The following is a 65,487-nucleotide window of genomic DNA, read 5'->3' on the forward strand; positions in this document are numbered from 1 at the left end:
TGTTTATCCCCTCTGCTGTGATATCTGTATTGCGAAGCTCTAATACCTTCAATTTTGACATCTACTTTGCATATGTCATGAATTTTAGACTCTCATCCGAAATAAGGTTATTCTTCTTTGTGATTGAGTTGTTCAGGATTAGGTTTTCTATGTTTTTGCAATTCGGGCTATCGCATAAATGCTCAATGCCTTCATCGGTTATGAAACAGTCTTCTAAACGCAATTAGATGAGCGAGCTACAAAACTTCGACATCGGAATTGCACTTAGAAAGTCATCTGAGACCCTTTTGTTGTTCATTGATACATTTAAATGTGTAAGATGCGTGCTATTTTCTGACTTTATGAGGATTTTCAAACCTTTGTCGCAGACCATAGTATCATGCAAATCGAGCTTCTTTAGATTTTTGATCGATAAGCTTTCGGAGAGATAGATTAGACCCTCTGAAGAGATGTCTGAATTGCCATAAATAATCAACTCCTCTATCTTAAAAAAGTGGTTGGTCTCAGATATCCTCCGCAATGATTAATCAGTTAGGGAATTATCAGCAATATTGAGTATCTTCAGGTTTTTCAAGGCAGTGGCCTGACAGAGATTGTCAATGCCCTTATCAGTGATAAAACTAAAATTTTCCGAAACATTTAAATCAGTAATGAGCAAGGTTTCAGTTATTGTCCAAAAGTAGCCTAATGTGCCATCCGAAATGTTCGAGTTCTTCAGGATGACAATCTTCATTTTGAGGATCGATTTGTTATGGATGACATCCTTTAGTTAATGCTCTTCAGTTATTGTCATGATTTAGTTTGCGGCCACATCTTTCTTTTTTGTTGGAATTCGGTAATGATCGATCATTATTATTTAAATGTCTGATATTGTATGGGAGTCTATTATATGTTCAGATCGAAATTTAATATGAAAGCAAACTAACGGAAGTCATATATTGAAGCTATTGATGAGCTGTTACTGTTTTTCAAATTGCTTTTATGGAGAATTCAACGTTTATTAACATCACATCATGAGCATTGACACTATATCACTCTATATCACACTATATCATTCATCAGCCTGCCCCTAATAAATATATAAATAAATAAAATAATATGCCAAGAGAATCATCAATTCAACTGCGTTTTCGATTGCGCCAGCCTCTATTCGATTTCAGCAAGTATTGATGCATTCTTAGAGGATGAAGACTATTTAATTGTAGGCGCACTGAGAATTTATGTGATACTTAAGTATGATGGCATTCGCTGAATATTTTATGGGAGGGGTCTTTGGTATTGGGGTGATTGAGTTTTGTCGTTGCGGCTTGGTGATGAATTGAGAGGTCTATAAGTAGGCGAAGTGTTTTTCCGGTATTGAGAAGGAGGGATATTTTTTATCTGAGAAGTTGGTGAGAAATGTCTTTGGTAGTTTGGTGAAGGACTTCGTGAGGCATAGATTATTGACGATAAGCTTCTTGGATAGCGAATTGGGGAAAAACTTCTTGGGTAGTGGGTTGGAGAATGCGCTGGGTCTACTGGGGAAAATGTCGAACTGAATTTTAAGAATAATTACTTGTAATTCGAACTGATGGTTGAGCCATAGCCTTTCAGTTCACGAGCACTTTTTTAAAGTTTTTCAGAAAGTTCATCCATATGAAATTTATTTAATGACAGAATTTTACTCTAATTCGGACTTAGGAACAATTTAAGTTAACGTGGGGTTATTCTTCTCTCAAAATTCGGGTCAGTAAGATTCAATATGATAATTTTGAGTAGCTCGCTGTATACTGACTAATTGACTAGCATTCTCCTCTTTCTTTCTAAATCATTAAGAAGAAAGCCTTCATTTTGATATAGCTTATCGCTCTATTAAAGCAGTAAGGCATCCAGAGCTGTCAATCCAATGGAAAAACTTTCAGATTGTTCAATATTTGCCGAGGATACCTTTCTCTTGGCCACAATTCCTGCAAGTTCTTAAGGTGCTAAATATGTTGGGGTTTTGTTAAAGAGATATTTTTAATAATTTGTCAGCTAGTTCGGCCATGAATGTTGAGTCGCAACCTTTATTTCCCCTAATGAGTTGACAAAAATATTTTAGGGCTGGATATCCCCAACTCTTAGCTTTTGTTCATGAAATCTCGATGCTGTATCAGCGAGAGCATTCAGCATATACCATGTCTCTGGTTCTTCAAATTTGGTTCGATTCAATTTGTCGTTTCTTTTTCGTATTTCCTCTTTGAGGGTAAAGGGATACTTGTCATATTCAACCTATGCATGTGCAAACAATTTACTGTCACGTCACCTGACTTAATGAACTGTCCTCTCGGCTTGAGTGCATAGGGAGCAGAGAGAGCCGGCGAACTTTTGAGAGCCTGACTCCAAGCATGAAAGTCTTTTTTGCCAATGTTTGAGAAATGAGCCGCCATATAACCCTAGTTTTTATCATTAGCCTCCTTCAAAATCACACTTTAGATCCGAGGATGATGGATATGGAACTATTAATTGTTAATTGTTTATATCTTTTTGTTTCCCTTATTTGCTTTATTTCCCATTGCCAATGATACTTAATAGATATGATTATTTTCAGCTTAATTACTGAGTTTATTCGTCTAAATTAACCAAATATTAACGCCTTCATAAATAATAATATACAGTAAATAAATAGATTCAAAATCCTCAATAAAGTAGAGTTTCTTGATAATAAAAGTAATATATATTGCGTTCAGGCTTCTTATAAGGACATTTTTGTTAATTAATAAGTTACGAATTAAGGCCGAGATTCTCCTGTTGCGCTTTCTTGTTAAATTCAATTCACTTTATATAATTAAGGAATCGAATATGAGCATTAGCTTTGTTGGGGACTCGCTTTGGAGTGCATATAAATTATGGTCTTCGATATAAATTGTGAAATCAGATTATACATCATTGTGCAATTACTTTTGTAAGATGCTTTGACGTGGCCTGTGCAGAATTCGACATTATGATCGAAAAAGAGATAAAAAAGAACACTAAGAAGATCGGCACCATTGTCACAAATATATAGAATCGCCAAAGATTATTCTTCCCAATGCATTTCGAAGTCCAAGGACAATGATGGTCATACCCTTCAATACAAACATCACAATCTCTGCAGTGATAGGTTCCATTTTTTTTCCCTATTTTGCAAATTGTGCATAACCTTGTAGTTATTCCCTATTCTTAGAGCCTGATATTTTGATTATTGACAGCAATGCCAGGATTACTGATCGCTACACTTAAGTAGGAGAGACAAAAACCTCCACAAATCAATACTGTGACGGTCTTCACCCAAGCATGCTCAGTATTTTAACAAACAAACTTCGTCAAGAAGAATGCACCCAATGAAAATATGATAAATGCAATCATAAAGCATAAATCTACTTTAAGGTATGTTTACAGTCAGGCCCCAATGTAATTAAAAATGGCTTCTCGCAAATCACGACCATATTTCCATACTTTCTACGCTACTTATCTGTCTGGATCATTAGTTTTTTGAGGGATTGTCTTTGCGCCGAAGCACTCTCTCTTTTTCTGGGGTATTATAGTGATTATTCTATGGTGGAGAGATCTGCTGGCGTAGTCTCTTGTTAGTTATCAGATAACTCTTATTATGATTGTTCTGAATTTGAGGATCCGGATGATTCCATTTAAATTTAGGGAATTATTATAACATATAGATCAATTAAAATGAGTAAGACCATAGACACTAAATACTGGGCTTTTATCTATCGTGAATCTATCAAAAATGACTTAGGGCATATCTGCAAGGAATGCAAAGGGCCATTTATAAAGCTAGGAGAGACTATTGCGATTCGAAGGGGAGGGAGGATACAACTAAAGTATCATGAGAAATGTTTCAGCGGGGAGGCCGACCCCCGAAGCCAAGAATCGTCAACTTTCAACAAAAGCAAATGGAAGGGAACCCAACAAATTCATGCTCCCAAGGAAATGTATAACAAAATGAGGACAGACTCGCATTTCTGATATTTATTTTACACACTGAGGATAAACATTAAATTTCAATAAATACCAATTCTTATCGCACAAGCTCAGATGTTCAACTCGTTTCCATAGACCGATTGGCCTTCTGATTATTAATTTGTTCGTTTTATTCCTCAGGATCTTTGTTGGCCTGAAGAATTAGCCCTACCTTCTTATTGTAGTCTCGCATAGTATTTGTTTCTTTTCTCACAAATATAGACATGATACTTCTTTTGTTTTTCCTTTAGTATTTGGATTCTCTGAATTAGTATTGATCTTTCTTTCAAAATTATCTGTCTCTCTTCTGTCAGTTTCTCAAATTAATTTATTGTATTCTATCCATCATATTTATTATTTTTGAATTTGGTTCTTTTATGCAATCTTTCTCGATCTGATTTTTTTTATTTATACTATGAATAATTTCTGTTCCTTTTCCAATTATTTTATAGCTTTTCCTATTTGTTTTCATTTGGCTGTATTTGCTCTCTTTGGTGATGTCTTTCATGCTTATGACAATCATTTTACAATTAAAGTTTCTTCCTTCGCAGAATTTAACTTTTGTTTCTTTCGATTTATACTTATTTCTTGTGTTTTTCGAGCCTTTCTTTTTCCTTGATAATAATTTATCTTTGTCTATATAGCCTCTCTCTCTCCAGTTCCACCTCATGCATCTATTAATAATCGAAACCAATATCTGCCATATCCTGCTTGATCATACCACAAAGCCGCATAGATTGAGTATTTTGTTCAGAATCAAGCCATCTGCCCACAACATAGAACAGTTTGTGCATATTTACCTTCTGTTTATTATTCAAGTGTATGAGAGTTACCCTTGCTTCAATATATAATATATATTTAAATAATCATTTGCAGATTTATATTAGTTCATCTCATTTTATTATAGTGGTATATAAATATGGAGCTTGATTATAATAGAATATATAATAGGGTAGTCCTGACTATATAATTATAATGCGTTATGTAGATTATATTATATTATTGTTAGTTATGATTCTACAATTGATTAATTAATTAATTAATCAATTAATTAATTATTGTATAATCTATGTATGATTATATTATATAATGTTGATATTTGTGATTATAAAATTGATTAATTATAGTATAGTATAGTGCATAAGCTATAATATTGATTTGTGATTATACGAAGTTGAATTATTGATGTTATAGAGAATGAACAGATGCAAATTATTTAATTGTATTGGTTGCCTGGTGCCTGAATTGTCAGAGACACAATTCTAAGGACGTGGCTTCCAGGTCGAGCCAATCAAAGGTATCTTCAAAAGCATGCCTTGTTTTCATCCAATAGACCAATGCTGAAAGTAAATAATATGCTTCATTACCTCAAATAGTGACTAGCAATAATTCTATGTTCTTTAAGCCGGGCCAAGCTTCAGAACAGAACTATCCTAGAGAAGCAACCCAGCGAGTGAACGAACTTCACTCTGATCATCTTAATTAGGTAAATCTAGCACTGATTATAACATCTCTCATTCATTTTATTCATTTCATTCATTTTATTCAATTAAATCCAATCTGAATCATTAAATCATTATTTAATTCATTTTATTATTCATCTGGCTTATGTTTGTCGCATTATCTGCATCATGTTAATGCCTTATCTGCATTATGCTAATGCCTGATCTGGGTATTTATTGATGGATGGCACTCATGATAGTTAGTTAAATGAAGCTGAGGGTGGTAATGCAAATATATTCATTGAATCCTGTGATAACACACTCTCGCCTACATAAAATACATTCATTCATACATACATCCAATACATACACCCCATTCATACATATACACCCATTCATAAGCCCCATATATTATGAATATTTGGATGATATTTGATGAAGAATCAGTCATTTTTCTACGGACTAAAATTCTTGAACAGAGAAGCTGGGATTATTAATTTGAAAAAGAAGCCTGCGAATATAGAGAGCGAGCCCAAACCCAAACATATTAAATGTTCTTCTGTTGTCAACGAAACAGTTTTAATAGCTTATCCACCAAACTCCACGCATAAGTACTGGACGATCAACGTGAAGACCATAATCACGTGGAACAATGGGTTGTTGAAGAAGTTAGCGAACACGTTATACTCATTAGATTTCAGTTTTCTGGCATTTATTTCGTTGAAGATTTGCAACAAAACGAACACATTGAAGAATATCGCGTAATGTTTTCCACTTTCATTTGTCCATTCTGTGACTCCGATTGAGGATTAGATTCCTAATATTTAGGGGCCTATGATAAATGATTTTTTTACCTCTGAATAAGATAGTACCTAGAATAATGATCTGTAATATTCCTTGCGCGATAATGTTTCTCCACATGTCGGGGGTTATCAAATTTTAGTTCCTTGAGTAAGGTTTTCTCAGGAGTAGCTCTTCTGTTGGGGGTTCGGTGGCAAGAGCAAGAGCAGCTAAAGTGTCCATAATCAAATTAACCCAAAGCATTTGAATTGGATTTAGTGGTGATTCCTTAAGGACTGCGGCGCCTGTGAATGCGAGAACCAGGGCAACCATATTCACGGTGAGCTGAAACTGCAAGAATTTACGAATAGAATCGAAGATATTTCGACCCCACTTCATAGCTGTCACAATCGAGCTAAAGTTGTCATCAAGGAGAATGATTCCTGCAGCTTATTTGGCAACTTATGTGCCAGCAATTCCCATGGCGAAACCAATATCGGCTTTCTTAAGTGCTGGTGCATCATTTGTTCCATCTCCAGTCATCGCAACAACATGGCCCAATTGCTTTAATCCAGTTGCCATCAAGTATTTATCTTAGGGCGAAGACCGAGCAAGTACTTTCAAATTTTGTTACACTCTTTTAAAGTTTTCGATGTTTACGACCTCCTCTGAATCTTCAGAAACTTTTTTCAATCCTCCGACAAACTCTCGGAACTATTTACCAGTCATCACAACGCAATCCTCTGCCTTGCTTACATAGCTGTTATCCAATATTCCAGCTTCCTTTGCGATCGCAACAGCTGTCTCCCTATTATCTCCAGTAATCATCCTTACTTGAACTCCTGCCCGATGACACTTAATCACTGCCTCAGCAATTCCATCTCTCAAGGGATCCTTTATTCCCACAAAACCAATGATAGTCAGATTTGTGGCCAATACCTCCTGTTATTCTTGGTCATTGCCGCCTTCCTTGTAAGCGAGTAAAAGATTTCGCAAACATTCGTTAGAGAATATGGAGATAGTTTGATCGAACTGCTCTTTAAATTGAGGGGTTATGGCTTGTTTCACTCCATTCTTATCCAAATATGTAGTGCATCTCGAGAATAAGAAATCTGGGGCACCTTTGGAGAAAGTGTATGTTTTGCCTTAGATTTTAGAAATGGTGGTCATGGTTTTAGTACTCGAGGAGAAGGGATAGATCTTCACAATTTCTTCCTTGCTTCTGTTTTATTTGTAATTGTATCCAAGTTTGTAGGCCAACTCAAGCAGGGCGCATTCAGTCTTGTTACCGATTTGGTTAGATTTAGTGATTTGGCCATCAACAATTGTGAAATCTGGTGTGGCATTGGAGTTATGGCATAGCGATTTGGCAAGGATATGGGTGTAATCTTTCGGGAAAGTGTTTTTCTTGAACTATTTGTGGATTGATTCCAAACTGTAAAATTTAACAACTGACATCTAGTTCTTTGTAAGGGTTCCTGTTTTGTCTGAGCAGATGTTGTCTGCACCTCCCATAGTCTCACATGCTTGCAAGTATCGGACTAAGTTATTTTCATCTTTCATCTTGCCAACACTATAGGCCAAGGCAATTGTCACAGCTAATGGCAATCCTTCAGGGACAGCAACCACAATAATGCTCACCGCGATAATGAAAGCTTCGACTACGTGGTGAAGAGTGTGAAGTTGGAGCAAATGATGAAGGAATTATTCAGTGGCATATGCATCATATAGAATATGGCCGATCATGCAAATAAAAGTTGCAGCTGCAGCATACATTCCAACATTACCGACTTGATTAGCAAGGACTGCTAGTTTTTATTGGAGGGGTGTCTCATCATTTGATGATTGGATTTTGGATTTTAATTGCCCATACTGCGAATTTATGCCCACTGCTAAGACCAAGATAGAGCCTGTGCCTTCCATAACCTTGCTTCCGGATATTAAAAACGGATTTTCGTTGGTGAAAGTTGAAGGAACATTCTTTTTGATAACATCGGATTCGCCTGTCATCGAGGACTCATCAAGCTTGAGATTATTGCCTTCAATGAGAAGCCCATCGACTGTTAAGATCTCCCCAGTTTCCACGTATTGAATATCCCCAACTACTGCCTCATAAACAGATTTGTTCACCCAGTCCCCATTCTTCAGGAAGTTGACATTTTTCTGAGTAGCCATGGCGTTTAGCTTAATAAACTGCTGTTCTTTGACCCAGTTATTCCCTGAAGTGACAGTTACAATGATGATGACTGCTGCTAAAATGGAGGTGCCTTCCATCCATCCCTTTTCGAGCCCCTCGCTGGCTATTCCAAGCACGAGCGACACAACAGCAGCTAAACATAGGATTCTTAGCATTTCATCTGCAAAGCTTTCCACGATCTAAATTTGAGTAATTTCAAAATTACCATTGTCCAGAGAGTCTTTGGTGGTTTCACAATCGGCTGGTTATCACCATAGGTCTCGATTCTCTTCGTCCTTTCGCTTTAGCTTTCACTGAGCCCATTCTAAATTTCAGGACAATTACCTTAAATGATGTCTTGAGTAAACCTTCCAAACCGGCTCGACCCCCCCAAGCCTTGACTTTGGCAATTGAGGAACGCTCTCTAATGTTGTCAGGGTGGAATAATTGATCACTGAATAATAGGCTATTTACGCAAGTTCTTGCACTTGGATTGTAAACATTTATGTTTATGATTCAGGACCTGAGACTAATGAAATATAATATTCTTCAACAAGCTTATTCGTCATTAAATCCCTAATTTCCTTATTTATTTATTCAGGGATATTTAATATCTATGTTCTTTGTCAAATGCTAGCAATTATAACTTCAGATTCGTTCGTTCGTTCGTTTGTCTGTTTGTTTATATTTTATGATTTAAAAATATGAATGAGCGGACCACCCTTCAATATTTTAACAAAATGAGGCTTTAACAGTATTTTCTTTCACTTGCAGAGTAATTCAAAAAATATATAAAAAAGTTACAAACTGATTGCTCGAACTAAGCTCCAATAAAATCTAAATAAATTAAGATATAGAAATTAATTAATAAATTGAAATAATGTATATTTATCAGAAAGGAAACCAAAATACAAATAAGTAAAGTGAAATTGCACAGCATTAAGTTTTTTTTATGAGATAAATGTCTGATAGAAGTTTTGGTGATATCGATGCTTGACAGATATAGAACACTGCTTTTAAATGTCCAAGAAATCAGGCAATTATGATTTTGTGGAGATTAGGAAGGCTAGGAAATTGGCAATGCAAATGCTTGAGCTAATATTATGATGCCCTGATCAGTTGTTGTCAGATGTTGTGATTGTGAGAATTGCAGGCATTTTGAGTATTTGGGAATGCTTAAAATACATTTGAAAGTGACAAAAGTGTGGGTTTTAATTCGGAATTATAATAAATTGACGGTCAGATGATATAACCTGTGTTATTCATGCAACTATTCTCCAATAACATTGAAAGAAATAAAAGAAAATACTAATGACTTAATAAATATTGCAAATAATAAACATTAAAAATAATACAAATATAGGAATAAATACGAATTAATATAATACAAGTATAAAAATAATCAAATATAGTAGCAAATATAGAACTATAAAAAGCATTCAGAAAATAAAACATAAAAAAATAAAGCATGCTACACAATAAAATGAAGAATACTCCAAAATAACAGTTTATTATTTTAACAAATACCCGCTTTCGATATCTTATATGGAAATAACAGATGATCCAGAATCGATGACTTTTTTGATGACATATTGGCCTACTATATAACCCAAATATCGCTTTAAAAAATATTCTATAGGCCCCATTAAAAAATTAATCACTTTAAATGCTCATATCGAACCCTGATTGTGTGTTAAATATAATAAATTATAACTGTTCTATTTATGCATCCACGCATATTATATATTTATAAGGCCTCAAATTAAATATATTCAAAACTCATAGGTATTAAGCTGGTTGCCTTAGATTAAATGAATGTTAGGCATCAGATAATATGCAAATTCATCAATTGGGGACGACCAGAAACTTAGTGTAGTTTTTTGTATAAAGCCATTCTCCGAATTTCAAGAGCTCTAGGCAGCCGTTTTTCCATTTTAAACTTTGGACTTCTGATTATAAGTGGATAGGAAGGAATTAAACAGCATAGACGTTCAATTCATAAGGGATTAATTCGACTAGCTCGATGTCTACAACGGCTCCCCACTTTTCTGACAAAAAGGTTACTAAATCTTCAATTACTTTATTTTCAGAGTTGTATAGTCTGTTATCCTTGGCGAAAAGCTCAGCCAAGACCTGAATTTTAAGGAGGGATTTAAGCTTTTTCTGTTGAATATTTACTGGATTATTTTCTTTCTCTTGTTATCTTTAGAAAGAGAGCTATTTTTAAGAATTTTCTACGCCATACTGAAGATAAAAGGTCTTATCGACTTGCTTGCCATTTGTTTCAGTCTTCCAGTGGTGAGTCTTAGAACTGGAGCTAAGCTTTAGACGATGCTTAATCCTGGCGTGAACGTAGAGAGCAGGGAAACTCATATATTTTTTGCCACATTAACAGTAATAAATTTGCTTTTGCAATTCCTTGTCTTCTTAATCTTTTAGCAATGAAGAACCACTTTTGATCTCATTTCCCTTCGGTGGCTGTTCATAAAATTGGTCTCCAGTCATTTTGGTTTGATAAAAATATAAAGTAAAGTTTAAATGTTATTGATTTCCATACGAAAATCGAATTCGAACTAAATAAATTAGTTCTCAAATTCAATTATTCATTCTGAACAATGGAATTTCTAATATTTAGATTGAACACAGCCCCAAATTTCGAATCTCATCATACTCTTCTACGTACCAAATGAGTTTTTCAACAATAAATTATTGACATAGCATAAAGTGATAAATGTGTTAAGCCTATTACAAATTCCACAGATAGCATATATTTTTTTAAAAAGATCATGGAATTATTAATTTCTATAAACAAAGTTCCCTAATGCATATGTTGAGGGGCTGACTTCTGTCCAATATACATTTCTCCAATATTTTAGCCGACTGAATTCACAAAATGATTCTCCTCTTATTAATTTTTTCCTCCTCCATTTTCTAATATTCTAATATTTCTAATATTCTAATATCTTTAATACTTATATTATTTTCTTATTAACACAGTCACATGAATTTTGACTTATACAAAGTCCATTATATGTTTATTATGGGGAGATTGGCAATCGTTTTGAACTTGATGCAAATTTATTTTTACTGACTGATGGTAATATTGAGTTTTTTGTATTTAAATAATGGAGACTTATACAGCAAGTATGTTTGTTTTTTAGTTTGTTTTACTTGTTAGGCATTTTATATTTTGTATCGGCGCATGTTTTTACTGGTTAAACTCTGAATTTGAGAAAGAAAAAAAATCTATTTTTTTGATTTGAAGGAAGGAATACAATGTTTGGTATTCTTTGTTGGTTTATTTAGCCGAAGATCATATAAAAATAGGGCAGTAATGTTAATATTTTATTGTAGCATAACTCAAACAAGCATTTATTCGACGCAATACAATTTTGAATTTGGTGACTAAAAATCAAGAAGATCAACGGATAATTCAAAGAGCATGCCATTGAATCTTGACACTAACTAATATGCTTTAGTTATAAATAACACAAAAATTATGTGCATAAATGTGCACATAAAAGTGCGGTATTATAAATAATTCATTCTATTCTCAATACAATACAATACAATACAATACAAAATCCAGTCAATTGAAACAAACAATATAGAACAATAAGAATGAAAATTCCAACTAAATATCAAATACAAGACCAATTAATTCATCATTAATCCGTTCCTCTTCATCATAAATAAAGCGTTAGATTTTCATGAGATTAGATATAGCATTTATAAATTATCAGGAAAGTGACTGAACTCGAGTTTATACATATTTTCGCAATTACTGAACCAAATCAACAAATTATACATTATTTAGGATTTGAAAAGAAATGAACGGAATGAATGATCGACAAGCCAGGAAACTATATGAAAGCCTCTCCCAATAATAAAACCAGTCGACTTTAATGCTAGAAAAAGTGCAAGAAGAACTACAGGCACAATTCCTGAACATGAGCCAAATGATCAATGCCTACGAATAGAAAAAATAATAGAACAAATAAAAATTCAACAATAAGGTACAAGAACTCATGACTAAGTTCAGTGCCACAATCATGAGCGAAATGGAAGCTGCCGAGCAAAGCATTTAAAGTAAGAATAGTGCCTGGGAGGGAATTACGAAGAAGATGAAAATTTATAATGTCATTCGCAATCATATTAAATAAATGCAAAGCATTAGCAGAAACTCACGACATTGATTATTCTTTATGGCTTGTGATGATATATGAGCTGATCTTCAATTATGAACAATAAAATATAAAATATATACAAATGTCAATTATATATATGCGCTAATATAAAAGTGGGATAGTCAATGATTTTCAATGTAACTTCGACCTCGTTTGAGTTACCATAGTATCGATTCGAGAGCATTGTAATACTTATTGAGTTAAATGCTGCTATTGGTGTTTTGGAGGTTTCTTCTCTATTCATCAATGATGACTGATGGAGAGTAGGTGTGTTTGATTGGGGTTTCGAACATGTGGCTTTTGTTTTGTAGAAAATTCTAGAGGTTTGTCGTTGTGGGGGTAGAGCTGTTTGGGAACATAGAATTTAGGGTTTATGGGGTTTAATATTATATTGTATTATGTTATGCGATTGATATGGTATGTATACAATTAAATGGTCTGCATATAATGGGATAGGATACATTAGAAGGAGAGTTGCATATGTATAAGTAATTAACAAGCCTACAAAAACCGAGATCGAACCCAGCAATAAATTGATTACTATCTCAAATTTCATTGGTTCTATGCTTTTCTTAGTAGTTTTATTCCCATAACCGCCTTCTTCAGCACATTGCCGATGGAGTTAAAGAACGGATTCAAGCTATTACCCTATTCTATGCTGTTAATCTCAGAATTCGACATAGTGTTGAGTCCCACATTCTCCATCTCTTCTTCGTCTCTGAACAGATCTCTCTCTTCTTCCTCGATAACAAAATACTCCGAAAATTAATTATAAATATCCTCAACTTTGGTCATCCTAGAATAGATTTCCCCTTTCCCATTGTCGATCTATAAAACTGGATGATATTATGATTATTGGGTATTTAGTTGTCTCTTCAATTGCTTCTCATGTGTGATATTGCAAATGTGGGTTTGATGGGTGATTGGGCATTAACTTATCTACTAGTAATGGTACCAGAGGCTGTTGGATGATGCGTGGGAGGGGAAGTAGTCGTTGATAATGTAGGCTCCCAGTTGTCTCTTTGGCTTGAGGATGAGCACTTCTTCGATTGTGCCGATTTTCTTTTCGATTTCGACTCTGTGTAGGCAGACTTGGTCCTTGTCATTGCAGGCGGGGAGGGACAGTTTTTTCTATTTGAGTTACTTTTTGAGCATGTCCTCGTAGGACTTTTGGTTCTTGGCAGTATAGATTTGCTCCAGGGATTTGTAGGACTGGTAATCGAAATCAAGGTAGTCTATGCCCTTTTTGATTTCCTCAAGAGAGATTTCATACACATTCTTTTCGATTGCATCCTTGAGCGATCGGAAATCCTTCTCGAACTCAAAAGGCAGCTCGCCGATCAACAAAGTTGCCATGATCCCCAACGATATCTTCAGCAGCACAAACCCAATCGAGTACTACCTCGTCTCAAGTATGATCTTTTAGAGCAAATACTGCGACACACTATTAATGAATCCTTTAGTGAACAGACAGATATACCAACCAACCAAAAATATCCCACATTCCATCGAAATCTCCTACATTTAATGCGCGAGGTCAGGAAACACTTATTTGAGAACATGCGCAAATATTTAGGCTGTGATAGATATTGTGGAGAGGTTTTTGAAGTAGTCAGGCATAACAATATCTTCGATGATCTGCACAAAGAGCCAAAAGGCTTCCTCCTCGCCAAACGAGTTAATCAGGAGAAAAGCAGCAATATAGTTCATCCCTTGGCAATACAAGAGAGAAGGATTCCGAATGGCATAACAGTACAGCATGTTACGTAAGCTGTTTTGAAACGGATGCGAGGCAGGCAGAGTCCTTGGCACATCTTTCTCGATACAATTGAAGAAGTATGGAGGATAATTCGGTATTTACTTGACTAACAGTTTATAATAACCAGGATGCTCCAGCTTGCGATAATTGGCCTGACTGGCAACCATAAGGAAGTATTTGTAATCCTATTGCGGCTTGCTCATACTCTCGTGGATATTCATCATATATTTCCAACGAGTTTGATGCATGATCTTCTTTTGGTGACTGATAGTCTTAAGCATGTCAGAGAAGTCCAAGGCTTACTCTTATTGTTCCTTTTCGCTGATGGATATTTATTTGTTGGGCTTTATGTCTCTTCTGAGGTTAAAGGACTTTGTGGCTTTGAGATGTTTTTTTGTGGCAACTTCTGCTGCGTAATTCTTGACTAATTCTTATTCTGACTTACTCATTATTTATAAATATAGACTGTGGTATAGTATAATAGCATAATTCCGTTGCATCAATTAACAATTCACAATAAGTACATTACAAACACGAATACACGATATGAAACACACTTACTCGCTAAATTCAGTGATATGATGGTTCTCGTTTATTATACAATTGGAAATGAACTGGAATCAGATTTTTTCAGGCTTTATTCTGCAATATGTATGTATGTAACATATAGGCAATATGTGTGTAATATGTATGTAATATTTTTTTTGTATAATTTAAACATAATTTTGCAACTTCTGTTGATAGACGATGACAACCAAAGCAGGCACAAAATCAGTCCCTCCAATAGCTCAAGTCCCCCCAAACCGCAAGAAGATCCTGAATAACCAGCAGATGCTGACATAATCACAGAAAAATTAAATAAAGAAAGCATTTGATTTCTTCGATGTTTCAGGTTCAGGCACTATCGAGGCCAAGTACTTGAAAGTAGTGCTACGGGCACTTGGTTTCGACCCGAGCAATGAGGAAATATCGAACCTAATCAGAGATTTAGGAAATGGGAAGGAGAGTGCCAAATTCGATTAAACCAAAATCGACTTTCAGGAGTTTCTCGAAATAATGATCGTCAAGATGAGTCAAAAAGATTCAACTGAGGACATCCAGAAGGCTTATAAGCTGTTCGTTGATTAGAACACCGCTGCCAAAGTCATCACGTTGAAAAGCCTATCGAAAGTGGTGGAGGACCTCGAAGAAGATCTGACCGAACAACAAATTGAACAGCTCATCTATGGAGCAAATAACAAATCGATATAAGAGAAGGACTCAGTCGGAAAAGAGTAGATGGTTGTTAATTAGCAGCAGTTCATTAAAATTATATCAAGGGAGCTCAATGAAGATAAAAAAAAGTCATGATCTTCTTCTCCCTCAGTATTTGAACAAATAGCATTCTATCTAATCCGAAGAGCTTTAATTTTTAATGCTGGTGAACATAACACATTATAACAGTCTGACAGTAGAAGGGAGTCTAGCTATTGAATTAAATTTTTATTTGCGTATTAAGTAATTGTAACATCTTTTTATGTAATTAATGAATCCATTTTAATAATCAATAATATTGCTTGTATCTGCCCAGTATTTCTGATGCTTTGGTGAGTTTTCCCAGATCATACTCCTGCATCACCAAGAATCCATTCTAATCCTTATACCCAAGTACTTACAAAGTCTCCACTCCGCCAAAACATTCAACAATTCTTCCTTGGAATGCTTTATTTTATTTATTTATTTTCCTGTACTTTTCCTCGCCATTGTTCTTTATAATGTTACCCACATAAATTTGGACAGTTTCAAAGAAAGTTTGGGCTCGATCTGGGTAGGCATGCATCCCGACCTTCACTTGCTCGCATTGCAGTTCAAGCTGCTCGAGCATGTTCAATTCTTTTTATTATTTTTTCACCCCTGGCTTTGATACGACCTTTTCTTCTTATTTGATCCCTAGCTTTTCGTTCTTTTATCTTCTCATTTGCTCGACAAGTTTGGCTTTGTAGTCTGAGTCCTTTTGTTTTTGGATGCGATCGAGCTCTACTTGTCTTTTCATTGCTTGTTCCTCAGCTAATCTTTTGGCCTCGATCATTTATTTGCCGTATCTGACCCTATTCTTTTATCTTTCTCTCTCTTCTTCCTCTTCTCTTTTTTTGCGGACTTATCTTGCCTTTTTCGTGAGTTCATCCAATTTAGCCCTGGCTTCTTCCTCAGTCATCTTCGTCTGTCCAAAGGCTTGTCCTTCAAGGAAGAGCTCCTCCTCGAAGTCGGGCTCGAATTTATGATTCTCTATCCATGCCACTGCACTTTCCACCGAAGCATTGCCTTTAAATAAATAATTAATTACTTGTGAACAGCAATGCTTTTTCAGAGACATTCTTAGAGTTGCCCATTTCCTGTAATTTTTCGACAAATTATTTTTTAACCAGGTGGCTGATTGATTGAGGTGCTCCTTGTTCTTGCTTTTCCTGCTTTTCTTCTTTGTTGTCTTCGAGCCATTGTTTCCATTGCTATTATTCGCCATTATGCTCTCCGATCCAATCGAGGAGCGCATCGAGGTTTTATGTTTTACACTGCCTGATCGCGGCTTAGCAGAGACTGACATCACACCCCATTTCGAGGAGTGACTACAATGCTGGATGCTTCGACATATTTGAAATCTTTGAAATTATTTAAATTATACGATCAATTATTCATGCAGATTCCTCCATATATATATAAAGTTGAAGGATCTGGGGTTCATCACAATGCTTTCAAAATGATTATTTCATGTTTATAATATATAGTATACAATAGCATGGCCTTCTACGAGGATTTTTAGCCTTTGGCGGTAGTGAACCGTCAGTAAGGAAACTTCAGGAATAAGTTGTCTTACTTCGAGCTTTCAGAATAACAAAAAATAAACCTGAACAAGCGACTACCACGTGGATTTTGTTTAGTAAAAACCTCAGATGCATCCAAAATCCCTTCTCGTTGCAGATTGCCCGACAACACTCCGATAAGCTTCGTCTATGATAAGAAGCTGAACAAAACAGATTTAAACTAACCAATAATTTCAGCAATTTCCAACACAATGATGAAAAAGTAAAGCAGCAGCCAAAAGAAGACAAAAATGGTGGCGCAATCCGCAGAGGGGCGCAACAGACAAATGTAGAAAATAAAGAACATCATCCAGAGATTCAGGAAGCACCCGAAATACAGTTTACTATCAAGTTTCCTAAGTAAGATCGGCATGCTTCAAATCCTCAACGAAATCGAAACCGAGAACAAAAAGAGTTTGCTCACCATCGATACCTTCCGATAAAGATTCATGCTGGTGCTATCCAGTGCCCGAGATTCGACCTATTAGTAGAAATCGAAATAAATACTTGATGAGATGATTGAGGAATTATTGTGTTACGCCGAGCAAGCACGCAAGACTGAATTCGAAAACAATATTCAGTCGATTCAAAAGTCAATTGACAAGATCACCAGATACGTGTCATAGGTATGCAAATTATTTATGATAGAGCAACTGGTACATCCGAAAAAGGAAAAAAGGTGACAAAGCTGACAATAACTACACAGCCACTGAAATGATGCATATTGGGAACTTAATACGGAAGCTGCCACCTGCCTACTTGATCGGAGTTCTTGAAATTATCGAAGAAAAGGCCATTGTATAATGCGGGGAGGAAGAGACTTATAATCTCCAACTCAATAAGCTGACAAACCGAAAACTGAAAGATGTCGAAGTTTACGTCAACGGGAAGCTGATGATGCTGAATCGCTCGAGAGAAAAAAAGAAATAAAAAATCAGGGAAAAACGATTAAAGTAGAATGGCTATGTCGAAGACTAAGATGAAGAATAATAGCCCAACTCAATCAATAATAATGTTTTAAATGATAACCTAAAAGGATAGCTTAATATCATAAACGAAATCTAAGAGATCTAATTGGGAGACGAATACGATTCCAGAAAATTATTGCATTTTTAAGATGAAGATGACGGCTTATTGAAATCGAACATAGTGGTAAAGGTATAAAATTAGAATATCGTCAAAAAAGGAGAAGATTAAACCAAGAAGTAAGTTAAGAATTAAACTGCATTGGTTAAGAAATAGGAAGACCAGAAGAATTAATAGTTTATAATCAGAGAAGATAGCATGGATGAGGATGATTAAAGTGATTCTTCCATGATTACTGATGAGGACTAGTCTGATTTTTGATCATGAAATTATTGGATCTATTTTATGGTGAAGGATTTTGTGTTAATCTGGTTGAAGATATTTGTATGAGTGGGCTTCAATAATGCAAAATACGAAATGAAAGAATATAACCATAAATAATAGACAGTAAGAGTAAATGCTAAATAAATAAAGAATAGTAAAAGTAGAATAGTATAAATTATAGCAAATAAATGTATGCTATATGCTGCATATCTAAGCATATATATATTGTATACTCAAATAAATATTATTAAATATTAAGAAATAATGTCAGTTCAAGGCAGGTACTTCGTGATTGCCATTTTATTTGCAGTATGCCAATCCCTATCTCTCCATATTCAATAAAACAACGATCCGAACAGTTAGGGCACTCTCACAGACATCGAAGAAGCCGCAGATACGTTTTTTAGAAACCATATCCCAACTCTACAAAACACAAACCTCGCAACCCATAACCAAAATGGCAACAAACTCAAATTCTCATACATTAATAAAGATAGCCCCCTTACAAGTGTCCGAGTCGAAGCCTAAAAACAAAGCGACAGCCCTCCCTATAAATTCAAGTTAATTAAGACTGTTATTGAGACTTTGTAATAGAATAATGATGCTGCTGCAAACAAGAATATACTTTCTCAAAAGAAAGTATATGGGATTTAAAGCTTCGAAGATGCGAAGAGGAATCTAAATTGGAATTGATTTGACATATTGTAATCCTATTGTTTATTTTATTCTGCTAATATCATTGTTTGTTCTGGGATGTAGTACGATACTCACATATATAACCTATTTTGCAGATTTATTTTCCTTGAATTACAGTTTGGTTGATATTTTTCAGTCTATTTCCAGCGAATAGCTTACCAACTTATTGATGTTCGGGAATGGAGATAGGAATCATCATAACTATCGCCACTTCATAGCAGATGCATATATAATCTGAATAAGCTACAATATATAAATTTCAGAATCAAAAAAACAAAAGAAAGCATTCGAAAATTTGAATAAATGATAATACATAGACACAACGATAGATCATAGGGCTTTAAAGTCTGATGGTTTGTAAGATAATTCAGTAGCTCAGAAAACAGTATTTTTGTGATTAACCCTTGATTTCCTTCCTCATTCATGCTTACGATTTACGCATGATAGTCCTTGGTCAGGGAACAGTTTGGCCGTTATTTCTATCTGAAGAAGATGAAGCCTAGAAAGTTACAGAATTAAGAAATCACTATATTGAAAATCTGTGATAATCATAAATAATTATCAGCGCAAGACCCAATGATAACTTAATTCCAACAGACATATATTCATGTTTTGTTGAAAGCCTAAATATTCATGCAAGGATAAAAAATCAATCCTGTCTCCTATTTGCTCAAAGTTTCACATAATTCTCATGAATCTTCCAAAATTATAAATATTGTCGAACTGTTTCGATATCCTATTGCAGAATTTATTCGATTTATGTTCATCAGATGATAATTGAATGCTTTCCGAACATCAGCAGATGTGTAACTGCAGCTGAACTTAACCATGGTTTATTGGTGCATATATTTGTGATAATTTTATTTGGGTAGCCATTATATTTATTACACTAAGATCTGAATTTTAATTCATGAAATTTAGTCGAAAACAGATGCAGGAATCGGCCAATTTTATATAATCCTCGGATTCAGAAAAGAAGCTGAAAGAGTGTAAGTCTGCTGAAGAATTTTTTAAAGTTAAAACAAACACAAAAAAGTATGTTCTATCTTTTAAAGTGTCATAATTGCAGAAAAGCCGCAATTTGAAACACTTCGCAAAAGAATTCGACAACCCTGAAACATAATATAATAAGTTTAGGCAGACGGATTCCCTTACCGCAAATACAGAGAGTAGCACAGTATGGGGTAACATATAATTCAAGAAGAGGAAACCAAAGATGAAGCTTAACTTCGCTGCCAAAAACCACCTAAATAGCTTACCAATGAAAAAATCAACCTCCTTGCAAAATTCACTATATCAGCCGGCCACTCGATTGCCAAACCGAATTTCCCATATCTTTCAACAAAAGAAGCTCTAAGACTTCACAATACTGAAGTAATTGGGACAAGGCGCATATAGCTCAGTATACTTGGCTGTTGATAAGCAGACTGGATTTGTATGCGCATTAAAAAGACTGAACAAACTACAGACAAAAAACAATGATCGAATTGTAGCAGTAATCAGATAAATAAAACTGCACATGTATTTAAAACATAACAATATTGTCGATTTGTATGGGATCTTCGAAGCGAAGGAATCAATTTATCTGATTATTGAGTATTGCACAGGTGGGGATCTTTACAAATATTTGCAATCAAGAAGGAGAGTTAGTGATGATTTAGAAGTGTCTGAGGCAGCTGACATTATCCGTGGGCTCAGTCTAGCAATCGAATTTATGCATAATAGCTATATCATGCATCGCGATATCAAACCTGAAAATATATTCCTAACAATGGTACCTATCTTCTTAATTTAGGGCAATGTGATCAAAATTGGAGATCTAGGCTGTTCTGTTTGTTTTGCCAATTTCGAACTCAGAAATACACAATGCGGTACACCCCTATACCTTGCCCCAGAACTCATAGGCAATGGTCAATACTTATAATCTGTCGATATTTGGGCAATTGGAGTCCTCGCGTACGAGTTACTCTCAGGCTATAGCCCGTATTAAATCTCGAATGCACAAGATCTCGCCAAAATCATCCAAAAGTAAATAGACTTCGATTATATTGATGATGATGTGGGCAAAGATTTCGTGAAGAAACTCCTGTAAAAAAATGTGTAACTTCGGTTTTAAATCGAAGATGTCCTTGATCATCCTTTTCTTGCAGTTGTCAACGAGTACTAAGATTAAATACCCCAAAGTGTGTGTTGATTCGACAGGCAGAACAGGATTGTGATACATTTTAGCATTATTTTCATGATATGGGTATGAGTTTCTGTAACAGTTTAGCTGTTTTTTTATATACATATGCATATGAATCTGTGGCTGTTAGATGTATATATTTCCCTCCAATAAGTAATTAATTATTATTATCATTCGAATGCTGCCTCCACAGCTTGTATAGAAGTTTGCCCACAGAATGCAAGTCCTGAGGCAAAGCCAATAATGTAAAGCCTACTAAATTGAGGAAGTTGACAATTTTAGGGATCCCAACAATAAAAATTAAAGAGAGCAAGCTACTCATAACAAAAACTAAAACTTCTCAATTATCAGAAATAATCATCTATCAAACAAATCATCAGATTTCTCAATTGATGAACCAACCTTAATCAACTCCAATAAATTAGCTTATAGATTATAATTGAAGAAGAATTCAGTAAGAAAGACTATTCCGGAAAGTAAGTCGATTTTCATGTCCACACCGAATAAATTATTGGAAATTTATAACGGTAATTAGCAGATTTCGATCATTGATATTAGTTCGCAATCATAATAAGAGGATTGTTATAATTCTCACGAAAATAAAGGGAAGAAAATGGACATTATTATTGGTAAAAGTTAATTTTGCCTTCAAAATGTGCAATAAAATTAGTCGCCAACTTTTTACAACAACAATCCTGGTATTGTAAATATTCCAGCAGTTACCGGAAATGATAATAACACAGAAATGTCAGTCCAAAATAATACAAAATTTGCAAACTAACAAGCAACAAAAACTCCCCAAACCTCGACCGCCTAAACCAAAAATAATTCATACCAAATCAGTAATACAATTACAAACAATCCACTAATTGCAACAACTCTATCAGAAATCGCTAAATATCAAAATTAAGCAAATAACAACTCGTAACAATTCCCATAAGCCAAAAACTAAATTCATCACAGCTTCTCAACAATAAACAAATAAATCAGTCATAAATAAGTATAATCCATTATTTGCTCTTCTTCTGATTTGTCGATAATTGAGCCCTAAAAGTAGCATCAAATCTCTCAGCCCTGCGAAATTTATTGTAATCATACTCAGGCAGAACAAGTTTTAAATCGTGATCGAGTAAAACAAGTTCAATAAAGAGTAAAATAATGTTTAAAAGACTCAGAATATGAAAGAACACTCTCAGAAACACAAAAAGATGAGGTTAAGATGCTAATATAGACTTACATGACTTAAAATTTGAGCATACTAACATCGAGAATAATAGGCTGTATGAATGAAATGCAATCACCAATGTATGCAGAAATTAATGAAAGATAATAAAATCGAATGCGACCTCACAAAAGAATGAAAATGATGACAAGTTGCGATGAAGGGGAATATATAAAACCATTCAACTATCAGGCGAAAGACACAATCAGTAACACAATCATCGACACTATTAGTAACACAATTAGCAACACAAACAAGAACTAACTGGACACTTCAATGAGTCATTTAGTGAATAATAAATTTCAGTCCCGAATGAATCTGTCACCCAATTATAAAGTGAATTACGAGTCGCTTAATAGTCGGAACAGGAGCTAATAAGATGTAAAAAATTCAAAGTTTGCTGAAAATGCAAATAAAACTGCAACAGCTTTTACCCCATTTTCCCAAACAAGTCCGCGCAACTCTATCTAACAAATGGGAAATACTACTCAAACAGTACTTTCCAACAACAAACCCCAACAATAGTCTTACATTTACCAAAAAAACTTCAATCCACCTTCAATAAAACCGCAACAATCATTCATAAACACACAAAAATCACAGCAGAAACATAAACCTAATAATATAAATAAATTCGACATCATCGAACAGATACACAAACAAACCCTGAGAGTATCACAATAGAATATCAATCGAACAAGCAGCGATAAAATTAAAATAATGTTGATTGAGTAGGCTTTGAGGGTGGTTCGAGCGTATAGCCTCGATAAAGCATCAGAATAAGACATTATAAAGCAATGGCTCATCAAAAGACAAAACTCAAAATGATTATGTGACAATTAATTTATGGGGGTTTGTTACATTTCAGTTTTATAACTCAATAATTAGTTTATTAGATTTAATCATTTATGCTTGTAAATTGATGTGAAGGATCATTTTTGTTCATGCTATAATTTTATATATTTCTACCTTTGCAATCTCTGGCGAAGTGGCCATTTTCGTGGCACTTACGGCATTCAACTTCTTTTTTTCGATCGCCTTCAGGGCAATCCCGGGCAATGTGGCCTTCTTTATGGCAACTGAAGCACTCAGTTGTCTTACTACTTTGTTGGCAGTCTCTGGCGAAATGGCCATATTTGCCACAGTTATAGCACTTTGAATTGGAATTATTTCCTCGATCTCCTCGATCTCCTCGATCTCCCCGGTCTCCCCGGTCTCCCTGATCACCTTGATCACCTCGATCCCCTCTTTCTTATCTGTTTCCCCGGTCCCCTCGCCTCTCACCATTGTTGCCTGCTAAGAATAAAGTAAAATATACTTGGACACTGCCTAGAGATATGCCCAGTTCCTCCACAAGAATAGCACTTGACGCCCTAACTATTCCTTTCATCTGAGTAAAGTCTAAAATACTTTTAGGGCATTATCGAGAAAAGTGACCCTCCTCTCCACATTTGTAGCATCCGTTCCCCCTACTGGTCATTTTTGCAAACTTAAACAATAATATGTAACCGAATTATATTGCACATTTATACGTCGAAATATATGCTTACATTAATCGAATATTTATATATTATGTAATGCCGTTTTTCAAAGGCGGAAAGAATTAATTATGATGTTTTAGAAATTGATCATTTATAATTCTGAATTTAAATAGAAAATGCAGGTGGAAGGAACTATGCAGACTCAATAGAAGCCATTTGTATCTTATGAAGCGAGAGGATATTTCGGGAAGTCCACAAAGCGCCGAGAATTAGAGCCATCTATGTTTTAGATACTTACTTGGGAGGTCGAGGAAGCCAGAGCTATGTGCAGGTCTTCGAATGAGAGGGCTATCGATATCAGTAGGTCTTCGTAGAAAGATGGGAGTCCAGACTATTGCCAAAATGATTTAGTTGTGGACAGAGATAATAAATCACTTCAGAGAACTGAGCAGCGTCATCAAAAGGCCATAAAATCCCAGAATAAAAGCCCAAAAAAATCAAACACCTTCAACCATAAAAATGAAAAATAGAATAGGCCCACAACAGCTTACGTAAAGACAGAAAATGCCAAGACAAGCCAAACGAGGAATATCCAAAAACAACAAGCCATGCCCTCCAACGGGAATCAAGATAAATTAATTGAAAAAGTAACTCATCATCAAATCTTAGTTCAGACAAACTTCCAGGTGGCTTCCTAACAGCTCATTCACAACTTATTTTGGGAAGCCTGCATTTTAAAATTATGGAAAAGGAAATCTGACCCCAACAAACGGCGGACTTTTGTATGGAGATTATCTAAAATCGCATAATGTCCAACCTCATCGAGGCAGCAACACCCCAAAAAGTTTCGAGTCATATTCCTGTGCCTTAAATAAGGCAAAGCAAATGGGCACCATAGTCCCCCAGCCCCCAAGATCCAAAAAAGTTGAACAAGGTACAACAGATATTTGCAGTCCCGATCGATCAATTTACCCACAGCCCAACAATCTGAAAAAATCCTTCGAAATCGCAACCCCAAATCTTTATGATTTAAAAAAATTCGGTGGTGAACAAAAAACAATTTACCAATCCCACATCTACAATGATAACATCATAAATAAATGATAGTTCCATTATAAATCAATCTTTTATCGAAATCCAACTGATAATTATAAAAGTTTAACATTTTCATATTTACATATACATTTGCTCAGTATTGAAAGAGAGGTTTATGTACGGCAATAAAATTGACACAGACCATTCCCTAACGATTCCTGTGAAAGCAGGGTCTTACTTCTGTTTGAATAATGTCATCCTCGACCCTGATTCCACAGTACAAGAAGATCATAACTCAGCAAGCGTACTTATACGCTCGAATGAATAGTAAAGATATTCTGATTCTCGATCTCAACCGAGCATTCGGAAGAGTGTGCTCATTTAATTTAGGACTAGAGTTTCAATCTGGATAATCTGTCTTTTTGGCTGTCAAAATGGGAGCTGTGCACATTCTAGGGCAGCACAAAGCAAATTCTCATTCAAATTAAGGCCATACTCCTCTCAAAAGTACAATGAATGAACAACAACTTTAAATAAGATAGCAGCAAAATCCCTCAAAGCCATAATAAATTACTATGCCCCTTCGCAGATCAACTCGAACCCGTGTCCCTTTGGCAGCCCCCAGCGCCAATGCATCAAGAAGAAAGAAAGATGACACTTTATCAAACATGGCTCAATATTTCAAGCTAAACGAGAAAGATTTAGAAGAGGATGAGGATTAATAAGTAGCTTTCGATACGAAGCAGCTTGAAGAATAAGAAGATGATGACAACAGCTCAAATAGCGAATCCGAGTAAGAATAAGACCAAAAAACTAATATAGTCGAACAAAAGCAAACTGCAAGTCAATTGCAATCTGAATAGCTTGCCAATTCTGAAGACTAAGTAAGAAAACAAAGAAAAAGTTAATCGTCAGGAATGCCGGGCGCTTTTTCAAAACCGACCAAAAATCCATACTTATGATATTTATCAGATCTGTTTCTATAAAAGATTTAATGTTAGTTACCCAGGATGCGTATATATATTATTATTATGTATTATTTTCCCTTTAATTCATTGCATCTTTCAATTTGCTCTATTATCTATTTATGACTGTCAGTTTAAGTATTGTATTCATAGAATTGTCCCTTTGACTTTCACTCAACTTTTAGTCTCATTTATTTATTCTAAACAACATAAAAGAGAATCATTATAGCAGTTTCCACCTTTAATTTCGGCAACTAAATATAAAAAAATATGTACTTTCAGAAAACAATGCAGAATGCTATTATAATGACAATTTGAGTAACTTGAGCAATGTTAAAATTAGCCGAATGCCGGGCTCTATCCTCACACAAAAATAAACATGAATATATAATATAATGTAGATGCTTTCATCACCTATTTTGATGTCTAACTTTGCAAGCATAAACTTTTTTATGTTCATCTGTCTCATTTTCAGTATTAAAAAATGATGATAATTGCATATTGATTAATACTCGTATCGACCTTATGAATGATGGTGAAAACAATCCTAAAAATGTTTACACATTGACAGAAATAAAGACAGAAGTGATAGAAATGCTGAGGAAGGAGAAGTTCGACAAGTGGCAGCCTAACTCTGCGGATAAGGCCAGTAATTTGCACTAAATCTTGTATTCATTCGCACATATCGTCCTCATGAACAACAACAGAAACACAGTCAACCCCTTCATACATTTCATCAACAATAATGACGATCAAGAGAGTCTGTCAGCCTTTTAAAAAAGCTTCTTGAATGTCTTCACAATCGATAAGTAAGAATTGCAAGCCTCCCTGATATAGAAAGAGAACAAGATCTCCGAGCTGACCAAGATCATCGAACACTCAATGCTTAAAATTGAATCATTGAACAACGAGCAGAACAAGTCCGCTGAGAGAATCAGATAATTATGCATTGCTTATGAAGAGGCCAAATAAATATACCACTCTGAACTGCAAACTCTTAGGGAAAGGAGCTGTAATTCGGCCAAAAACTAAAGCTTATTCAACCAATAAGAGAACAGCAGCAGAAATATCGATGCCGATATCAATAGAAATGCCGAAATTCTCAGGCTGTCTCACAAACTCGAAATCGCCACCAAATACATTGCCCAAGCTGAAACCAAATTTGTCCAACAGAACTAAATTATCTCAGGGCTTGAAAATATGAATCGAAAAGTTAGTTTGGACAATTAGTGCATGCAAATTGAAATGATCGGCATCGAGAAGAAAGTAAGGCTGCTCTAAGAAAACAATAAATCCAACAGGAATAAAATATAAATGCTCCTAAAGAAGCTTGAGGAAGCAGGAGACAACAGGAGGAGAAATGAGTAAGACAGCTTGAAAGCGAGTTAATGCAACAGAAGATAGAAAATAACTGACAAAAGCCTCCAAATGAGCAGTGGCCATAGCTGAAATACCACACAAAATGAGACCGCATGCTTCGGACAAAGCCCATAAAGCAGCACATATGATAACTAAATTAATGCCTAAATTAATCATATAATTGCATATCTTTCTTGCGTAAAACGTGTCGGATGACATCGATCATGACGCATAATTTATCAATTTGTTTTCATTATATTTTTATATTTCAGATTAATAATAATAATCACCTAATTAAATACAATGAAATCAATGAAGCTATTTGATTTCAATAAGAGAGTAATCAGTCTATTCGCCCTACAGATTATCCAAGGCCTTCTTCTCTAGAACATGTAAGTATCTGCATTATTATTAGAATCTCTCAAGGGTTTGTGAGTACTAGCACCTATATTCAAAAAACTCCATCTGTAATACTGGTTGTCATGGTACCATCAATCTTATCATTCTTGATCGGCATACTCGCCAGACTATGCTTCCGTCTCTTGCAGACATGCCAAAAATACAGCCCATACCCTTTTTAAAATTAACGGTCAAATAGCAACGATCGCTCTAATTAGTTTACCAAAGCGTTCTTTATTTTCTTGACGAAACACACACTCTACCAAGCAATAAGATTGATAAGCTACCCAATTGTCACCATTTGCCAAGTGGTTGATGCGCTGATGATGAGAAAGTTTGATATCGCCATAAACTCCTCGGCTCATACTTAAATTGAATAAAATTAGAAGAATTCGAATATAGTATCAGCTTTTGTGGGTTTCTGCAGGGTTAACAAAGTGGTAATTATGGTAAGGATAATGCTTACTTTGCTTAGCTTATTCTTAGTCTTTTTCTATCGATTCGAGAATATTGGGAAAGTTTGGCCATTGCTTATAGGTACACTTCTGCTGGCAGTTTCTCTCCTATTCCGCAAACTAAGAGATACACAATCAACAATATAAGATATTTAAATCTCCAATAATTAAACTGACCTGCATTTTCACATCAAGACCCACATTCAGCATCTTTCCTATTTATCAACAATACGGCTCAACATGTTTATATTCGCTATTTCATGGGTATTCCTGCTGGCGACGTTAACTTCAGAACCATTAACCTTTCTGTTTTCCCATCGCCAATACCCTATCAGGTTATTTTTTTTATATGTAACTACTTGTGCCATTAAAATCCAGCTGAGTTTCATAAGAAAATAATAAACAGAGCCGACAATTGAACTAACAAAATACTTCGGGAGAACAATAGCAATTCTGAGCAGCATCTTCTATTATGAGTACAATATATAGTTGGTAGCGCCTTGCATCATAATTTCTATATTGCTTCTTCTCCTAGCTTTGGAGATCATTCGATCCAAAAAACCATAAACGATCTACTCCAAAATTAGTGAAAAGGAGAAAGGTGAGACGAATAATGTTCTGAGTGATCAGAATGTTGACTATTGAGGCAGAATCTATTGGGAAGTATTTGTCAAAAATACTTTGATATCAAAATTGTAATGCTTTGTATTTATTTAACAACTCGCTGGGGTATTTAGATTAGCAATATTAATAACATTAATAGAACCAATGGCCTATGCAGCATCGATAACATGTGTAACATTAATAACACGTAATTACTAACATTAATAAATAGCATTAATAGGATTAATAACATTAATAACATTAATAGCATACGCATTAATAGCATACGCATTAATAGCATACGCATTGATCTGTAACATACACCAAATCAAACAAATGTTATGGAAATATTGATATTCTTCCTGATCTTCTAAGTCCAACTAAATCATAACATTCAACATATACTTCCGCACAAACTTCCTATTCTTCTTCGAGAGAATTATCCGCAGCTCATCCAAACAGACCATTGCATTGATTGCGGCCACAAAATCACTGAAGGACTCACTATACAAATAAATAGAATGACTTAAAACATTAAAAACAATACATTACTTCAAGATGAAAGTGAGAATTTTAACCTTCTGAAATAGAAGTGCTGTCTGTGAGAGCAGAGATCTTCCGAAGTAGGCCTACGTTAATTAGTTATGGACTGTACAACTTAGAATAAGATGACTGTTTACTTTCGGGTAACAAGTTGGGGATATCTGAGCCTGAGGCCGAACATTTCATCTATGTTCTAAGGGATTGATACCTTTGTGGAGGAGGGAGTGCATATTTTTAGGGAGAATGTGAGTTTCCTCAAGGAGTATTTTTCGGATCGGAGGATTTTATCTGCTGCTTATCTATACGAACTTGCTTATATTAGCAGGATATGTGAGTCTTACTATTTTTTCTCGGGTTGTGTTTTGGTTGTGAAGTTGTCACTTGTTTCGCATGAAGACAGCAGTAAGTTATCTGACATAGGAGTGTGTGAGAATGTAGTATATAATGAATCCGACTGAAATGAGTACAATTTCTCTGACTCTATCGATTAAGTGTGTTATCCTTGCTCATGTATCTCCTCAGAAGACTACAAAGACTGTTCTTCCTCTCTTTAAATCAGCTATTCTGACAGTTTCGGAGGATTAATTCGGGGTTGACAGACATTTCTGACGAATTAATTATAATCAATCATTTCGTAGCTATTAATTTTATGCTATTGCTGCTCTTGTGGACATTGTTATTATTTTTATTGTTACTTATTGATGTCCATTTAGTTATTATTATTCTTGCTACATTTTTATTATCTTTTCATAGCCGCCTTTAGCTTGTTGATTTAATCCTTAAGCGATTGTATATGTTTATCCTTTGCTTATAGAATTTTATATAAATTTGCTTGCTATTGCCATAATATGGACTGGCTTTCTTCGATTGTTGGATTTATTCGATTTAGTTAGAAGCAGCACTATCTTATAACTTTCCTATGTTTTGGTAAGGCTTGTACAGCGCTCAGCACCAGCATCTCCTAACTCTCGTCAAAATCGAATACACCCGTATCTTCCAGATGGTTGAAAATACCCTCTGTATCATAGAAAATACCCGCAACAATGGGGTTCAATGTAAAGTTATCAAACACACCCTAAAACCTCGTGATATTCCATAGGCTCAGCAGACTCGACCGACACTGACTGACCTACGCTTACCCATCTTATTTGCGGATAGCCTGCTCATCATGATGATTGATACTGATCGATATCATCAGTTAATCTCCATCGAGATGTGCAGCGAGTATTTTGTTGCGATGACGAAGAATTAGGTTTTGTGGCTGCTGTTTTTAGGATTTTGGTCTTTACTGTTTTTGAGGATTTGGCTAACTATGGGGGAGTTATGCTGCTTCAAATGGAAACATGCTGATTCTATATATTAGTAGGAGGGTATCTATCAGTGTATCTATAATATATGTATGTATGTTCATTTATATATGTATATATCTGTGGATGTCGCCGATATGCCTATATTATCAAATTTGAATTTATTTGGTTTATAAATTAACCGTCCGTGAATTTGGTAGAGGTATCGAACGATCACATGAAGACTAATAAAAGCCCTTATTCATTTCAAAATTCGAAGTATCCACGAAGTGAAAACTCCCCAACTTCGCATGTGCAGGCTATGAATTTCGGGATGTTCGCACAGGCATTGACCAGCAACAACAGCAACATTAACAGTAACAACAGCGGCAACAACAACGGCAACAACGGCAACAGTAGTAAGCCTATAATCAAAATGAATAGATAGGGCGCTCTTTAACTCAATAAATATCCACCTCCTCAGGTTGTAAAAACTCGAGCAAAGAATATCAAAGATATTGACTTATAATGCGACGAGATCATCGAACACCCCGCATTCGAGCCCAGCTCAATGTTTAATTAGGTGAGTAACTATAGCAATAAAGAGCCAGATTCCCCCATGGGAAATGCACAGCTCAATCATCCCCTAAGAATTAACTTCCAGAAAACTCAGTCAGGCATTTCGAATCAGGGGAGATAAAATAAAGTGATAGATGATTTCAATGCGAGCAAATCTCCCCATAATAAAACAGAAAATAAAGAGAAAAGCTTTTCTCGGCCAACTAACATCACAAAGCCGATAAGTATGCCAAGGTCTATCCCCATAAATGTCAGCCTTTAATGCCACGAATAAGAATCATATAGTAAAGTGAAAATATAAGCATATGTGCATCGCTAATAGGAACAATTTTAATAATAGCATAAGCTCTCATACTAAAAATTAAAAGAAATATACTATAAAACTGGGCAAATATTCGACAACTATCAACGGGAGCTCAGATCTTTTCAGAACTAACTAATAAAGAAAGAATAGCGGATTGAATATTTGGAGAGAATCATTCAAAGGAACAACCTATGAATTTAATTCTATGAGAGTTATTAAGTTGGACATCAAATGTGATAGAATTATATTTATGCATTAAGGATGATAATTACTTATAGCTAATTATCAATGATTGTATGTGCATCTGTCTCATACTGTGTTTGTATCTGGCTTTTCTTTCGAGTCTTTGGCCTATATGTTTTGATTTAGCTTATATTTCTCCTACTTCTCCTTCTCGTTGCTATTTCCATACGCTTTCTAACACTTATCCTATTCGTTGTCATTTGACGAAACCAATGAGTGGATACCTTCGGAATTGCCGCTGTCCTGAAAGTTGGGGCCATCCTCTGCAAATTATTTGTCGGGTTCGCCGACATCAAAAGACGCATTCTCAACCACACGAGAATATCTCGAGTTTTCATGCTTTTCTTCCGATTTTTAAATGCCCAAGAAGTCTAATTAATTCTATGGCTCCTTGCCATGCTCGTGTTTCTGATCTTCGAAATGAAGAAACCCAATTTGCTATTATTGTTTCTAGTTTGAATAAACAGTTGTGGAGCACCTTGGCGTCCACTCTTCCTCCAAAGTTGACAGATCTCTAATGACACTCCCCAGCCCTAAATCAATCTGGTCCTGAAAGACCTGATGAACAAGTTCGTAGCTCTTTCGGTAAATTTAAGTCTGTTGTTCCTCATTGCCAAAAAGCTCGCATCTTTCAGTAATCAGAAGCTTTGTGAAAATTGGCGCTTTTGCTGCGTTGAATATTTCTGCATTGGTGATTACTTCTGATCGAAATAAGCAAGGGCCGAAACATATTCCTAAATTTTGAATTCCCATTTTGTTGTCAGGTTAGTTCGCAATAACTTTATCATGCAAAAAGTTGGTCAGAAGTAGCAGCACCCTTTTATTCAGGTCAGGCAACTGATATATCGCTTATTTTAGCAGTTATAATTTGGTCTTCTCTTTATTGTCGGCCATCAAGAAATCATACTGCTCAAATGGAAATATTGGGATTTTAAGTGCTGAAAAGAATCTCTTTATTAAATCTATCATATTGAGAAATTTACTAGCGACAACATGCGGGTTCTTCACTTCGAGCAAATAGTCATAGTTCTGCTTCATAAGTTCGGCTATTGCCTATTTCTAATCGTCAATTGAAACACTCTTTCGGAAGAGTCCCTACTATTTGCAGCTCTCTGAGTTTGTGTCGAAATATAGAATCAGCATTTTGAGGACAGTCGGAACGCCGATTTCACACATTTGCTAAATATAGAATGAAACTTACGAAGTCTGTTATGCAATTGATTTCGGAGCCGGCCATCAAAACCATCGATTTTATTGTTTTTTGAAATTTCTACATTTCTGAAAGTTATTATTTGCTCCTCTTTTGGCCTGAAAGATTCTGTCTGAAGAGAATCGGAGCCACTTTCATGCAAAGCTCAGGAAACTATTTTTCATAGAAACTTGCAGGAATTCGAGATGTTATAACTTCAGTTGAAATGTTCAAGCGCTCACAAAGCTGAGCAATGCTGCTTACAAATACAGTTTTCGATTTGATATATTTTTGAATGACCCCAAATGTCATCCAGTCCATGGTTTTGTGGTAAAAATATGGCTTGACAATAATCATCTCCTTTAGATCCATCAGCTGGTCAATAGTTAAAAAAGTAAATGTCTACCGAAAATTCCAGAGAACATAATTATCAGAAGTAAATTAGTTCAAAAAAATAAAAGTGTAAGGTTTCTGTGGTCTACGCTTATAATTATATTTGGTACTCTGGACGAAAGTTTTTGACTAAGAAAATCGCAATTTTTTGGGAAAGAATCTGAGCAGTTGGCTGCTTGCACCCGACGTAAACATAAATATCATGATCCGGTATTTTAAAAAGTATATCCTGAGGGATAGAAGATAAATCCTAGTAGTTCCCAGCCTGCTCTAAAGACTGGTATCGTAAAATATTGGCATCAATGTCCTTTCGGAAGTGGGGGTCATTCTCGTACTTCAGTCGGAGATCTTGGCTCATGAATCAATTGTATTATAATAATAATTAACTCTTCAGAGATGCTACTCACACTTATACAAAAATTGTATTTTGACCCAGTTGAACAAATAGACCCTAATTGTGAGCAATCTGGATATGATAAATATTGGATGAAATAATAAGAATATAGTATGACTATAATATGACGTAACTCAATTTTAGTAGGGATAACTTTTTTTTAGTAGGGGAGTATTACCATAAATGAGTCAAAATCAAAACTTAGACATTTTGGAAGCAGAAGGCTAACTGAATAGACAAATAACGGCCGCTCTTTTAAGCTTTCGCTAAAGAGTCGCAGATAATGTGGATAAAGCATCCGGCAATCAAGATATTTAGGCTTACGATATCACCAAAGAAGGCGGCTCATAGAAAAAGTTTCGGTTCAGGGAATCATTGCTCTCTTTGAAATTTGAACTCAAAGACTATAAGACTATCTATAACATGATTGCTGTTAGTTTGGTAGTACTCATGTTTCGCCTCATCTATGACAGCTATCAATCGAGTGGACAAGTCCTCGATGTGGTCGAGTTCAGACACTTTTTTAGGGGCTGGCACAGAGTCTTCATAGGCTGGTGGATTATTGTGATCATTCACTATACAATTATCCCAATTGTCTTTATTTCTGTCAAGGCAAAAATCTACGTGTGGTTGCCGCTGTATCTCTTCCATCAAATTATGCTACTAAAATATGCCTTAGAAGTCTGCATGAAGTAAGAATTAGGATTCGCTATTGTAATTATCATTCTTTGCGAAGGCATAAGAATGGTCATGAAATCCCACAGCTACTTCCGCACTAAAATGCTTTACATCACAGACAATAAGTTCAGAGCTTGGCAACTGAAAGCCTACCCCAAAGGTCAGTAACCAGAAGAACTAAAAATCAATCTCCTCAACGTATTCGGGTAAGTCAGAAGATTCACTTACTTCTTTGTCTGCCCAACCTTAATTTACAGGGATGAATATACACTAACTCCGATTCGGTCTCTTTCGAGTATCTTATTCAATGCAGTCAATTTCATCGCTTGCATTTATTACGGTACTTTGGTTTAATATCATAGCTTTTATCCTGTACGTGATGTGCTGCAAAGACAACATCGAGCTGCTTGAGAAAAAGTTAGATGTTCATCACTTTTTGCTGACTGTTATCCGTTTGATGCTTCCATCTGTGTTCTTTCTGATTTTGGGATTCTTTGGCTTCTTGCATAGTTGGTTGAATTTATGGTCATAAATCACTCGGTTCCCGGATCGAGCATTCTACTCAGATTGGTGGAACTCTTACGAATTCGGTTCCTACTACAGAAAATGGAACATCGTAGTCCATGATTGGCTGTACTACTATGTCTATCTCGACATCCAAAGGTTCTTCTCGGTTTCGAAACGATTTAGATTCATACCACAGCTCCTAACATTTTTGATCTCTGCTGTAATCCATGAGATAATAATCTCCTTCGCCATCGGTTTCTTCTACCCGATCATGTTCATTCTATTCACAGGCCCAGGGATACTGTTTATCCAGAACCAGAAACGATTGAAGATGATTTCAGTGAATTTCATATTTTGGTTGGAAATGTACATTGGCTCAGCTTTACTCTTCAGTTTCTATTTGGTTGAGTGCTTTGCCAGAGAAGTTATCAAGGATGCAGTAATCGAAAAGGAGTTCAAATATTTGTCGTTTTTAATTCCAAGGACATTCTACTTGGGATCAACTGAATGATTTTCACTGTATCAATTGAACATTTAACTCCTATATAGAACATTTACTCATATATAGAACATTTAATTCCTCTATACTCTATAGCATCATAGAATATTGCAGGCCATTAATTATCAGTAATATCAGGCATATAAATTAAATGGCATAACTAACTTTAAATTCACCCCAAATCGAAAATGAGCTGCAATCAATTGCGAGCAAACAATAAAGCAATGCGAATATTTCTTATGACAGAGTTTGCAGTTCATGCGAAAATAAAATCAAACTCATCACCAAATACGAGCATTTGGTTGGCCTATATAAGAAAAATAGAAACAAGAAAAATAGTAGATCCTCCTCAAAAATGTCAGTTGAGCAGTCAAGTGATGTTCGTAACAGTAATATCCTTGATATATATCACTCGCCTCGAGGATATGGTTTGGTGTTGCAATTTATAGATAAAATGAATAGAATTGTACGAAGCAGATGGACTGTGATATTCTAGCAGTATCGAAGAGGCCACATAAGGAGAATTGGGATCCTGCGAATGTTTAATTTTGTGTATAAGACGAATGCTGCGAATGCAATGAGGGTAATGCGAAATAGAACGAATATGCCAAAGATATCGAATAATTTGTATCAATAAGAGCCCTAAGATATGGCAAAAACTCAATTAGGAGAACATACCAATATGGAGAGACAATAAAGTAACATTTATGAAACGCATAAATCCAACAAAAATGCCAAACAGCACACAAAACAAATTCAAGAGCTGAGATAAATAAAATCAAACATTGAAAAATAATATTGCGAAACAATAATACAAAATCCCGATTTTATTCAACACAATATTCTTCAATAATATCGCAACAATCTAGCCTTAAAGTTTCACAACATGCATCTCTAGCAACAGAATCGTCAACTACTCGATAGCCTCCAATAAATACAAAGGAGGCAATAAAGATAAAACAATAAGAAAAAGGGTAGCCTTGAAATTCTCGCCTAGCAGCTCAACTAAAAGAATGTTTTCATAAAGTAATTGCAATCCTAACTAAATGCTCTTCATCACAAAAACAAAACAACGGGCAACATGCTTTAAGATGAAAGCGTTACCCTCAGAAAATAAGTAAAATACTTAGATGAAGTAAAAGAGAAACTGCGATAAGAGGTCGGGCATCTTCATGATCAGCTCGAAACAAGCAGAGTATAAAACTAGGAATTAATGAACAAATTAAAGGAAAAGTAAAGGTAAAATAGTTCGCTGCTTGCAAAATACTATTAATGCTCGTTAAGGGAGCTGTAGGCCGAGACAATTCGCAGAGAAAGCTCGAGGACCATGGAGATCCTCAATAAGAAGATCACAAGGTTATTGGGAATGTAAAGCAATTTGCAATCAAAAGAGCCATTAGGAATTAAAAAGGAATTACCAAAGATCATTGACAGAAACATACAATCATGTTCCGATGAAATCAATGAAAGCTGTGAAATCAATGCGAGTTTAGCAATTAAATCGAAATCACAATTCCATAACAATTCTGGGTAAAAATATAACTAATGCCGCAATATAAAAAGTGCCCTAAAATGCGACATAATGATCAGCTATCTCAGCAACATTGCCAAATCAGACCACAAAATTGGTAATTCATTTATGTTTACATAAAATGAGAGAATACTCTTAAAGCAACATAAAGCAAAATATATATATCTTGAGAGTCAACTCAGCGGTTTGTTAATTCAGGAGGGAGAGATTAAAGATGAAATTGGCGGGGATTATAACTAAGTCAAAATTAAAGGTCGAGTGCCGAGCGATATCTTCAGCAGCAATATCGATTCATCAAAGGAGAATAATTTTATGAGAGATTCCAAAGGAGCGTCCAGCAATCTAAAGCTAATGGAAATATAGTTGGAAAAGGCAAAGCTAATTTAGAAGATATCGGAAATGAAAGAGAAATACATGCATATTAGGGCTTTGATTCTGAATTTGTTAAAGCAGTTTGAACTCGAGAAATTCAGTCTTAAGTCCTAAACGGAGTCTGTGCTCAGGGTCGTCTACTAAATGTTCGAATACTCGGAAGACGAAAGAGAAAGCATTATTTCGAAAAAGAAGAGGCTTTTTAGATTTTTATGATACTTTAAATTCACTCTTAGACTCTCATCTCATTAGTTTTATTCTTTCTTTGCCGGGCCTGTAATAATTACCTTTGTAGAATGATAGGCAGTTTCTTCATTTCTTGATTTCGAAATGCGCAATGAATAACAGCTGTGCAACTGGCTTTCCTGATGCTTCTGTTAATGAAGTTGAAAATTGATTTTGCAGATGAAGAAGCCCTTCAGATTGGCATCGCAGCGTTTGCTGAACAATTTCAAAATCTGCTGAGCCAAAGGGCAAATAATTTATCTGAAGAAGAAATAAATTGAGTGGGGAATGACTAATGCCAGGTGGTGCTGAACGAGTTCTTTGACGTCGAATTTTTAGTTTTAAGAACACTAAGAAAGTATAACGTATGGTGCTTATTGATGGGGTTCGTGCTCCGCATCCTTATCCCGAAAATGAAGTTCGGCGAACGAACGCTGGGGATCGAGATAATGTTTAATGTTGGCTCTCAGAGACAAGAAATCGGATGTTTCGATTCATATGATTATTTATTTAATCCGACGTATTTCATGTAAAGTCTTTGCATATAATATTCGAATTCATAATCCGAAACTCTGATGTTTCGGAAAGTATATCAATAATTATTAAAGATTGATATAAGTTTAACATTCTAACTAACTATTTATTCTATAACACGCTCAGATACTTCGTCCGCATACATAGCATATCGAATATTTTGTCATATGAATTATCATATGTATATGCCAGTTTTAGGGAACGATAACTTTAGTATCTAATAAGCACGTTTGGGATCTGTGATCTGATTTTTTTCTAAATATATGTGCTATTTACATAAATAAAGATATTCCAGATTCTTCCAATCCGCTTTGCTCAGATATTCACATCCTTCATTGGTAATTTGATTGTGTTCTAAATTAAGGTGTGTCAGATTCTTCCAATCTGCTTTGCTCAGATACTCACATCCTTAATTGCTAATTTGATTGCCATCTAAATTAAGATATTACAGATTCTTCCAATCTGCTTTGCTCAGATACTCACATCCTTAATTGCTAATTTGATTGCCATCTAAATTAAGATATTACAGATTCTTCCAATTTGCTTTGCTCAGATACTCACATCCTTTATTCGATATTTGATTGTCCCCTAAATATATGTGCTATTTACATAATGAAAGATCTGACAGATTCTTCCAATTTGCTTTGCTTAGATACTCACATACTTCATTGGTAAGTTGATTGCCGCCTAAATATATGTGTTATTTACTTAAATTAAGGCGTGACAGATTCTTCCAATCTGCTTTGCTCAGATACTCACATCCTTAATTGCTAATTTGATTGCCATTTAAATTAAGATCTGCCAGATTCTTCCAATCTGCTTTGCTTTAGATACTCACATCCTTAATTGCTAATTTGATTTCCCCATGATAAAATGTCTGACAGATTCTTCCAATCGGCTTTGCTCAGATACTCACATGCTTCATTGGTAAGTTGATTGCCGCAGAATTCATGGTTGACTAAATGAAAATATTGAAGATTCGGCATACTGCAGTGATTTTTAAGTAGTTAGATTTTTGTAAGAACGTCTTTACTGTCGAATAATTGAATACAGGCTACTTTCATTTAAATTTTGTGCAGTCGTGGAATTTCGAATTCTTAGAGAATTGCGGAAAGAGATTATATGTCCGATCGATTCAGTATCTACTTTTGAGTGACTTTACAGGTCTTCCAGAAATCTTTCATGGTTGCGAAACTAGCAGCCCTCAGACTCCCTTTCATGCTTGCGAAGCCAGCAGCCCCCAGGCCCCCTTTCATGCTTGCGAAACTAGCAGTCCCAGTCCCCAGGCTCCCTTTCACGCTTGCGAAACTAGCAGTCCCAGTCCCCAGACTTCCTTTCATGGTTGCGAAACCAGCAGTCCTCAGACTTCCTTTCATGGTTGCAAGACGAAAAGCATTTAAGCTCCCATTAATGAATCGCATGTTGTTGAAATAATTATCGAATTTCAATTAACATATGCATTTCAATTAAATTTAAGTCCAATAAATTTGATAAATCGGATACACTTATTTATTTAACCAATCAATCAATTGTATACATACTTAGAGTTGTTTGCTGGGACCAATCATATGACACTGATACTACTCAACGATATAAATGAGTGACTCCCCAAACGATCCCTTTTCAAAGTGCTCATTGATTTTCCCATCACCATAAACATAAACTGAGTGACTGATTATCTTTGCTGAATCTTCACTTAAATTTACCATTTGTTGCGGCCCTCAAATAAAACAGAGTGGGTTGAAGGTTGAATCAATAAACATTGGCCGCAATAGTCTGCAGTCAAAGACAGCTCAATCAAATTCGATATCGTTTTGTTATTTGTACGAGGATTTTAGCCTTATAAACTGAAGAGTTAGGCGATGAGTAGCAAGCAAATGCGTTATCGCCAGGCATTATTACTCCTTATGTGAAATTCCACATAATGCTCTTCTTCACAAACCTGGCAATGCCTTTATCTTTTTATCTTCACTGATATTGCTCTCTGAATAATTGAATTGGTAATCAAATTAAATAATTGGACATTCGATTGTGGCAGTTTAGAACTTCGGAGGAACGTAAAAGATTTGGCAGCTTTAGAGCTCACTATTCTTGGCTTTGTAGAATTCGAGCTAGACTGTGTTATTGTTGTCGTGAGTAGGAGGACTGATTATTATGTGACTGTCCTCTCGATGGTTGTTGTAGATGTTGCGGATGCTCGCCATGTTGTTGGTTAGTATAGGGAGTTATGTGCGAGCATGTTATTGGCCTACATGCGATTGATCATTGAAAACGAACTAGTGCCAAGCCCTGATAGCTATCTCTTGATTTTCAGGTCGTAGATTACTTTCCTCTAGAATACTGCGCATGCTTCTGCATTCTTGAGTTTGAACTTCTAGAGCATCTCGCTTGAGTGATGGTTGTGGCTGTCGTGAGTGCCTTAGACCTGCTGAGTGTAGAATCTGTGGGGGTAGGCATTGCTCATCCGGGAAACCTGATGATAAATTCAACACTACTGCCATGGTTATTGTTGTTGCACTAAGTATAGAGTTTCTCCGTGTATTATTTCTTTTCGAGTTTGACCCCTCGGATCCGATCCTCTAGTTTCTTGATATCTGCCTCATGGCTCTTGATGACAAGCTGGTTCTCCTTCAGCTTCAATTCGAGCTCGTTCTTCTTATCCTCGGTCGGCCTGATCCCATCTTTTCCGTTCTTGAGGTGAGTAGTCTTCAATGCCAAGATCTATTGGTTCTTCTCCTCCACTCTGCTGCTTATTTGATTCAGTTTCTGAGCAATTCTAGCATTCTCTTGTTGCAGCATCTTATAATTGTCCTTGAAGAGCTCGAGCTAGCGTAAGTTTGGTTATAGCGGTCCTCTGCATTTGCAAGTTTACTCTTGATGTTGCGAATCTAGTCATCGAAGATCGATAGGCCTTCTTGTGCACTTTGCTATAGGCTCCTAATTTTGTGGGATAGTCCGTCTCTCGTGTTCTGTAGCTACTTGTTACTGCTCTCTGGTTCGTATAAGGTTTTGTAGGTCTTTTTTATTTAGTTTTAGAGTTTGCTGATTTTGTTCTCGTCTACGGCTTTCTTTAGGAGGAGACTTTGTTGGAGACTTGCATGTTGGTTTTAGAGTTACTCATAGGATTTGTTGGCGGTTTCTGGATACTTATTGGAGTTACAGCTAGTACTGCATTTCTGGGCGGATGATTCTTTGTGTTTGAGAAAGTTTTCATAGTTTATTCCCATTGATGAGGAGTTTGTTATACTGCTCTCTTTACCATCATACGTTGGAATATTGCCAGCATTTTCCATGAACATGGCATTAATCTACTTTTCTTGCCCAACAATCTTATTACTTTTATTGGCTATCTCCCGATCTTTCTCTTTGAGATACTAATTAAGCCTAATTTTTTCTCTCTCAAGGCTATCAATCGTAACCTTCATTTGCTCTTTTTCAATTCCCAACAGCCTCAACTAGTTAATTTCCTGATTCTTCTTCTTGGTGACATTGTTCAGGCTATCGATCTCTCTGCCTTACACGAATGGATCTCGTAAAGCTATCTCTTAAGGTTGTTAGTTTCGAAGATCTTGTCATTTAATTGTAGTTATAGGCTTTATATCTTTTGCGAGTTATTTTGTTTGGAGTTGCTTTTGTTAGGCTACTTTTTTGAGGCGATGCATTTCATTGTTTTTGGTTTCGATGATTGCGCTCATTTTTGATATTTATTTATTGGTGTTGGTTGTTGTTGGGGATTAAGGCATTGGTCGGTGTGTTAGTGTCGGATTGGTATCTGAATCTGCTGATTTCCATGTTTCTGCTGGAGAGTTCAGTTTCGAGGACTTTGATCTTTTCGTTCAGTGTCTTTATTATATATTATTTATCACTGGGCATTCTATATGTCTATCGATGTGATAGTGCTATAGAGTAGAATATCACAGTACACACTCTTCACTAGAATATAATATAATCAATCTATCAATGAGTGCACATACTTTGGCCATAATCAAGGCACATCTATCAACCAACTTCTTCTGGATCGCACTCTGCTCCTCATAGAAATATTCTTTAATCTTGAGAATAATCTTATTGTGATCTCTACCGAGCTTATCCGCCCTCTATCTCTCTTCCTCCAGTTTTTGCTCAGTAGTCTTCGTCTTTCTCTTTAAGCTTGCAGCATTCTCCACAGTCTGATACTAATACTCAGATCGTAAGATTTCTAGTTGTTGTTAGCATTGGTGAGCTCGAGCTCAAGTTCGATGACATTGTTATTATTTGTCTTGTTCGTATTGTTGTGCAGGTTGGCTTCGTACTCGCTGATTGTCTTCTTTAATTGTTTATTGACCAGTCTGAGTTCTTCGAGCCTTTCATCGCTTTGTATTTGTTAGGTTCTTCTGCTTTGGGTTAGTGATTGTATTTATCTGGTTTGGTTTTATATGCGATGTTATTTTTATAGACTGTGAGCTATTTGTTGAACTGTAATTATAGTTTATTGCGTTAGATTTCGAATTTATTCATTATAAGAATATTGTATTTGCCACCACTTCCACCTTTGTTGTTGCTGTTGGTCTGAATCTGAGTGATCGTCCCTTCCAACTGACTGACACTACTCTGTAGCTAGCTGATGATATTGGCATTATTGTGCAGCTCATTGTGTAGCTTGTTGTGTAGCTTGTTGTGTAGCTTGTTGTGTAGCTCGTTGATGTCCTTGATGAGATGGTTCTTCTCTTCCCAGGAGCTATTCGATTCTGTTCTAGTAATGCCCATTGTGTTCGATTTCTAGTTGTTGCAGATTCTGTTTACTGTTGAGTTATAGCTGAAGGTATTCGATGCGCTGTGAGGATTAGTGGAGCTGCAATTAATATTGTTGGAGGGTTTTTTGGAGTTCGAACTGGTTGTTTTGATTTGGTTCGATTTGTAGTTGTTCGAGTCACTCGATCTAGGCTACTGCTTGTTTGTATGCTTCGGAGAGCTTGCAGAAGTTGGTCTAGAGTTATTGGTATTAGCTGTGCAAGACTCCGTAGTTGTTATTGTTATTGGCGGAGTTTTCGATATTTTGGATTTGTTGCTGTTGTTGCTCGTAGTGGGTGTAGAGTTGCGTGCATTATTGTGAGAGTTTCTCGTATTGAATGACGATCTCGGTGTAGCGTTGTTGCCATGAAACTGATGAGATGCCTTCTTCTTACTCTCCATGAGGTTGTTCTTATTGCTCTTATTGCTGGTGTTGGCCTTCTTCCTGGTGGTGCTGGGACTAGCGGGGAGTGTGGCGTCTCATCTATGCACATTCTAGAACAGATTCTCAACTTCTAACATATTATCAATGATGGGCTCCTAACGCTCCATTAAAGCTTCGAGCTTGATGAATATCTAAACAAACTAATGTTTCCAGTATATTGTGGTCGGTGTTTGGATGTTCATCACACTGTGCTATTTTATGTTGCAGTGTGGTATTACTTGCGTGTATTGTTGGTGCATTATTGAGGTTAGGATTGAATGTTGTAGTTGAAGTTTGTTGATGTGGTTGTTGGGGTTGCGATTGTGGAGAGGGGGATTGTGGAGAGGGGGATTGTGGAGAGGGGGATTGTGGGGCGATGTCGAATTTGAGGGAATGCGATGTTTATGGGCATGGCCTATGATATCATTCGGGACTAGTTCCTGATTGCCAGCGCTTGGTTTGATGAGGAGGTTGCTGCTCGACTTTATGAGCCGATTATTCGGTTTGAAGAGACAATAACTCGGTTTGAGGAGGAGGCTGCAGGCTGATGGCATCCACAATTGTGGAATTTGGGCTCTAGGCTTCTGTTATGAGCATTCACAGCTAAAACTTTGGAGTTGGGATTCTCATACAGACTCTGAGAATTTCGTGTATTGTGAGCTTGTAGGATTGGGGGAGAGTGGTTCAGGGGAGAGTGATGCGAAGATGGCGAGTGATGGGAAGGTGACGAGTTGTATCTAACTTATTGAGTGAGAGTGGGGTTTTGATACCTGGCATTTTAATTGACTATCCTCGACATGTGGTAATTCTATCGATAGATGTTTGGGGTTAGGAGCTTAGATTTGGAGAGGGTAACAACGAAAACAGTACTAAGTAAGTGATCATTGATATTAATTTCTCTTCTGGAATGTGTCTTTACCTCTGCAGATAGCAATTGCATTAAAGGTGTAATTATGCCTAATGCATGCGTAATGGCGATTATGCTTGATACTCATCGCCTGAACCCTCAGTTTCCAAAGCCAAAATCCTTGAAAAAGTACTAAAACGATATCGAATATGTTTGAACATTCCCGGCTGCAGACTATCGCACAGCCAATGCTCGGTAGATTCTAACCACTTATTATATTTGAAGGTAGCAAAGAATGACAAATTTAAGTGAGCAGCAAAGGAGATAAGCCACTCAGTTTATGTTTTTAGTGATGGGAAAATAAATGAACATTTCGAATTGGGATTGTTTGGGAGTCAGTCGCTCATATAAATAGTGGAGCGATATCAGTGTCATATGATTGGTGACCAGCAAACAGCCCAATATGATATCGTTATGGTTGCATGCGACCGATTTTCAATATTCATCGTATTATAGATACGATCAATTGAATAAATAAGTATCCAATTTATTAAATTTATTGAACTTAAATTTAATTGAAATGCATATGTTAATTGAAATTGAATAATTATTTCAACAACATGCATTTCGTTAAAGGGAGCTTGAATGCTGTTCGTCTTGCAATGATGAAAGGGAGCATGGGGGCTGTTAGTTTTTCAAAGGTTAAAGGGAGTCTGAATGCTGTTCCTGCAAACACTGAAGGGAGCCCGGAGGCTATGAATCCTGCAAACACTGAAGGGAGTCCTGCAAACACTGAAGGGAGTCCTGCAAACACTGAAGGGAGCTCGGGGGCTGATCTCTGGCAGCACCAAGAGCAAGGCAAACCGTAATAATACGCTTCGATATTTGAGAAGTATTTCGGAGCAGCAATCAAAGAGCTTCCACTGCAACTGGATTATTTTAATGCTTAGGAATTGCACATTCTTTTCGCAATCCTCAAAAAATTCGAAAAGCTCCAACTGCCTAAAATTTAAATGAAAACAACCTCTATTGATTTAAGTGGCTCTTATGATGGCGATACAAAAATCAAACTCCTTGCGAATCACTGCAGTATGCCTTATCTGACACATCTTTATTTATGTAAATAACACATATATTTAGCCAACACTCAAATTACCAATAAAGGATGTGAGTATCTGAGCAAAGCAAATTGGAAGAATCTGAAAACTCTTATTTTCTGTAAATAACACATATATTTAGATGGTAATAAAATTAACAATAAGGGATGTGAGTATCTGAGCAGAGCAGATTGGAAGAATCTGTCAAATCTTGATTTAAGTAAATAAAACATATATTTAGGGTCCAATCAAATTAGCAGTGAAGGATGTGAGTCTATAGGCAGAGCAGATTGGAAGAATCTGACATATCTTCGTTTAGCTAGAAATCGAATTAGCAGTGAAGGATGTGAGTCTATAGGCAGAGCAGATTGGAAGAATCTGTAACTTCTTGATTTAAGTAAATAACACATATATTTTAGACGAAAATCAAATATCCAATGAAGGATGTCAGTATCTAAGCAAAGCAGATTGGAAGAATCTGACATCTCTTTGTTTAGATGGCAATTATATTAGCAGTGAAGGATGTGAGTATCTGAGCAAAGCAGATTGGAAGAATCTGAAACATCTTTATTTATGTAAATAACACATATATTTAGCTTAAAATCCGATCGAAAACTACAATTTAGCTGATTGTAGTAGACTGAAGTCCTCATTCCCTAATGTTCAACTCTACGGCAAATTTTCACAAAAAAAAAGATAATTCATATGACAAAATATCTGATTTACTATTTATGAAGGCTGACGAGGTATGTTACCTCGCTATAGAATAAATAAATTAATTAATTGTTCAATTGAAAATTCATTGATAATTTGATAATTTAAAAGGCAGATTATATACTCTGTCCGTTGAGTTCAAACTCTAATTATATTGTGAATAGTCTCCCAACCCCAACCCCAACCCCCAACCCCAACCCCAACCCCAACCCCAACCCCAACCCCAACCCCAACCCCAACACAAAACTCGGTAACATTATCTAATCTTCAAACATAAAAGTGTCGGATTATAAATTCAAATATAGAACAATGATTTTATGTCGATTGTTTATCGGCCGATCTCAGCCAGAAGGGTTAAAATGCGAGTATAAAATAGCGAAACAATGAGAAACAAAGAGATACAAAGAAGTGAAATAGATAAAGAAAATGAGACTATGCATAACTCAGGTTAATAATTCTATTCTTTAGATGGTCTTATCATATACGATCCAACGATTCAACGATCTAACATTTTATGACTTACTTTAAATATTCTACTCAGTTCGCCAAAGTATTCAATTATTGATTTTATCTTACTGGCTTTTAGTTTACTAAATTGATTTATTCTTAGGTTGATATTGCCGAAAGATAATTTTTGGCTGAGTCTTTAATTTATATATCAAAATGAAATTATCGGCAGCCTTTCAGTTGGCACCTGACCCGAAACCGCCATATTCTCCAAGCCAACAAACTCTATTGATATGCTCAGAGTATTCATGCTGACTTCTCCTTCTATGAATTAAAGCTACATATACTTTAGCCTGGGCTCATTTTATAGAGTAAGTGTCTCCTATGATATATGGGTTATCTTATCGGTGAGATTGCAGACTACAACCTGGAATTATCCTGAGCGGACAAATAAGAGAATCTTAATTATAAAAGCTGTGACTTATACTGTGACAGTGATCGTAGCATTTACTATTTTAATGCTGCTGTTTATGATTAATGCCTTATGACCGATTGATCGAGCTATTGCTGCCTTTATTGGATCTGTTGTGATGTGTGTTGTTGTCAATGCTATATCTTCTGTTGTTTTTACGCTATCAAGGTGGCATGTGCTACTGTATTTTTGGGTTTATATTGGATTTTGTCTTCATAAGCCTTTGTCTTCCTTCATTTTCAGGAGGATTTTGATCAGAAATGGTGGCTTTTTCGCTCATGAGTATGGACGGTATTATATTAATTATATGATGGCAGAGAAACAATTATTTCCAGACAAAAATTATTTTAATGTGTAAATCAGTCAGTTTTATTTGGAACTTTAAAATTTGCAACAAAAATATTTATTTCTTCAAAGGGTAAATCATCTGCTGTCTTGCACAGATCAGCTTGGCTTATGGTTTGTCGCAGAAAAAATTTAACAGGGCTTTTGAAACCCCGGACTCGAAGCAAATGATTTGTTAGGCATTCAAAAAATGGAAGATCTCAGAAGCGACTTTGAAGGATGGACATGCTCATTTGCACTGAGTGGTTGCTATTGGATTTAGAGTATCGCTGTTTCGGGTATGTTGGATGATATAAGATATTATCAATAACGCGCAATTTCTCTTTTGTATAAAGCAAAAATTACAGTTTGTATACTCCGACCTATGTGCAGCCATCGATGACCTCATCTCCTCCACCCTCCTTATAAAGAATAATTTTATTTCAATATTCGTAGCAAGGTGCCTTCAAATTTCAAGGATGTCAACTATAAGACTTTAAGGCCAATCACATGAAAATTCTAAAAGCTCGATGAAGAGAAGACAAATAAATAGAAAAGTACGCTTTTTGTGGAATGCTGAAACACCAAAAATCAGTGCATTCTTCGAGGCAATGATTCTGCGAAAATTCTGGCAGAATGACCTGCTGGAATAGTACAAAAATAATATTACAATACTGAGCGTCAGTATTAAAAGCCCATGGAAAGGACAATAAAAATACGAAAAGCCGAGCGAAATCATAAAGTCTTCTCAATTAACTACAATTAACTACAAAAAAGTTATAACACAATCGATGTAATTCTTTATTCTTTAATTCATTTAATGAAGATCCCAACCCCAACCCCCAACCCCAACCCCCCAACCCCAACCCCAACCCCAACCCCAACCCCAACCCCTTTATAAAACAGTGACAAAATCGATTATCGTAGATGAGTTAAATTGATAGTTAATTTTAACAGCAGTGTATTTATATTTGTGTGTATTTATATTTGTGTGAAAATCAGACCATTTTAAATCAGATAAGATTAAAGTAACACTTAAAGCGCATTTATGTACATTTAATGTACATTTCAGTAGCATTTATGCACATTTAATATGCATTTCGTTCGCATTTCAGTAACATTATTCACTAACTCACTTTATTAGCCCTATATCATATTATTTTAAGTATGAATCAGACGCTCATCAATAATGATAAATCATGCAGTTCTTATCTACATAGAAACCATCGAGTATGTCTAAACTTATTATTTGACCAACTTATTAAATCTGCACAGATAAATAGTGAATTCCTGATGGATCAATTGGAATTAATTGCAGCGAGAATAAGAGAGAGAGCAGGCGAGAATAAGAGAGAGAGAGAGCAGACGAGAATATGTGGGAAATTGCGAGAATAATAAGTTAATTGTTAAAATTGTATATGTGGCACTGGCAACTATCGTTTGTAGTATTTTTATAAATGATTAATTAATTAATTTAATTTATTTACTGCATAAACACGCATTCACATTAACTGTTCGTGATGGGGCAGTCGAGTGTTTTGAGTTGGTCTGTAGACATATTGCTTATATTTGATACTTTCGACTATTATTCCACTATTTAACCTTCCTACTTTTTTTAGTTAATCTGCCATTTCCTTGTCGTTTACTGTTATACTAAAGCTTTTGCATGCTCCGTCTTATTAAGCTTATTAATTTGTTGTTATTTGCACAACTCGAGTCAATGATTAGATGCCCCTGAGAACATGGAAGGGGCTGACCTTTTTGGGGAATTAAATAGTAAACTGAAAATCTAAGAGAGCTTGGCTTATACTTTATCCGTCCTCAATCACCACAACAGGAAAGCCTTAAATTTTCATTTTAGAGGCTGTTGCTAGAATCTTCGCTGCCTGAATTGTGATTTATTAATACTTTTGTAGGTTAAATTTGAAACTCAAAATATTCACAGCTAGAATTTCTTATTTTTCTCCAGCAGTAGTCCCGACAGAAATAGGATCCCCCCATATACTAGTTCATCATCGCCAAGACTTTCTGCTCCGAGTACATCAAAGGAACGCCAAAAATGAGCACTTTCGTCAGTCCTACAAGATAATAAGCATTTTACTCGTCTTTTACTGCGTTCTTCTTCTCCCCTCGGAGGACGATGAAGAGGATTTTCGACGCACTCGCCGTGGTATTTCCTGGAAAGGCTACTGCTTTGGGTGGTGATGCTTTTATGACATGTCACTAATGCTCATTTGGAATACTTTAGTCGGCACTGGGTTCATTCTGATTTTATGTGTGCCTATTTTAATAGTGAGCTCGCCCGCTTGCAGATAACTCAAAGCATCAATATCATATTTAAAGCCAACATTGAGAACAGAATTGTTGTTCTCCCGACTCTCCTTGATAGTCGAAACATGTTCAATGGGACCCACAAATTCAATGAGTTTGCTTTTGAGCATGGATATCATTTCAGCTTATTAGTTTCGACTCAGATGCGGGATTTAGAACCGGAAATGATTTTTGATATCGGATTAAGTTTTAATGGGCATAAAGTTAATCTGCTTTTTATAGTCCTTAAAAGGAGACCTTTATTTTTCATATGGATCTCTCCTCGATTTATGCGATGGTTTTTCACGACTTCTGCTTTTGCTACGACCTCGGCTCTCATGATCATTGTAATTATTCCATTTTCCATGACCACTATGCGAGGATGATGGATAATTATCGTATCTTTTCTTCATACTTAATTATTTAAATTATGGTTTACTCTTATAAATATTCAATATTAATATGTGTATATAAGTGCATATATTTAGTCTAAAATTTATATAATTTATTAGAGTTCTGGTTTTAGTATTTGCAATCATAATGGATTTACAATCCATTTTTACCTTCCGTCCGCGTAGACTATACATTTGCCCTTCTTCGTTTACATTTAGAGTTGGCTGAGCTCATCAAAATAAACAAAGCTGCCCTTTCCAGGGACTGTAATTTTACAGAGTCTTTGCTTTTTTGAATAGTAAGTGATGACTTTTTCATCGAAGTTCTGTTTGACATCTCCATTACTGAACCAAGCCACCTTATATTTAGTGTTTTCATTGTATGCACTTCGACTCTTGCCAGGAACCCAAGATTCATATAATCCTTCAGGAAATTTCGCGTATCTTTTCTCACCTTCGAAGCTCATTATTGCTGAATCTCTATGGTGTTCAAGCATATACGTCACAGCTTTATAGTCTGTGTTTTGATCGTATTGCAGGTCTTCTTGGTTGAGATTCTTATATATTTACTTCAGCTAAAATGGTAAGCACCGATAAACTTCGCCGATCGGAAGAGTTGATTGCTTGATGACAAATTAGTTCTGTTCTTTAAATTATATTTGCTCATTGGCTTTAGTTGGTTGGTTTTCCTTTGACGCTAGAATCTCGATTGCTTTAGGCTTACCCGATATATTAATTTTTGTTTGAGTCCTGGGTTCAAAAACAATATCTAATGAAGGTTATGCGGATACTTTCTTTTTAAATTTGAAGTATTATTTCTGTTTTTAGAAGTTGTTCTTCTCCTTTTCAAGTTCCTTATAATGTTTGTTCAAATATTCTAGCATCTTCTCATACTCTAATTTTTATGTGTTTTAGGTTTTTTTCTCGCGCGGAACATAGTCTGGCTTCTTATATTACTCCGTGTCAATATAAATTTTTTTAGGGTGATAGGAGATAGTCATTTGTTTGGGATTTATCTTTTTCTTGGGTTATTACTCCTGAGGCCTCGGCTTATCCCACTCGCCGAATTTTTTCCTATTTTTATTTTTGAGCTCTTCATAGATTTCAGCCTTGCTCTTCTCTTCATTCCTTTGAATGGGCATGACCTTTTTTTATTTATTTTTGAAGCATGGTAAGAACTCTTGTTGACTCTTCTTCAAAAACTGTTGTTTATTGTTCACATTTTATTGATATCTTTTCTGAGCTTCCTCTAAATATGTCTGATCTGGTTTAATTGGCCGATCCTCTTCCAACATAGAAACCAACTTGTTTAAATTAGTTAATTATCATAAAGCAACTGAAATGAAATTTAGCAATAAAGACAAAGTGAGAATCGAATCATATCATTTTCTGCGATTATATCCGTAGGAATAAATGTTGCGTTCGTAGCTTTTATCGGATATGTTTGGTTTTTTATCTCCGCCTGTCGATGGCCTTTCTGCGGGCTTTACCCAATTATTCTTTTATTTACTTTGAGATATGTAGGTCTTGCCAAGCACGTTTTACTTTCCGTCGATTTTACTTTTTAATGAGTCTCTTTTTCGGTCTTTCCAACAGGATTATGAGTCATCCAAATAGCTTTGGTTGCCACTTTTGGAATTAATGGCTGTCTGGGTTCTGATCGGCTTTTATTCCTCGTTAATGGCTTCGGTTTTGTATTTTTTGTGGGGTTAATATGGATGTTATTATACTTTTTTCACCTGCTTTACATCTTGATACTTTTTGCTAATCTAACGGTAGAGAAACTAGCGATAGTCCTTGATTGAGAATTTAGTGTTTTCATCGACAGGAATACGGATGACTCCTTTAAACTAGATTTCCTCGCTTTCATCATGAAAGTCAGAGAGATAGGGATGTTAAAGAGCTTCATCCACAGTGTATCGGCCGTTCGGGTTGAAAACCAAGAGTTTTCTCAATAAATCCAGGCCTTGATCATCGATATTTGTGAAGGTACCTGTAAATGATTTCTTCTTGCCCAGAGAAATTTGGTTTAAACACTATCGCGCCATCACTGAATCGAGCGACTAGATATCGCTATTGCTTGGCCTCCCGAGCAACTCAACTATTTTTTATATTTGGTTGAGAGTGGATGTTCCTGGGAAGATGGCCTTTCCGGTGTACATTTCAGCCATGATGCACCCTATTGACCACATGTCCACTGATTTAGTGTATTTCGATGAGCCCATCAGGATTTCGGGAGCCCGGTACCACCTTGTTGCGACATACTCGGTCATTATGGCCTCTCCTTCTGCCTGATTGACAGTTGCGACAGATCTCGCCAGCCCGAAATCGGCAAGCTTGGCTAGACAATCGGCATCTAGCAGAATATTCGACGGCTTGAGATCCCGATGGATAAGATCCCCCGAATGCATATACTTCAGCCCCTTGAGAATTCTACGATTAAATGAATGCTTACTGATACATAACATACTTTTTATGCACTTCCTGAAGGATGTTGGCTCGAATAACTGCATGTAGGTCTGTCTACATGAAATCGAACACTAAATACAAATCTCGGTTATTAGCAGAACGTACGAGATGCTCGAGCCTAACTATATTTGGATGTCCTCTTAACTACCTAAGAAACATGACTTCTCTGAAAGTTCGCTGAGCATCTGTGGCATTTTGGAAAGCATCAAAAACCTTCTTGAGCGCAACAGTTTCTCGGGTGTCTCTATCAATGGCTTTCCATACTACTCCGTATGCCCCCTTGCCTAGCTTCTGCAGAATTTAGTACTTTTTAAGGATATGAGGCTCTAGCTACTCTGCCATAATTATCGTTAATTTTACAAATATAATTATCCATCATTCCATCATTGCATTATATCTAATTATTTTATCGCAATTAAAGATGGATGCTCGAATTGGGAATGCCAAGCTCCTCGATGTTCAGCTCTATTATTCATGCCACACTAATCAACATATTTATGTTGATACTCCTGCTCATGCTGAACTCCTGCTAATACTCATGTTGATTAGCATTTATCTGAGTACATTAAGGTTGTTGACAAAGGCTGTTGATGCTTATTAAATTTTTTGAGTGTCCAAAGGATTGCGAGTTTTAACAAAAAAGAACCAAAACATAAAGTTCTGAAAAGGTCCAACGAAAAAGTCTCAAAAATCAATGCTTCCCAAGTATATATTTCGACCAATAAGATTCGAAACAGGCCCTCTTTTATTTGCTCAGCTTAGTCTTTACGATTTTATGTAACTGAAACAGCAGCTATTTATGTTATTTAATTGCATTAAGTAGGATTTAATTAAAAATCTATTATATTACGGATGATTGTCAAATCTGCTGCCATGGTTTTGCTTCTCATTGGCTCTATTTATGGCCTATCTATCGGCACCCAGAGCCAAAACAGCTACCTCCCCTATCCAATGGTCATTGATGGGTCTGTCCACAACACAAAACTGGTCCTTGACGGGAATTGGCATTGGCTGCACTCTGCCTCAAACCCAAGCCAAAACTGCTACCCAACTGACACTTGGAACTCTTCAATATGCACAGACCCTCTAACTTGCTGGCAGTCATGTGCCATCGAGGGAATTCCCAACGAACAGTGGAGTGGAAACTATGGGGTCCATGTTGAAGGAGATAAAGTGACTATGAACTATGTGACAAGGCATCAATATGGCACTAATGTTGGTAGTAGGATGTACCTCATGGAGTCTGGAACCGAAAAATATTTGGCACTCAACATGCTCGGAAGGGAAATCAGCTTCGATGCAGATATGAGTAATGCTGGATGCGGGCTCAATGGAGCTCTATATTTCGTGGAGCTTCCCCTTGACGGAGGGCCAAACTTAAGTTCTGGCAACGCGGCATCTGTCGGACTTGGATATTGCGATGCACAATGCACATCGATAAAATTCATTCAAGGAAAGGCTTCTGGAGTTTCAGGATTCTATAGCACTGGATCCTGCTGTGCAGAATTTGACATTTGGGAATGCAACAATCAGGCCACACAAATGACTGCACATGTCTGCAAACACCCTGGGCTGAAGCCATGCGAAAATGATGTCGATTGCGGAAGAGGGGATAACAGATACAAAGGGCAATGCGATATGGATGGAGCTGACTATAATCCATTCCGTGTTGGAAACGAGAAGTATTTCGGTTATGGATCAGAATTCCAAGTGGACACCTCAAAGCCATTCAGAGTGATAACTCAGTTCATTACAACCGACGGAACTTAAAATGGAGATTTGAAATAAGTTAAAAGACTCTATACCCAAAATGGAAAGACAATCAATGGAGGCTCTCTCACAGATGCAGGCATAATCGCACAAAAGAAGAAGTTCAATGAAACAAACTATTTTGAATAGTTAGGAGGGTTGAAGGCAATGGGAGAGGCTTTCAAAAGAAAAATGAGTTTAGTTATTAGTTTCTGGGATGACACTAGCCCAGCGCAAATGCTTTGGCTTGATGGAGTCTTTCCTAAATCGTCGAAATAAGCGGGTGCTAAAAGAGGTCCATGTGCTTCAGATACAGGAATCCCTGAAAAAATGAGGAATTAGGTCCCAAATTCAAAGGTCTCCTATGCAAACTTTAAAGTCCAAAAGATAACAACCGTATCCGATGATGAGGCTATGGTCACAGAATGATTAATTCTTAAACAAAGCATAAATTGACTTATGGACTATTAATGTGCTCTCTATGCACGAACTAATGAAAATAAACTTAATAATTATAATCGTCGCATGTAACGCATATAAATTATATATAGTTAAAATAACCGATGCCTCTCAGCGGATAATTCAATGCCTCAAACCCAAAACCGGAAGTGGACTGCCAAATTTGTTCAAAAGAAATGCCATAATTCTCCTTGCTGATTTCCCATTCCTTGTTCGGAAAGTACTCCTCTTCACAAAACCTCTACTACATGAAAGATGTGGATGAGATTCTAAATGAGGAACTCTGCCATAACTTTGTGCAGTTCCAGTAGAATAATTACATCAACGAAGACGAGGAATACCTGAAGAGAGAGTACCAGATAGAGTAATTTCCTAAAAAAATAGAGATGCTTTCATAATACTATAAATTTCATCGTGACCAGCCTGCATGGAATGAAAGGGGCATAGAGCCCATCATGCTGAAATACTACAATCGAGTCAAGGATGTCGACTATAAGAAGATAAAGTCAGTACTAAAAAAATAACAGAATATCTCAATTACCACGCATAAGAGTTTTTCCTCCTACGATGACTCGTAGGTTTCGAAGAGATCGAGGTATAGTACAATGCTGAATTAATTGAATAGTGAATCCAATGAATCTGTGGTCCTGCTGTAGATTTGTGACAAAATAGGGAAGGCTCTGAAGAAGATAAAACCTTAGGAATTCCGAGGGAATTACTATAGCGGATAAAAGAAGTTTGAAGAATTCTTGAAGAAACAACAGAAGAAAAAGGAAATGACCAAGAAGAAGTAATAGCTTGCGAAACAGAGTTTCGGGTATAAGAAGTTCAGATTTAACGAAAAGCTGCAAACAAAGAACGATGAAAATAACAAAGAATCCAAGTTTGTTTCCAATCATCCCATGCCTGCTCGGAGCTCCCTCAAGCATAAACAGTTCTCCATCGAAAAGACTGCCAATGACACAGCCTCACGCGAATAAAAGAGCAGAAGAGAAAAGTCTACCAAAAGCATTCACCAAAAGCCAAACTCCATCATTTTTCACAAGAAGAACAAAGACACAGATATTACTCCCCCAAATTATCGGCAGCTCAGCACAATTAACATCGGCAGCATTAATAATGCAAACAGTCTCAAGACTATCAATGAAATCTATCAAGCAGTAAGTTCGAGATTGTAAAGCAACTGCGAATCAAAGAAGGGCCTAAGGTCGATGAGCACTAACAAATTGAAACAGCGCTCGAATAGCTCACATAACATCTGTAACAATTTGATTGGGGTTCAACTGCTTGAAAAACACTCGAAATAGCTGCAGGCCTCCAAAGATAAAGCAGGGAGTGTATGCCGACTCAAAAGAGCAAGCTCAAGCAAGAAGATTTTAGCATCAACTGCAAAACTCACCAGCATCACTCTCTTGAATGAGGCCAACATTCCCTAGAAAACAGGATTAAAAACATCGCAGAAGATACTGAGATCGAACTCTGTCAATAAATTCTCAAGCAACCAAGCAGTAACCAACGAAAATGCGATCCACATGAAAACAAATAAGAAATTCACACCTCAGCCCACTGATCGAGGAGGAGACATCGAGAAATCCATTGGAAGCCAGAGAAACTCAGTAGTAGAGAATATGCTCAAGAAGAAGTTGGAAGTGTTTAAAAAGAATAAAGCATTAGCCTGATCGTCTTTGATTATGAACAATAGTTGAAGAACTAATATTATTATTATTCTAACATTGCTGTATCTCAAATATGCATATCTATCTGTAGATTTATATCATACTCGTTTGTTCTAATTTATAATCATTTTAGCGAACATGCCAGATATCTCTGAAGTACTCACCATCAAAATCGACAGAATGTACATAAACTGTGTCGATGGCATTAAAATGACCCATCATCGGCAATTAAAGGCCCTCCTCATTGAAATGAGCTTGCTTCTGTCAGAACTTACTCTCAAACAGTGTAGCTTCCCTATCAAACCTACCATCAATAAAAGCTGCTATAATTCCTCTTCACCGTAAAACACAACCGATATCGCCACACAAACAGACTAACCTCCCTCCTTAAATCATCAAACCCAACAAACATCAACAACAAACCCAATAGACTTAATAATAATAAATTAATCTGCTCCTGCTGCTAAACTAGAAATAAATGATAGTCTCAACAATTAAAATAACAAACCAGAATAATGTCAGTCCAAATCAAACTAATTAATGCTTAATCTTCACTCATCCTACAAAGAAGTATAATCCGTATAAATAGAGTGGGGCTCATCGTAATCTCTACAAACATAGCAGTAACCATCGCTAATGCGATAGACAGTGCAAAAATACGAACATATAATCTAATAACTGTAAAACTAAGCAGCCTCCCTAATCTAGCAATTACAATACTATCAAAAAGAGCTCTCAAAAGTTAAAGAATATGATAATAGTCGCCCTTGCAAGTATTGCCCTCTTCTGTGCAGTTAGCTGTTCATGATGCGAAACTAATTCTAAGCTAAAGATCAAGATTGTCTGCAGGAATGTATAAATTAAGGAACTCTGATTAGGTGAGGGATTTGTGAGGAATTGTTTGTTTCATAGTTAGTATTTATGGGATTCATACTTAAAATAATATGATATTGGGCTAATAAAGTGAGTGAGTGAATAATGTTACATAAATGCGAACGAAATGCATATTAAATGTACATAAATGCTACTGAAATGTATATAAATGGACATAAATGTACATAAATGTACATTAATGCGCTTTAAGTGTTACTTTAATCTTATCTGATTTAAAATGGTCTGATTTTCACACAAATATAAATAAACTGCTGTTAAAATTAACTATCAATTTAACTCATCTACGATAATCGATTTTGCCACTGTTTTTTAAAAACGCCCTTTTCTTTTCCTCTGTCATATTTCACTTTATTGGGTGTATCCGATTTATCAAATTTATTTGACTTAAATTTAATTGAAATGCATATGTTAATTGAAATTCGATAATTATTTCAAAAACATGCGATTCATGAAAGGGAGCTTAAATGCTTTTCGTCTTGCAAGCATGAAAAGGAGCCTGGGCTGCTAGTTTCGCAAGCATGAAAAGGAGCCTGGGCTGCTAGTTTCGCAAGCATGAAAAGGAGCCTGGGGCTGCTAGTTTCGCAAGCATGAAAAGGAGCCTGGGCTGCTAGTTTCGCAAGCATGAAAAGGAGCCTGGGCTGCTAGTTTCGCAAGCATGAAAAGGAGCCTGGGGCTGCTAGTTTCGCAAGCATGAAAAGGAGCCTGGGCTGCTAGTTTCGCAAGCATGAAAAGGAGCCTGGGGCTGCTAGTTTCGCAAGCATGAAAAGGAGCCTGGGCTGCTAGTTTCGCAAGCATGAAAAGGAGCCTGGGGCTGCTAGTTTCGCAAGCATAAAATGGGGCCTGGAGGTCGCTTAAAAATAGATACTGAATCAATAGGACATATAATCTCTTTCCGAAATCCTCGAAGATTGTGAAGAGCTGAAACTGCCCAAAATTTAAATGAAAGCAACCGAAATTACATTAGATGAATGTCATTAAGACGGTAGTGATGAAAACGGCCTTACAATCATTGGCATATCATAAAAAAACACATCCATAATTTAGGAATATTGAAACTGTTAGTTTACAACTAATCACAAAATGCATTATTTCAACGCAAGAAACGTTATGCATGAATGAAGCTGCATTTACTGACAATATTTACAATATCTTGCAATCTGATCGGATTCATGGGTGCGAAAGTTATTATGTCTCCCTTTTATGGAGCTGAGAAATAATACTATTACGGAATGGTTAATAAATAAAATATTTTATTGTATCCCAACAACAAAATAGTACACCCACAACAATCAAACTACTTATAAAACACTGCAGTCTGCCGAATCTGGCATCACTTTGGTTAGGTAAATAGAGCATATATTTAGGGAACAATCGAATTACAAATGAAGGATGTGAGTATCTGAGCAAAGCAGATTGGAAGAATCTGACACATCTTTGTTTAGCTAACTCTCGAATTAGCAATAAAGGATGTGAGTATCTGAGCAAAGCAGATTGGAAGAATTTGACAGATCTTTAGTTAAGTAAAAAGATTACTGTTTGGAGGGCAATAAAATTACCAATGAAGTATGTGAGTATCTGAGCAAAGCAGATTAGAAGAATCTGACAAATCTTAATTTAAGTAAATAGCACATCCATTTAGACAAAAATCATATTACCAATGAAGGATATGAGTATCTGAGAAAAGCAGATTGGAAGAATCTACAATATCTTTGGTTATGTAAATAGCACATTTAGAAAATAATTAGATCAGAGACCTCGATTCTGCTCGATATGAACTAGAGTTATTGTTCCCTAAAGCTAGCATCAGCACATGATAATTCATATGACAAAATATTCGATATGTATGTATGCGGACGAAGTATCTGAGCGCATTATAAAATAAATCGATTCATTGCTCAATTGAAAACTCATTGATAATTTTATGATTTTAAGAGGCAGTACAGATTCTGTGCATTGAGTTCAAACTATAATTATTGTGTCCATAGTTAGTTAGAATGTTAAACTTATATCAATTTTTAATAATTGATTATATAATTTTCGAAACTAAAAGAGTGGATTATAAATTCGAAGATAGGAGACATTTAATTATAAATTGCCGGATTTCAGTCAGTTGAAACATGATCATGACATCTGCAAGTTCAAAGTACCAATGTCTTTTTTCAGGAATTAGAGACCAAGTGAGTATTTAGGCGCACAGTTAGTTAAGCAAGTTTCTATGAAGTCTGTGAACGAAGCAGGAAACGGACTATTACATCTACACTTTTAGTTCAGTTTTATACAATGGTATACTATGGTATGTTATGGTAACTGTGACTATGGCTGATGGTTTCTTAATCAGTTTATTGAACATCATTCAGATCTTTATAGCTTTATAATTATTATCTGTATTGTAAGTTTTATCTCTATAAATTAGATAACCTTCATCTATGGCCTCTATGTAAATAAAGCTGGCGCGCCATATATATGCATATAATTTATTCTTTCTCAGTTCTGAATGTTCGGTAAACCTTAACAATCTAGGCCTTTTTGGGAGTCTTAAAATCGATTGTTTGGTAATAAAGCTCTATATAATCCATCTTGGGTCCAACAGGAACTATTGATCAATCAGCTGGATTATTGGAGATCATTGGGATATGGTGAGTTCAGAATTCTCACTGCCTACAATCTAGAAACTCATTAGAAGCCTGTTTATTAAATTGGTGAGCTCCCACTTGATATGCTCTTCATGACTTTCACCAGGCTAAGCCATGAAGCTATCTGCATGAATTTGCGAGAAGTGCATCATTATTGGGCTAACCGCTTCAAGAGCAATGGGTACACTCCTCTTTTCATGCGTTGTTGCTTGAGACAAAGCTAAGATGGCACCCACTACTGGCACTTAATTGTGAAATTTAATCGAGCTTACATATTCCAATTAAACCATCTTCTTCTTCCTCAGAATTTAGGGCCCAAGAGCTTCATTATGCCAGTTCATAACTAAGATAATGCATCGTACTACTTGACAACGGAAGGCCAGTTTATGGATTGGTCACTTGAGGACCAACTCAAAATGGATATGCAAGAATAAGAGAAGGTTGAGCCTAAAATCGAACAGCCACTTGCAGAGGCACTGCCGACGACCATCAATGAATTGTTGAGCCTGTTCAGTTTCTCCTAGTTCGACACTTTCGCCCATATTATGCGAGCCTTAAATAAGCAGAATGGAATCTAGGGACCGGATTGCTACACCATAATCGAGAAAAAGATAAAAAGATTGTAAAGAAGAGCAAGGAGGTAAGCTCGAACCGAAAGAAGGAAATCAGTCAAACTGGAATGATCTGTATTTCCATTAGTGATACACTATATTTAAATTATTCAAATATCAAATCATTATGAAAATGAGACTATAGTATTAAATATTTGCAGTTCATCGATTCATTCTCCTAGGCACAGTTTCAGGAGCCACATTGAAAGTGTTGTCTGCCAGGTTGAAGTTACCCCGAGATGTTGTGTACCCTTTCGGAGTCTGTAAAGTGTATAGGATTGATGTGTTGGCTTCAGGGGGCTGTCCATAGTAATTCATATATAGTTTATATTACTTGGAAATCGCGTTTTTATTGGCTGGGTTTGTATTTTCCTTCAGGCTCACTTGGTTAGGTCTTGTTCCTACACTAGATGTCCAGAGACTGGATCCTCGAGGCGTGGTCAAAGGCTGGAAGACTCCTGCAGAAGTGAATCTAGTTGGACTGCCTATAAAGCCCTGCCTTTCGCTTTTGTTGTTATACCAAATATAGCCAGGTTCTACTTCGCAAGCAGAAGTGCATCCATCGTTATTTAGCAGGTTGGCATCATCGCATGCCTCATTCGGATTCTTGATCCCGCTCCCGCAAACATCAATGACGCACTGTCCTGTTGAATTCCGTATTTAATTGGACTGGCAGCTGGGCACACAGACAGTATTATATAGCACACTGGTGCTTGTACAAGATGGAACTTGCGAAGATGGAATGCAGGCAAAGACCGCTGTGTCGAGAGTGTAGCCATTTAGACATTTAGTGCAGGCTCTGTTCTAGATTGTGCATTCCTCACAGAATAGAGAGGAGCAGCTTGCGCATGACCAAAAATTATCGGCAGTGGCTTCTAGATATTGACCACTCCCGCATTTTTGGCAGACGAAGTTCAAAAAGGAATAGCCTTATTTACAGACGCATCCATAGTCCCTTTGGAGGGGAACCTAGTTGAGCTTATTGCAGCTGTCTAGCGATTATTTGTAGACTACCGAGTTTGCAACACCACTTAGGTTCTGGTCGAAGAGGTTGTTAATAACTGGTACAACTGGCACTGTGTTGTTAATTGTAGGAACAAGGGGGGCGATAGGAATAGGAACAACAGGTTTTACAATAGGAATTGTCTCATTAGTACTGTTAATGATAATCACCCCTCCATTTCGAAGTCTACAAGAGCCAACTAGAGCGTCATAATACTGGCTAGTCGGGCAACAAATCCTAGTCCCAAAGTGTAAGGCATCGACAAACTCACAGAGGCCACACTATTGGGGAGTTACACATCGGCTGCATCCTTCAATGGCACATCTCAGACATTAATTCTGGAACTTATATCTGCCAATCGAGCACTCCTAACACCGATTGAGCCCGACATTCAGAATGGATGTATTATTGCATGTTGGAGGTAGAGGCTCCAATGAAATGCACCGCCCTAGACTAGAGTTGAAGAGGTAGCCCAGAGCGCAAAATTCGCAAAAAGTGGAATTAAAACAATTGATACAATTCTCTAGGCATGCAGAACATTCAGTCTCGCTTGTTTTGTAGAAACCGTCATTGCATGGTAGACATTCGCCATTGACTCTTCGGCTACGCGCATTGCATAAGCATTGGTTGTTTACGAGGACTTCGGTTGGGGTACAGAATACATTGCAAGTCTGCGCAACTGGGTCATAGAAAGTGTTGTTTGGGCAAATTCTGCATAATCCGTTGATGGGGTAGAAACTTGTGGAACATTAGCAAGCTCCATTAATGAGGATTTAGTTTATTTTACAGATGGTGATAATGTTCGTAATATTAGCGTTCATGCTAGTGTTCGTGCTAGTGTTCGTGCTAGTGTTCGTGCTAGTAGTGTTGGTACTCGTGTTGGGTGTGATAATTGGAGGATTCAACGCGAACTAACAGGCTTGAGAAGTAGCATTATAAGCAAAGGCAGGAATACATTCTAGACAGTTAACTGCATTAGAGCATCGCAAACAAGCACTAATGCAAGTAATGCTGGTGTTGGGTGTGATAACTGGGGGATTTAACGCGAACTAACAGGCTTGAGAAGTAGCATTATAAGCAAAGGCAGGAATACATTCTAGACAGTTAACTGCATTAGAGCATCGCAAACAAGCACTAATGCAAGTAATGCTGGTGTTAGTGCTGGTGTTGGCGCTGGTGTTGGTGCTGATATTGGTGCTGGTGTTGGTGCTGATGCTGGTGTTGACTATAATTGGGGGATTCAATGCGAACTAGCAGGCCTGAGAAGTGGCATTATAAGCAAAGGAGGGGATACATTCTAGACAATTAACTGCATTAGAACATCGTAAACAAGCATTAATGCAAGCAGCACATGAACTGCCAGCTTTATAGCTGCCCTAGGAGCAAAGCAAGCAGCCTCCATTCGGCAAAGGAACACTGACATTATTGCACTAGCACTTACCATTAATAAATATCTGGTTGACCGAGCAGATCTAGTTGCCATCGAGTGTTTCAACCTCATTGATAGTGATGGTTGTGCTGCGATCGAGCACACAGACACCCAGATTATTCCGAATATATTTTGGGATGCACGTGCACCCAGTTCGATTGGGATTAATGGTCTCGAAGACCTTTTCGGAGCAGGTCAGACAAGATTTGCCACCTATGATATAGCCAGCATAGGGGTAGGTCCGATCTGGGCACGAGTTAATACATTAATCTCGGTATATGAAATTATTGCACTCTGCGCAGACTATATTACTTTTCTAGCCTATTGTCAAGTAAACCACCTTTAAAGAGGTTATCGAACGCCTGGAGGAGATTTCGAGGATGTAGTCCGGGTCGATATTGATGGACAGATCTAGGGAAGTGTTGAAGCTTATGCGATCGAGGCCTATCATCTTGTAGTTGATGGGAATGAAGTCCTTATGAACCTTGCTGTACTGGGGACTCTGAGATAGCTAGTTTATGGGTCGGAACCCTCCTCCTGAAGAGAATATTGCGATGTTCAGATTGAATATCATGTAGTTTATCTTGATGTACTGCAACGACGTACTGGCATCAGTTTCGAATCTCACAGAATAGGAGGAATTCGATTTCTAGGCAATTGCAACTCCGATGCTATATGCTCCTGTGGTCGAAGTCGCCCAAACTGCATTGATATAGTTGAGGTAGATCGTGGAGGTGTCATTAGGATAGAATATTTCGGAAGCGGGTGAGACAGCAACAGTTTGGTTGACCCCAGGCTGAAAGTTTTCTATCATAAATAAATCCAGTACATCCAATTATAGTGCCTGTAATCAAATCTGCCCGATTTGTCAGCCAAATTACTATACTCGCCCGAGTCCATCTCATGTTCTCCGAATGGAAAGTAACCTTCACACTCGTCGCCATGACTTCGACATCGAGCGCATAGTTAACTTCCGAAAATGATGTGCATTAATAATGGGAGAATGCTGCATAATGAAAGGATTACAGACAACGGCTTTTGGAATTTAATCGAAATAGGCGGAGGCGAAGGTATACTGGTAAGTCTAGTTATTTATATCAGCGGTTGGGGATAGTTGGAAATCGTGGGTTGCTAAATTATATGGGAGATACTCTGGAGCAGTTCGGTGAGTCTCCATTTCGAATCGCATGTGCTCGGGTTCGGTTGAGTGTTTATTGCCAGACATAGAATTGCGTAAGTCCAAAGCACTTGTAAGAAACTCATATTATATAATTTGTATAGCATATACACGATTGAATTTAAACAACAAATAGGCTGCTATTATGCTTTGCTCATAATTAATAACTATAGTATATTCAAAGACCAAGACCAATCATCACGAAGCAACATCCAGCATACTCTTTCATATATTCACATATTTAATACTATGCAAACGAAACAGCATTATTATTAGACAGTATATTGTATGCCTTGTTCGCCCAACGACAACGATTTAGTCACTAATAATGAAATTTGAGCTGATACTGAGATTTAATAATCGTTATTTGGCGTACAAAACCGAAGATTAAACAAATACGTACATAAATTTTGTGATATTAGAGGAGAGTAATAACATTTTCGGCGATTTGAAAGTGTGATTGCAATTATCGAGCAGCTGCAGTTTGGTATGATAATTGCCATATTCAGATTATGAGAAGGAATCAGCAAAAAATAATGGCATATAATCATTGACAATGTGTGCACCTTGCAGTGTTTATTGCGCTCCATAGGTCTTCTAATGCTCAAAGTTCGATCGGAATCAACACAGTTTCCCATTGATACAGCATCTTATTCCCTATCATATAGGGCGCGAAGCTTCCTATTGCTGGCAAAAAATAGAGCAGTATTGTGATTTTCCAATTGGGAATCAGCCTAAAAATATTGAGCAGTAGCCCCACCACCAGGAACACAGCCCCAATGATAACCAGCACAATACTGGCATCAAAAAAGGATATCGCGATGATCCATGGTGAGCAATAGATGATCAAGTAGATAGCCCTCCTCTCGTAGGTCCTCAGCAGGGGGGATGTTCGCTAATTTTCGACATTGGCAGCGATGCTGGTCTTATCGTAGCTGTTGCTGCTCGAATTGTCGGAACTGCTATTATCATCTTCGAGTTTCTCAAGGTAATTGGCCTGGGACAGCACCTGACAAATTATATTCTCTGCTTGCTTCTTTTGTTTTGGCTGGCTGGCCTGGTCGATCAGCAGTCGGATATTACCATATCGAAAGTAGGCAGACATCCCCAGCAGTATCGTCACCATCAGTGCGAAGTACAACTCTACGATCAGCGAGCTGTAGAAGAACTATGAAGACACCGGAATTATGTCGGGCACTAAAATCGAATGCGGGACTGAAGAAGGATAGGGCAGTTTATATTCCATATACGTCGAATGTGTTATATATATATGCCGAATATGTTATATGTATCGAATGTGTGATATATATATTGAATGTGTTATATGTGTCGAATGTGCGATATATGGGGTTGGGGTTGGGGTTGGGGTTGGGGTTGGGGTTGGGGTTGGGGTTGGGGTTGGGA

General features: G+C 36.6%; 2 protein-coding genes and 2 pseudogenes across 2 annotated transcripts; 2 read left to right on the forward strand and 2 right to left on the reverse strand.

The window, feature by feature from the left end:
- Nucleotides 1-6,281: 6,281 nt before the first annotated feature.
- LOC148301311 (plasma membrane calcium-transporting ATPase 1-like) lies at nucleotides 6,282-8,571 on the reverse strand (annotated as a pseudogene).
- A 16,808-nt stretch (nucleotides 8,572-25,379) lies between these two features.
- LOC148301312 (sterol O-acyltransferase 2-like) lies at nucleotides 25,380-35,536 on the forward strand (annotated as a pseudogene).
- A 16,231-nt stretch (nucleotides 35,537-51,767) lies between these two features.
- LOC148301313 (extracellular signal-regulated kinase 2-like) lies at nucleotides 51,768-52,794 on the reverse strand. The gene is given in 2 exon segments (XM_088273455.1): nucleotides 51,768-52,415; nucleotides 52,417-52,794. Coding segments are annotated over 2 exon segments (1,026 nt in total).
- A 522-nt stretch (nucleotides 52,795-53,316) lies between these two features.
- On the forward strand, nucleotides 53,317-54,635 carry LOC148301314 (exoglucanase GH7B-like). Its single transcript, XM_088273453.1, has one exon. The coding sequence runs from the start codon at nucleotides 53,326-53,328 to the stop codon at nucleotides 54,220-54,222; it is 897 nt and encodes a 298-aa protein (XP_088129579.1). The 5' UTR covers nucleotides 53,317-53,325; the 3' UTR covers nucleotides 54,223-54,635.
- The last annotated feature ends 10,852 nt before the right edge of the window (nucleotides 54,636-65,487 follow it).

Source organism: Brachycentrus maculatus, unplaced genomic scaffold, assembly GCF_059751285.1.
Source record: "Brachycentrus maculatus isolate JH-2025_06_01 unplaced genomic scaffold, ASM5975128v1 h1tg000580l, whole genome shotgun sequence".
Taxonomy (NCBI): domain Eukaryota; kingdom Metazoa; phylum Arthropoda; class Insecta; order Trichoptera; family Brachycentridae; genus Brachycentrus; species Brachycentrus maculatus.

What these genes read in the sequence shown, in the direction of transcription:
- LOC148301314 (XM_088273453.1), top strand. Translation starts at nt 53,326, where the DNA reads ATGGTTTTGCTTCTCATTGGCTCTATTTATGGCCTATCTATCGGCACC.